The following is a 72089-nucleotide window of genomic DNA, read 5'->3' as shown; positions in this document are numbered from 1 at the left end:
CACACAAAAACTTGCAAACCTGATACAACTGTGTTGAGAACTTAAAAAGAAAGCATTTTATGAGATTCTTAACTAAGGTACCGGGGCTATGACTCTGCACGCCCAGAGGTTCCGGGGCTATGGCACTGCTACCCAGTCTCGAATCATCCATACAGGCAGCCATTTTCAAAGACACGTCATTAGCTTCCTGAGGAATTCCATGAGAAGCTTTTAAAATTTCATTTTTAACAAACAGTACCAGCTTGGACAGATCAGAAATGCTGATCAGACCCCCGTATTTTTTGACATTCCAAGCAATATCAGTTCACAAATTGGGAGAAAAACGTGTGAAAAATCACGACTGGAGATGAGAAGCAGCGCATAACTGTTGTGCTCGGTGTGATGGCAGACGGCCGCAAACTGCCTCCATATGTGTAATTGATATGTGTATGTTTGTAAATGCAGATTTATTTTTTTTCCTTGAATTGGAGGTGGGATATCTGGGCTATGTCTTAAATTCAAAAGAATACGGTAGTAGGGAAATGTACAAACTGTGTATAAAGATAGCCCATTGCTGTGAGCTGAGAGGGATGGTGGAGTCTAAATGGAGGGCTCATCTGTCCCTGGGGGACAAAGAAACCACAGAATGGAGGGTGCTGTACAAACTGACAGGCGCAGGGCACACAGACGTGGTTCGGCTGTTCAGAGTGTTGGGGATCAGCAGGTTAAAGGGTGATTTCACCTATTTTAATGACCTGCAGAGAGAAAGTACAGTGTTTTTAGGATTTTAATACTGACGCGCTGCCAGTCCAGTCTGTTAATGATAATAATGATGATGATGAGATTGTATAGCATTCACAACTCACCCTTTGAAGAACTTTGAGAGGACAGTATTTATCCAAGATTGATGTTTTGAAATCTGAGAAAAACAAATAGACAAGCATGAATTACAGTTTTGTTCAGTCGAATGCACTCAACCAGCTTGTTCTGTACATGTTTAAAGCTGATTAATCAGTTGAGTAAATTTGACTCTGAAATGCAGTGATATTCGCTGTCCATGCTTCACATACTGGTCATGGGAAACTGGTATCTGAATGCTCTTTGCACAAGTCCATTTATATGAATACAAGTTTGATATTCATGACACTTTCCTTGAGTTTCATTGAAGAAGCCAAAATCAGTTTAGAACAGTTTCATGGACTTTAAAATGTATTGAATCAGCAAAAGGAGAATACAACTGAATGTCAAGCTTTATTTAATTCATCAACTTAGACTTTTGAAAAATAAAACTTTTAATCAGTTGTTTGAAATGGTCCCATTGGGAGGTGATGATTAAGTTAGAGAATAACACACAAGCGATTTGAAAGCCTGCTAACAAACAGCAGTGTTTGAATACTCACGATAGACAGCGATGGAGATGATGGCAGCCAGTAAGAGACAGCACAGGATGAGGAGGACCAGTGCAGGCTGTCTGTATGAAGAGGCTTTGCCAGCTGCACTCACAGGCGGGGTGGGGTCTGAGGAGAGAGAACACAGCTCAGGATACAGTACACAGTATACTAAAGAAACTTTGATCTGACCATTTTACTAGCGGAGCATCAGATAGTAGGCTCTTATTAACAATGCTTTAAAATCAAGTTCAACTTAAAGCAGCGTAAACAAGGCTTTATCAAATCCATTCCCTTACCTCTTACTGGCTTTAAATTATTACTGCCGAGCCTTTAAAGGAGAGCTAACCAAGGACTGAAAATCCATTCTCTTAAAGAAAGTGAAAATAAAGAAGTCTGTAAAACTAGCTGATCTACAGAAGAATGAGAAGAAAGTTACATGAGTGGGAAGAAAATATTTAAATATTTAAAGCCTACAATTTTTAATGAATAAAACTGAAGAGCCAGAATAGTTGTGTGATTCGTATGCTGTGTATGACAGCTCTGCACAGTCCAGTGCACTTCCTGCAGAGCTCTCTCTCGCTCTCTCTCTCTCTCTCTCTCTCTCTGTGCAGCACTGTGGACTCAGGCTGTTGCATCCTTTACTGTGCAGCATGTGGTTTTCTTCACACTGTAACGACTTGTGCATTGTTTACAGTAAACTGTCACACTTCTCTCTGAGTGCACGACACAGAAGACTGATGAAACTTCTGCAAATGGTATTAGCCTGAGGAGACAAGCAAACCACTGTTCAAATAGATTCTATGTAGGCCATAGAATTCCACCTACAGATAATTTTACACTTTGCAAACAATACCCTAGAAACATTTCACCTGAACTCTCTTTATATCCCACAATCCTCTGCACGCCGCGTGATGGAGGTGCCCATAGAGACTCAGCAAATTTTGTAACCATAGTGATGGTTGTATATAGTTTTTTGATGATGACGACGGTGGGTTGGGGGGTTGGGGGGTGGGGGTGGGGGTGGGGGTGCTGTGGGGGGGGTGACCCGCATGTAGACTCGACTGGAGTGAAGCTGTGAGGGACAGAGCTAGGCTGAAAGAGAGTGCCTATCTGTGAAGCGGTGAAAGAGCCCAGAAGAACAGAACGAGAGCGAATGAGAGTGTTGGAAGAAAGAGAAGAGGAAAGTGAGAGGAAGAGCAGAGTTATTTTTATTTATTGATTTGACGTGAATCCCAGCTCAGGGATTTGCAGTTTTATTTTATTTAGTGCAGTAATTAAAAGAGCAAATGACGCCCCACATTGTTGTACCTTTCCTTTGTAAAAAATATTGACCCTCAAAAATAAAATAATTAGAATTTAGACACAATCTTAATACGTCTATGATTAATTCAGATGGTGGATTAGCGTCAGCTGATCTGGAATTTAAATAAAATGTGACCGCATCAATGCCACCTGTATGCGGGATATTGGTGTACAGACCAGTAACATCAAGAGAGGCAAGAATTTTCAAAGTCAACTTTTAAGTCATTAATATAGTTGAAAACATCACCTGTGTCAGACAAATAGAATGGAAGTTAACAAACAAAGGGTTGGAGAAAGGAGTTTATGTATTGACAAAGGAGTTCGATCATTGTGTGTGTGTATATATATATATATATAAAAAGAGTGAAAAGGGAGTGCAGCAAAATTTTGTTTGCCTAGGGGCAAAAATCCTTGCGCCGGCCCTACGTCTGGGAACCCTATTCCAAAGTCTCTTCAGCTTTACTTTAAATGTTTGATGCATTTTTTTAACATGGCAAAAATCTGCAAACTCTGGTTGAGTATCTTGGTATTAATACTTCAATGGAAAGGTTCCCTGCACTCTGAAACCATTAAAAAAAGCTTTTTAATTCACAAAAATCAGCTCATTATTTAACTGGAAGTCCATCTTCGATTCACTGTGCACGCTGACTTAACTTTGAGTTTCAATAAAAAATAATACAAAAAAAAAGATTACATTAAAATAACATAACAATTCAAATAAAAAAGTGAACGTGTGCTGCATTGTTTTGTTAAATTAGCAAATCGCTGACTTGGTTGTACAATAAGTGCCTCTAGAAACACCATCTCTCACTGCAAACCGCCTGTCGAAAGTGGAAGCCACCGATTGAGCAGTTTTTATTGCAAAAAAACACACTGGAATCATTTAAAAGGGTCATGTTTTATTTACAACATATCAAAATATGATCATTAAATGTCTGAGTGCCCCGATGACAAAACAAAAGGTACGGTGCAGTGGCGCGGGCGCCGTTTTATTTAAATAATCCAAAAATAAATATTTAAACAAAAATAAACACTGTGCTCACAGAGCAAAATAAAAAGGTTAAACAGAAACAAATCTCGAACACAAAATAAATAACAAAACCCAGGTCAGGCTGAGCAAATGCTTTCACTGTTCCTGGAGTTTTAAGTTTCGTTTTGTTTCTCTCCTCTCGTTCTCTCCTCTCGCTCCAAACACCCACACCGAGCTAGAGAGCTGCAGGCTTTTTATAACAGGTGACCATCTCCCGATTAGCAACAAATTAAATCACCTAATTAATTCAGGAGATGGCCACCTTCTGCACAAGTTTTTTTTTTTTTTTTAAATACCATGTGGATGGGGCTTCCCATCCACATTACTAAACAGTATAAAATAAACAAACGGCTACGCCATCACTAAACACAACAATAAAACATACGGCGCTCACCGACATAAATATAATACAACTAAATCATAATAAACAAAAACAATAATCTGCACATGGGCGGAGGGGACTCCGTTCTAAACTAAAATAAACAAAACAATATACAGGGCTGCTGGCCCTGTTACATATCCCCCCCCCCCCCCCCCCCCCTTGTGCAACGCACACATGGCCCCAACGGCCACCTCCCCCCTCAGTCTCAAAGTCCCGGAAGAGGGGGAAGCAAGTTGCTTCTGGGGGGTGGCCATGGTGGAATCTCTGGCACCCCCCAATTCTTCGTGGCTGGCAGCTCCCTCTTCCAGGGCTCCCGCCACACTCTATCCAGCCGCGAAAGTGCGGCTGGGGGAGCTGGTCTCCTGACCTCCCCCCCCTTCTTCATGGCCGGCAGTTCCCCTCCGTGGGGCTCCGACCACATGATCTCCGGCCGCGAAATTGCGGCTGGGGGAGCTGGTCTCCTGACCTCTCCCCCTTACTCCATGGCCATCAGTTCCCCTCCGTGGGGCTCCGGCCATAGTGTAGTGACCCCAGGCAAAACAGGACCCTCGGGAGGTGACAGCAGCAGCAGCGGACCCTCGGGAGGCGATGTCAGCAGCAGCAGACCCTTGGGAGGCGACACAGGACAGGCAGCAACCCTAGGAGAAGCAAGGGAGACACAGGCAACCCCAGGCGATGCCAAGCAGCAGGCCGGCCCAGGCGATGGCGACGGCAGGAGGGGAGCCCCTGGCCATGAAGGCGACAGCAGGAGCTCCACTTCTCCCAATGGTGGTGGTGGTGGAGGTAGAGGTAGCTCCTGTTCCTCTCCTCTTGAAGGTAAAGGCGGCAGGGGCGCCTCCTCTTCTAGCGGCCAAGGCGGCAGGGGCTCCTCCCCTTCTGGCAGCGAAGGCGGTGCATCCCCTTCTGGCAGCGATGGCGGCTCCTCCCCTTCTGGCAGCGAAGGCGGCTCCTCCCCTTCTGGCAGCGATGGCGGCTCCTCCCCTTCTGGCAGCGAAGGCGGCAGGGTCTCCTCCCCTTCTGGCAGCAAAGGTGGCAGGGGCTCCTCCCCTTCTGGCAGAGAAGGCGGCCCTTCCCCTTCTGGCAGCGAAGGCGACTCCTCCCCTTCTGGCAGCAAAGGCGGCAGGGGCTCCTCCCCTTCTGGCAGCAAAGGCGGCAGGGGCTCCTCCCCTTCTGGCTGCAAAGGCAGCAGTAGCTCCTCCCCTTCTGGCTGCAAAGGCGGCAGGGGCTCCTCCCCTTCAGGCTGCGAAGGCGGAAGGGGCTCCTCCCCTTCAGGCTGCAAAGGCGGCAGGTGCTCCTCCCCTTCAGGCTGCGAAGGCCGAACCAGCAGGCATGCTCCCTCTGCAGGTGGTGGTGGTAGCGACAAGTCGTCCTCCCATGGTGGCGGAGGTGGAACCAGCAGGAACTCTGCCTCTGCAGGTGGTGGTGGTAGCGACAAGTCGTCCTCCCATGGTGGCGGAGGTGGAACCAGCAGGAACTCTGCCTCTGCTGGTGGAGGTGGGAGGGACTCACAGTCCTCCCAGGGCGGTGGAGGTGGAACCAGCAGGAACTCTCCCTCTGCTGGTGGAGGTGGGAGCGACTCACAGTCCTCCCACGAAGGTGGAGGTGTAACCAGCACGAACTCTCCCTCTGCTGGCAGGTACCTGGGCTGTGGACCTTCTGCCTTCCCCCTCTTGGGCTGTGGACGCACCGACTCCCCCCTCTTGGGCTGTGGACGCACCGACTCCCCCCTCTTGGGCTGTGGACGCACCGACTCCCCCCTCTTGGGCTGTGGACGCACCGACTCCCCCCTCTTGGGCTGTGGACGTTCAGGCTCCTCCCACTCAGGCGCAGGACGTTCGGGCTCCTCCCACTCAGGCGCAGGACGTTCGGGCTCCTCCCACTCAGGCGCAGGACGTTCGGGCTCCTTCCACTCAGGCGCAGGACGTTCGGGCTCCTCCCACTCCAGGTCCGTGTTCCCTCTCTGCCTCCTTCTCCTCACCTTCAGCTCTCTCCCCTCTCACTCCTGGTAGACCCAGCGACCATCTGGGTCATCCACTCCTCTCCCTGGTATTGGGTGGGGCAGATGGCCATGGTGTGCCCAAACTCCCCACAACCAGGGCACCACTCATCCACCACAACGACCCCTGGTGGCCGCTGTTGCAGCTGCTTTTGCTGCCTTCTGCAGCGCTTCCTCCTCTCTCCTCTCATCTTTCTTCCTCCTCTTCACTCCACAAACAATAATCGAAAAAAAATAAAAAACAAAAAACTGCAGTACCCACTACTGCCTGCGTCTAGGAGGCACTGCGATCCCACTTAGGACACCACGTGTGACAGGGATGACGAGTGGTGACGTCAGACCAGAAGAAGGCACAACAAAACAAAAGGTACGGTGCAGTGGCGCGGGCGCCGTTTTATTTAAATAATCCAAAAATAAATATTTAAACAAAAATAAACACTGTGCTCACAGAGCAAAATAAAAAGGTTAAACAGAAACAAATCTCGAACACAAAATAAATAACAAAACCCAGGTCAGGCTGAGCAAATGCCTTCACTGTTCCTGGAGTTTCAAGTTTCGTTTTGTTTCTCTCCTCTCGTTCTCTCCTCTCGCTCCAAACACCCACACCGAGCTAGAGAGCTGCAGGCTTTTTATAACAGGTGACCATCTCCCAATTAGCAACAAATTAAATCACCTAATTAATTCGGGAGATGGCCACCTTTTGCACAAGTTTTTTTTTTTAAATACCATGTGGATGGGGCTTCCCATCCACATTACTAAACAGTATAAAATAAACAAACGGCTACGCCGTCACTAAACACAACAATAAAACATACGGCGCTCGCCGACATAAATATAATACAACTAAATCATAATAAACAAAAACAATAATCTGCACAGGGGCGGAGGGGACTCCGTTCTAAACTAAAATAAACAAAACAATGTACAGGGCTGCTGGCCCTGTTACAATCCCAAATACGCATTTGTCTCAATTAAACGAGAGGAGAAGTTAAAATATCCGGAATAATCAGCTGAACCAATTAAACAAGAGAAGTTAAAATATCCCGAATAATCAGCTGAACCAATTAAATGAGAGAAGTTAAAATATCCCGAATAATCAGCTGAACAAATTAAACGAGAGAAGTTAAAATATCCTGAATAAGCGGCTGAACCAATTAAATGAGAGAAGTTAACATATCCTGAATAAAGAGCTGAGCAGAGACAGAGTTGCAGCAAACAGCAGGGAGTGAGGCTCCTGGACTCTGTGTGTGCGTGCGTGTGTGTGTGTGTGTGTGTGCGTGCGTGCGTGCGCATGCGTGTGTATGTGTGTGTGTGTGTGTGTGTGTGCGTGCGTGCGTGCGTGCGTGTGTGTGTGTTGTATATGCTTATTGGTTTTTTTCTGCCTGTGTTCCTGTCGGTTTCCTTTCAGTAATTTAATTTGAATAAATATATCACAACGTATACGAGTTTATGCCTTCTTGTCTCCAAGCAGATCACTAGGACTGTATTTAGGTAGTATGGTGGCCTGGTTGATTCACTCTGTCGTTGGTTCCAGTGCTGTGTGGTTCATTTAATACAAAGAGCTTTGGTTCATTTAAACGCTGTTTCATCACCATTTTTTCACCTCTGTTACAATATCATTTACCAGACATCTTTTTAGATTGTCATAAGATTATAGCAGAATGAAGGGAGGCAAGCATGAAACTAACACAGGAAGCGCCTACGAGAGCTAGAGTGGCTATTTAAAACTCAGTGGCTATATAGTCTTCCTGTATACTGAACAACTCAACTGAAAATCAACAACACATCTTTGAGGTTATTTCTGTAAAGAGGAAGCTACAAAAAACAAGCAACATTACAAATTCAGCACTTTTTTTCCCCAAGAATAATGTTTATTTATTTATTTATTTTTTCAGGGTCTGGGATTCAATTTGTTCAGCTTTACCCCTCTGATTTTTTATATTTTGAATAATCCCTGTAAGGGGAGCATGTATTATGAGTTTCAGTTCAACTACTTTCTTTGTTTGAAGAGAGCTATTTAATGGAAAATCCTTTTTAAATGTCCTGTGTATTGTAGTGTGAAGTCTTTCCAAATTACCCGTATTACTTGGTGATATATTTGAATGGCATATAAGACATAGGCACTTATCCTTCACTGTAGGGAACACAAATTCACTTTCCCATTCCGCATGCAAATAATGTGTCTTTTGTTTCTTTTTAGATGGAGCAGCTGCATCGCTCAGATTTAATGAATAGAAATCTATGAATAAAGATCAGTTAAAATGAAAGCTACTTCCATAACACTTTCCAACAGAAATCAAACAAAACTCTTCAAGCGTGGAATCTTACTGCAGAAACTAAAAACTAAACACTGATGTCCCTCTCGCACATGACCAATAAAGACAAGAGGACGCAATGATAGAACTGCAGAGTTATTTAGTGTAATTGAAAATTAATCCAGGGTCATTTTGCACTTTTCCCATGGTTTACCCTGGTTTGTCATGTATATGGAAAACTACAAACTGGTGGTATGTAATTCAATATGTTAACGTAACTTTATTCAGCAGGCTTCATTCAACCTCATGAAGTCTGTTAATTCTACAGGGGGGTGCAAAACGTTTGGCCAGAGCTGTAACCTGGTTTTAACAGAGAAGAAAAAAAAACATAAAAATGTAGATGATATAAAGTATCCCTTTAAAAAAAGCAAAAAATTTCCCCCAGATTAAGTTGCTAAAAAAAGTAATGGAACAAAAGCACAAGTGAAGCAATATGCTTTCCATTAGCTTCTGATATTTGAACACAAAATTAACTTTCAGTGAAAGTTTTAGCAGAGGTAAATTGAATCGGACATGTTTAAATGTGACCCCCTTGGTACTTACCCCCTGTTGTGCTCCTGCTCTCCTGCCCTGGGGTTGGTTTACTGTGGAGTAGACATCCTCCGAGGGATTCTGCAGCACAGTGTAAATGCCGTCCATCTCCATTGCTAGTACTGTAGAGAAGTGAGCTAGAGAGGAAGTTCTGACTGTTATATTAACAGTGCAGACTCTGCAGGGCTGGGCAGGGGCTAGAGGAAGTGGAGTTTCACAATTCTGTCTGTATGACGCAGTGTTACTGCTCTAGATACTCTGCTACTGCTCTAATCAACATCTGTGCTGACGATTGAATCCAGAGAAGCTTGGATGGAAACATCTATAACAAGCTACTTCCGAGGAATTGCTACGCGCATTGTACTGGCTTCAGCCACCCAAAAAGCAGTGTGCAATCTCGTAGCCGACTCACATGGGTAGAGCATGCTAGTGTAAAAGGGGCTATAATGATCTAAACACTAGATCCATGTCTCTGGCAATATGTATCCCTAGCTGGTAACACTTTATATTAAGGTCCTGCATATTAATGTTTTATAAATATATAATACATGCTTAATAACTATGTTATAGAGTGTTAAAAAAGCATTATAGATGGTTTATAACCCTGCAATAGCCATGGGCAAAATTATGTTTAAACATCCCTGTGACAGACCCAGAGGCAAAATGGTAAGTGCTGCTGCCGGCTCCTGTGGCAGTTGTGGAGGGGGCTGGTGCTGCTGCCGGCTCCTGTGGCAGTGGTGGAGGGGGCTGGTGCTGCTGCCGGCTCCTGTGGCAGCAGTGGAGGGGGCTGGTGCTGCTGCCGGTTCCTCTGGCAGCGGTGGTGGGGCTGGTGCTGCTGCTGGTTCCTGCGGCAGTGGTGGTGGGGCTGGTGCTGCTGCCAGCTACTGTGGCAGTGGTGGTGGAAAGGTTGCCGGTTCCTGCCTTTCTCCCCCCCAAAAAAATTCTGGGGGGTGAGCCTGCAACTCCTTCCCCTTTGGCCCTGGAGGCAGCAGTATTGGCTCCTCCCCCTCTGGCTCTCGGGATGGCAGCGATGACTTCTCCCCCTCTGGCTCACGGGACAGCAGCTATAGCTCCTCCCCCTCTGGCTCACGGGACGGTAGCGATGGCCCCCCCCTCTGGCTCACAGGACAGCAGTGATGGCCCCACCCCCTCTGGCTCTCAGGACAGCAGCGATGGCTCCTCCCATACTGGCATGCCAAACAGCAGCATCAACTCCTCCCAACTGGCCACATGGAACGGCAGCTCCACCCCACCTTGTTCCAGCTCGGCCACGGCGGTTCTTCCGCTCCCTGCCCTGGCTGCGTGGCACTTCGCCCAGCCTTGTGCGGGCAACCCGTTCCATCTCCTCGCAAGGGAATGGGCAACTGGGTATTGTGTGCCCGAAGTCGGCACAAGCATGGCACCACAGCGCTGCTTTCAGCTAGTGTTGCTTTGCCGAGGTAGGTCTTGCACAGGGGCACTCAATCCAGCAGTGCACATACCCCTCACAGCGGGCGCACCAGTCTGGGGGAACTTCTGGACATCCTCACCAGCGAGCTCTTTCTGGCCACACCACGTGCAGACGTACCTACTCACCTTTGGATCTGTCGGGTTTGCTCTCTCCCGCTTCTGACACCAAATGTCACAGACCTGGAGGCAAAATGGTAAGTTTTTAGCTGTATTTTATTTATTTATAACAAAACAAACAATAACACGGCTCACAACACTCTCAAACACACTCTCCCCAAACAGTGCACCTTCCTTTCTTATATATATTAGTGACATGACAATCAATAAACACCCCTACAATCCACACGTGAACAATTAACAAACACACACATACACACGCACACTGTCACACACCTCCCCCCTTGTGCAACGCACAACATTGCCTTAAATGGCCACCTCCTCCCCTAAATATCCAAAGTTTTGGCGGGTTGGAGGGAATGTCCATTGTCCCTTCTTGGGACGTCCCCAGCCCCACAACTGCTGGCTTTCCCGGCAACAGTGGTGGTGGTGGGTTTGGTGCTGGGGAAGCCAGCAGTTGTGGGGCTGAGCATAATAGGTGGCTAAAAATGATCCCCTTTATAAAACTGTAATTCTGTCCATGGTTATTTCATGATTATAAACCATCCATAATGCTCTATTAACACTCTATAACACATCTATTAAGCATCTATTATATATTTATAAAACATTAATAAGCAGCACCTTAATATACAGTGTTACCCACTAGCTTTGATTCCTTTGCTCACAAGATTCATATTTACTGATCTTGACATAACTCCTTCTCAGTGGCTGCAGTGACCCTTTCTATGAAATCAGAGAGGATACGATTAGATCACGGTGGTCACAGCTTTTTTGTGCTATTTGTTTCAACTCAGTGTGAAATAAGAAGCAAGGATGACGTGTCTTTTGAATTGTCGGCAGTGCAAAGTTAAAGCGGTTAGCATACATAAAATGAAGTTGAATACTTACACAGAACTACAACAAAGCAAAGTGGCAAAATGAAGTCCTAAGCAACATGACTCGTTTAAGCCATCAAAAAAATCTTCGTTATGGCAAACTCGATATCACCATTCTGCTATCGTGTGATCACGAGATCATTTGTCTCAGGATCTCGATATTACCATTCCGCTGTTGTGTGATCACAAGATCAATTGTCTCAGGATCTCGATATTACCATTCCGCTATCGTGTGATCACAAGGTCATTTGTCTCAGGATCTCGATATTACCATTCCGCTATCGTGTGATCACAAGGTCATTTGTCTCAGGATCTCAATATTACCATTCTGCTATCGTGTGATCACGAGATCATTTGTCTCAGGATCTCGATATTACCATTCCGCTATCGTGTGATCACAAGATCATTTGTCTCAGGATCTCGATATTACCAATCCGCTATCGTGTGATCACAAGATAATTTGTCTCAGGATCTCAATATTACCATTCCGCTATCGTGTGATCACGAGATCATTTGTCCCAGGATTTCGAGAAAATACAAGTCACTATTTCTGTTTTCCAGAGATCATTTAATTTATCTTGTGATCTCAACAAAACGACTGTCCTGTCGAAATCCTTAGATAAATATTTTTTTTCGATGGCCCCAATGAGCTGACTGTAACAAGCAATAAGCAGAGCAATATCCCAAACAATTTCACGAAACGGGGAAGCAGCTTTAAAGCAGAATCAAACTTTCAAATGAATCGAAGCCTTTTGTGCAGAAAATATATCCCTGCATCCCCCCGATAATGCAAACCCTAAAGGGAGGACGGGTTACAGTTTTGCAGAAGCCTGAAGCCCCAGTTTGCAGCTCTTGCAGTATTGCCCTTTGCAGTGTTATCGGTACCTGTTCAACAGTGAAGATGCACAACGACCCTTCTAATCTTAACAGTGTGCTCAAGTATGACAGACATCAAAAGTGAACTTCTAATGTACATCTTGTAATACTAAAACCACAGCTGTGTTTAAATAGACATTAATGAAATAACATTAGGATGTAAGCAAATTCCTGTTTAAGTTGTTTGAAGAGATACTGTAAAAAATAAATAAAACATGTTAAAAAAATGAATAAAATAAATCCCCCCCCCACCCCACCCCCCATGGTGCCCAGCATGCGGGCGTCCCCCCAACACACTGGCATGGCAGCGGACCTCATACACCCACTGGACCATGATGATGTTGCCTTGTCTCTTCCACTGCTTGTAAGGGGGGATGCAGAGTTAGGGTTGAAAAACCTAACATCACATTTCCCCCATTTTACTATCAACTAAGTAATGCTTTAACAAAGTTTTTTTTGCAAAGAATACTCAATATGACTAATTTATTAGTAATACTGTATATATATATATATATATTGTAATAGTTAGGTGTTCCTGATCTTAATTTGGAGGCTTTAGGACCCTGGGGGTTTAGGGAACATGTATTCCATCTTGGTGAGGGTATCATGGCAGCCATGTTTTTATGTATCTGAATAGAATAATAATAATAATAATCTGCAAATGGCAGCCATGTTAATTAAAATGGTGTAATTGATTAATTGTAATTGTATGATTTGTTAATTGTTTTGGCAGTTGGCATGACCATTGTAAATTAGAGCCAGCTGCCCACACTTGTTACTGTGGGGCATATAAGCCTCCCAGTTTTTTAATTCAGGGCTGCTGCTGAGTTGGAGGAAGCAGAAAGCCGTGCGCTCGGCTTCCAACCAGTCACGTAAAGTAAGTACTGTGTGTACTGTGTTTCTCTGTAACAACTGTGTGTTGTAGTTTTGTATCGGTAAGCAGCTTAGCTGCCCGATGGTCAGTCAGGGACTGTACTCTGTTTAGTTAGTACTCCTTTGAGGAGTTAGGCTTTTGTTTTGTTTGGGGTTTTATGAATAAATATACAGGCCCTGTCCTGTTTAAATAACATCTGTGGTCCAGTAAATGTTTCTTTTACATACAAGAAGGTCCCGAATTGTAGCAAGGCACCCCCACTTTGTCGCATAAGGTGTCAGAAAGTGTGGGCGCCCCTACGACCCAGAAAATGGACATTGCAGAGCTGATAAGGACTCTCAACAAGTCCACGGCGGAGATGCAGGAGATGACCCGCAGGCAGTGGGAGAGCAACCGGAGATTGAGACAGGAGTTGGTGCTACCGGATCCAGAGCCTACAGAGCTGGACCTGCTTCTCCAGAAATGGGAGCTGGAGCTGCCGTCCCAAGAGCCAGGGGGGGTGGAGCTGCCGTCCCAAGAGCCAGAGGGGGTGGAGCTGCTGTCCCAAGAGCCAGAGGGGGTGGAGCTGCCGTCCCAAGAGCCAGAGGGGGTGGAGCTGCCGTCCCGAGAGCCAGAGGAGGTGGAGCTGCCGTCCCAAGAGCCAGAGGGGGTGGAGCTGCCGTCCCAAGAGCCAGAGGGGGTGGAGCTGCCGTCCCGAGAGCCAGAGGGGGTGGAGCTGCCAGACCGAGAGCCAGAGGGGGTGGAGCTGCCGTCCCGAGAGCCAGAGGGTGTGGAGCTGCTGTCTCGGGAGCCAGAGGAGGTGAGGGAGTTACCAACACCACAGCCCCGACCACCACCCCTGGAAACCAGTCCGGTGCTGCCGGGTACGGTCCCTTACCTTTTGCTCCTGGACACCCTGCCGGTCTGCCTAGACCTCCCGGCGCTAGACCTGGAACCCAGGAGCCTACACCATCGGCCACAGCTCTACACCTGGTTCCCCACTCCGCATTCCCCAATCACCCAGACGTCGTTGGGCTGCTGCCAGACGTCGCTAGTGCTCCCCCTGTTCGCTGCTTCGCTCCCCCTGGGTGGGTACGCCGATCCCCAGGTGAAGACCTCTGCCCGCTGCTGCAGTCTCCGGTGTCCCGGCCGTCGCTGCAGTCGGCCCTGTCATCCCGATGGGGTCCCGTGTCGCCGGGTCGCGGTCCCTTCCTGGCAGCGCCGGTGGGACCGACCCACCCTCAAGCCCGCCAGTGGAAGAGGGCGGCAATGGACATTGCTGGACTTGAGGGTGGGTGGTCTTTTAAGGGTGGAGGGAGGTGGCCGTCAAGTGGCCGGTGTCTTGAAAAGACAAGGGGGGGGGGATGTGTAACACAGCAGGGAGGGGGGTTAAAATCCTCCCTGTGTAGCATATGTGCGCAGGCACCTTTTTGTTAGTTTGATTTAATTGTTTTATTGTTTGTTAATTTTTTTATTAGTAATGATCTCCTGCACCTGGCTATTATTGTAAATTACAGCCAGGTGCAGGGTATTTAAGAGGAGCAGTCAGTCTGCTCAGGGTTGTAGAGGAGAAGGAGGCAGAAAGAGGTACTCTGCTTCCTGGCAGCCGTGAGGAAAAAACAAAGGGTGCTGTATTAAGACTGTGTGGTTTTTGTTGATTGTTTGGTGGGGAAACAGCCTAGCTGTCCCACTTGTAGTCAGGGTGTTCCTGTGTGTTAGTTAGTGCTCGTAAAGAGCTAGGTGTTTATTTTGTGTTTTGTTTGTTTTATTAAAAGTGCACGTCAGCGCTTTTGAAACCTCCATTTCTGTGTTGGGTCAGTTTTTAAAGGGGCAACGAACCCGAGTGAGTTGCAGCTCGTTCACATATGGTGGAGAATGCGGGCAGAACTTTAAAAGAAAAAAAAACAGTAACATGGTCAACTGGCTCTATTGTGAGTACTGTGGGGATCCAGCGCACCACTCGAAAGACTGCCGTGATCTCCCACCACAGGGATGGTGTGGCCTCTGTGAAAGGAATGGCCACAGATGGGAGGAGTGCCCAGAGACAGAGGAGCCTGAGTTGCTGGAGCCGGTCCAGTGCCCAACGCCTCTGCCCAGCTCCCCAGAGGTGAAACCTACGTTCTAGAGAGGTCACCAGGGAGCTGGAATGTGAAATGTTTGGTTTCTTAAAAGAAAGTTAAGGTAAAGTGTTTTGTTTGTGTTATATGTCAGGTAAACAGCTTAGCTGTCCTGCAAGTTAGCCAGGGACCTGCATATGTGTAGCAAGGCTCTACGTTTAAGCTAGGTTTTTGTTTTGTGTCTGTTTTTGTTTTGTAATAAAACTGCACGAAAGTGCTTTATTGTGAAGTTCTGTGTCTGGGCCAGTGTTTTAAAGGGCAAACGAGCCGATAAGAGAGAAGCTCTGTTACATATGGTGGCAGCAGTAAAAACGCCCTACTGACCCAGTAAAATAAATAAATAAATGAAATACATAAATAAAAGATGAAGGAGCTGCCATCCGATGTGCCAGAGAGAGAGGAGCCGCAGCCCTTCATGCCAGAGAAGGAGGAGCAGCCGCTACCTCTACATCTACAGAGGGAGGAGCCGCCGCTACCTCCACATCTATTATTATTATTATTATTATTATTTATTTCTTAGCAGACGCCCTTATCCAGGGCGACTTACAATTGTTACAAGATATCACATTATACATTATTTCACATTATACAGATATCACATTATTTTTACATACAATTACCCATTTATACAGTTGGGTTTTTACTGGCGCAATCTAGGTAAAGTACCTTGCTCAAGGGTACAACAGCTACCTCCACAGCTACAGAGGGAGGAGCCGCCGCTACCTCCACATCTACAGAGGGAGGAGCCGCCGCTACCTCCACAGCTACAGAGGGAGGAGCCGCCGCTACCTCCACAGCTACAGAGGGAGGAGCCGCCGCTACCTCCACAGCTACAGAGGGAGGAGCCGCCGCTACCTCCACATCTACAGAGGGAGGAGCCGCCGCTACCTCCACATCTACAGAGGGAGGAGCCGCCGCTACCTTCACAACCACAGAGGGAGGAGCCGCCGCTACCTCCACATCTACAGAGGGAGGAGCCGCCGCTACCTTCACAACCACAGAGGGAGGAGCCGCCGCTACCTCCACATCTACAGAGGGAGGAGCCGCCGCTACCTCCACATCTACAGAGGGAGGAGCCGCCGCTACCTTCACAACCACAGAGGGAGGAGCCGCCGCTACCTCCACATCTACAGAGGGAGGAGCCGCCGCTACCTCCACATCTACAGAGGGAGGAGCCGCCGCTACCTTCACAACCACAGAAGGAGGAGCCGCCGCTACCTCCACAGCCGCTATCGCCAGAGTCAGAGTGGAAGGAGCCACTGCTGACTCAAATACCACTGGAGGAGCGTCCGGTGTTGCTGCCGGCACTGCCACTGCAGGAGGACACTGTATGGCTGCCAGCATCAGGAACAGCAAGCCTGGGGCTTGCACCACTGCTAGGGCTGTCCTCAGGAGAGGAGCCCCAAGAAGGGACAAAGGGGACATTGGGGTTAAGTGTTAGGCCAAGGGTTAACATGGCACCTTATAACCCAGAAGAAAAGATGGAGCTAATGTTAGGGTCAGCTGGTATAAGAGGTCTTGTGTTTGATCGGGGCCGGCTGAGCCACCCACCCAGAATGAACACTTTTCAGGGGAGGAGGTGGCCTTGGAATGGCCAAGTGTGCTGTGCACATGGGGGGAGGATGTGTAATAGTTAGGTGTCCCTGATCTTAATTTGGAGGCTTTAGGACCCTGGGGGTTTAGGGAACATGTACTCCATCTTGGTGATTGTATCTGCAAATGGCAGCCATGTTAATTAAAATGGTGTAATTGATTAATTGTAATTGTATGATTTGTTAATTGTTTTGGCAGTTGGCATGACCATTGTAAATTAGAGCCAACTGCCCACACTTGTTACTGTGGGGCATATAAGCCTCACAGTTTGTTAATTCAGGGCTGCTGCTGAGTTGGAGGAAGCAGAAAGTTGTGCGCTCTGCTTCCAACCAGTCACGTAAAGTAAGTACTGTGTGTACTGTGTTTCTCTGTAACAACTGTGTGTTGTAGTTTTGTATCGGTAAGCAGCTTAGCTGCCCGATGGTCAGTCAGGGACTGTACTCTGTTTAGTTAGTACTCCTTTGAGGAGTTAGGCTTTTGTTTGTTTTGTTTGGGTTTTTTATGAATAAATATACAGGCCCTGTCCTGTTTAAATAACATCTGTGGTCCAGTAAATGTTTCTTTTACATACAAGAAGGTCCCGAATTGTAGCAAGGCACCCCCACTTTGTCACTATATATATATATAAATTTAGAAATATATAGCTCTATATTCATACAGTGCACAAAGTTGTTTCTGCCAGCTGGTGCACAGATAGCCATTCAATTATATTACACAACAACACTATGATTACGTTCTTAACCCAACATGGTGTCCGCGATAGCTTGACTGACAGCGGCCTCTCCTCCATTCTTGAACATTAAGTCTGTGTTTCATCGTGTTCAGTGTATTGGACAATCAATTGAAATGGTCCAGATGGTGTATATTGTTTAAGAGATTTTATTTCAAAAAAGGTTTAAAACAAATATTGACAATTCTGCAACAGCCGTGTAGAATAAGAATAAAAATCGAAACTTTATACTTTGTAATATTTCCAGGTTACATTAACTAAAGTTGTGGCTGCACGTTTGCAGAGCCTTTAAAGCACAAAGTAAAAATAAACTGAGCCCTGGATGAAGTACAATGACTGTATTTGTTTCGTGTAAAAAGGACGTCTCTTTAAATGTCTTATTTTTTTGTTCCCTATCCAGCTCCCTCATGCAAGAGATTACAAATGAAGAGAAGGAGATCCTTTTCAACTTTACATTTTTAATTTATTTGACCTTACGCAGGGAGAATACATTTTCTGGTATTCAATGTTTAAAATAAAAAAAAAAAACTATTTACAAAACATACAAAACTATGTGAATGTTCACACACACACACACACACACACACACACACACACTGGCATCACAGAATACTTTAATACAGGAAATAGCAAATTATCAAGGAATAGATAATAAACAAGTACTGGAAAATAATAAACCTTAAAGTTGTCTTAGAATAAAAAAAGAAATAAAATCTATCACGATTAACAAACAATAAGTTAAAACACTTTCATTCATACTGAATCAGGCGTGGCTGGCATATAGAAGGCATTGGGGCATTGCCCCACCAGTTTGAATTCAATAACTGATTAATAATAACACAAAACAGACTATTTCTTGCTGAGCAGAATATATAACAGAGTTCCAGCTACAATGAATGATCCCACAATATTAAAATGCTGTTTTTCTAGCAGCACTGGAATAAAACAGATAGTTCAAACTGTTTCCTCTCAGTGTGTTGCTCCATTGTAGCACAGACCCCCTGAAACACAGGTTAGAGATGATGAACTCTACAGCAGGAATACTATCTGGAGCCTCTGTTACTACAGCCATGCCACTACCAGCCACAAGAGGGAGCCAGTCACCACTAGATCAGGGGTTCCCAAATTTTTTTTTTACCTGAGGCCCACCTGTTCAGCTGCATTTGGCACTGCTGCCACTCTTAGCACTCCTTGGGAAAATTTCAAATTAAAAACATTTTATGTTTTTAAACCTGTAACATTATAAATAAACCTAATCTAAATTCATCACCATCAGTCAGCAGTTGTAACTACAATCCTCATCAAAGTGGTGCACAATGGTCATCTTACAGAGCCCTTTACAATCAACACAGGAGTCAAGCAGGGCCGCCTATTATCCCACCTACTGTTTTTACTTGCAATAGACTGGTTAATGTGACAAACCACAGGAGACCAAAGACTGGGGGTACAATGGTCTCTCTGGTCACAACTGGACGACTTGGATTATGCAGATGATATTGCACTATCACACACACACCAACAAATACAGAGCAAAGTCACTGAGTTGGCAAGCACAGCAGCCAAAATGGGGCTCCCCATTAACAAAGACAAAACTAAGGTGATGCATATCAATAATTCAAAAGAAGACTGTATGATTCTGGAGGGGGGGAAGCTAGAAAAGGTAAGCTCCTTTACCTACCTGGGAAGTGTCATAGGGAAGGATGGAGGAGCAGACATTCAATGAGAATAGGAAGAGCAAGAACAGCATTTCTCATGCTTAAGCCTATCTGGGACTCCAAAAACATTTCAGCTAAACAAAGCTCTGCATTTTTAATACTAATGTAAAATCAGTGCGGTTGTACGGAGCAGAAACATGGAGGACAACAAAGGCATCAAAAAACAAATGGCAAGCTTTCATAAATAAATGCTTCAGAACCATTTTAGGAATTTATTGGCCAAACACCATCAGGAATGAAGACCCCTGGGAAAGAACACATCAAGAAATCATAGAAAGACAAATCAAGAGAAGAAAGTGGTGCTGGATTGGACATACATGCAGAAAACCAACAACACACATAACCAGACAGACAGTCACTGACTTGGAACCCACAAGGGAAAAAGACAACCCAGAAGACCAAGAAACAGCCGGAGGAGGTCCACAGAGGCAGAACTGAAAGAGATTGGATACTCCTGGAAGAAACTGGAGAAACTGCCCAAAACAGAGCCATATGGAGGATCAAAGTGGATGACCTATGGGTTTAACCTTAACCTAACCTATTCTAAACTGTCCTTTATTCATTTGAATAACTATTGTGAAATCACATAGAATATGCACAGTGAAAATAAAAAAAAAACACGTTAATGTTAATAAATAAAATAAATTGCAAAAACTAAACAGACGTTTTTATCAAACCTTTAAATTAGGTACCTTTGTATAATTGTACATTTTAGAAATGCAGTTATTTTCCTTCAAACAAAAAAGTTCATGTCTCTTATTATTCCCATTCATAAATACCTGAACAGGAATCACGTTTGAGTAAAACCAGTACAACGTGCACAAGAACACTGTAACTAAAACGTCCAAACGTCGTTACCTCTCATGCTGAACTGTCATGCTCAAAAAAGTCTAATGCGCGCAATACAGAACTTGCAAAATCACATTCAATTGGCTTGCAACATACACGCTCAAAAAAAAAAAAAAAAAAAAATCGGAGCGCAGCTGTGCCACTTAACCAAAAGAAAACTTATGAAAATAAATCCATCTGCAGCGAAATTCTGAATCAGTCAAAAAATCCTTTTTAAAATTATTATTTTCCAAAAAAACATATTCTAGCGTTATTTTATGACTACTGTGAACGAGCCAGTAATCAATAAAATAGCAGTATATCCAGACATTTTAATAAATCAATTACCGGTATGTAACACGATTTATCAGTTTGATTCATAAATCGATTTAGTTAATATTGAAACATACATCAAAGTACTCAATATTTTAAATGTTAATAGCTAATAAGTCACAAAAACGTATTCATCATAGGCATCAATTTAATTTTTAAATTAATGTTATCAAAAGTACAAAAGTTAGTATGAAAACGTTTCTACAAAAGAAACAACCCATTCCAGCACCTCAAAGCTGAGCCCGCGGTACAAATGCATTCAGACTCTTGTAGCTGCCTTTTTTGTTCTTTATACTTTGCAAAACGTATTCTTTGGTAGCGGATTCGACATATTGTAATTGTATTAATACTGAACACACTGTTTACATCAGCCAGCAGGGCGATCACATGACCTTAACACTGCCCTACTGTCAGAGCTCTCGCTCTACATCCCGCCTACATGCAGGCACTCTGATTTGTGAATTTCTGCTTTGATTGATTTATAAAAGCTCTGGTTTGATATTGTAGTGTGTCTTTTTTTATTATATTTCATAAACATACTTAGCCACAGTTTAATAAACTGAAATGTAAGTAACTTGAGGGATTCATTTTTTAGCTTGTGAAACAGGCCCACATTGATTCATATATTGATTATCACTGCCATGGTTTCATAAATCCTTCTATGGTGTTCCCCTGTGCACGATGCATCAGACCAGGCTTTGAGGGGATCTGTCCAGAATACAAGACCTGCACAATCCTCCCCGGACAAATCCCCACCTCCCTGCCATTCATCAGGCTAATCACCGATCCAGTATCTGAAAGAGATGAGGAGCAATGCCAGTCAGTATCACAGCACAAAACTGGACATGCGCACTGTTTCACTGCAACACTTAAAAGAGAGTTAAAAAAGCCACTGAACCCCAGCCTCCTAAAATTAGTTATTTTACTTACAAATTCTAGTAAACCCCTCATGAAGGTAGTCCAGTAATTGGTCATATCTAAACTGACATGATTTTTTTTTTAAGTGTCTATGTGAACAAAAACAAAGCACCATGGTCCGTTAAAAGTGCATTACAATAATCAATTCCAGATGAAACAAAGGCATGCATTAGTTTCTCGGCATCAGATACGGAAATAATTGGTCTAAGTTTGGCTCTATTTCTCAAATGGTAAAAAGATACTTTAGTAACTTCCCTAATATGAGTCTCAAATGATAGATCAGGATCAAAGATGACCCCCAAACTTTGATGAGTGACTGCAAGGGTCGAGCTCATGTAATCACACATTTCCTTTTAGTTGGTTCTGTGATCCCACTAGCATGACCTCTGTTTTATCTGAATTCAACATTAGAAAATTCTGTGACATCCAAAGCTTGATGTCTGTAAGGCAAGTAGCTAATAACACCCAGGCAGAAGAAATTCCTGGCTTTAGGGACAAATATAGCTGGGTATCATCAGCATAGCAATGGAAGTTCACTCTGTGTCTGCGGAGATGCTTTATCCTTGTGATAAAATCATGCTAATGCTAATGCTGAGAATCTAGCCCTGTGTTGTAGGTGCAGCCCCCTTCTTCAGATCTCCAGGCGTTTCTGTTTAACATGCACTGCTTCTTTCTCTCATTGTGAAGGTTTGTTGTCCAGAGAAGTGGGTGCAGTCCAATGGAAAGTGCTACTACTTCTCAACTGATACAATGAACTGGCACTCCAGCCGGGCTAGCTGTGTGTCAATGGGAGCAGACCTGGTGATTATAGAGAGCGAGGCAGAGCAGGTACAGTTTGACCATCATCTTTACAGAGCTCTGTTTCTAAAGCTCATGAAACACCAGGCAGCTTTCAGGAAACTGCTTTTCTGGCAGCTATTGAAGCCAGTAGTTGACTGACATTATCAAACAATTTCAAACCAAGCTGGTCAAATCAAATTAATTGAAAATGTCTCCATTCCTCCAAGTAGCTGCTGGAAAAGTGGCTGGAAGTTGCCTCGTGTTTCCTGGGTTAAGACTTCTACCCCCTAGGCTTCTAGGGTTCTGCTGGCCATTCAGCCTCCATAGCCTCTAGACTAGAGATTCTCAAACTGCACAGCAGTATAGTAAATACTGAATGTATATTGTTCTGTATCTCAGTATCACAAGGTAGAGTCCTGCACGGGTCCGATTTTTACGACCTGCTTCCGACCCGGACCCGCTACTACAGGACCCGACCTGAACCCGCAACCCGCTGCAACACCGTCCTCTTACAGCCCGACCCACTTTAATAAGACTTGCAACCCGTCACAAACCCGCAAGTGTTTGTCCTTTACCTACTGCCTGTGTCAACTGACTCTCTCACGTTGACACATTCACACACAGATATCTCTACCATTCTCCACAGATTGAGTTTACACAATAGGCTATACAGCGTGGTAGCTTTCTCTAGTGTTCTGGATTTATTTTAACATTGTAACTTATTAACTATCTCTACTTTACTATAAAATACCTGTCTATTCCTTTCGTGCCACCAGTTGAAAGGGAGCTACACCTGTGCTTTCGCAGAGATGGTGTACCAGTTTTGTGGCTGTCATTCACAAAAACATAATGAGAGGTTTTACAAGCAATGGATCCAGTCACATGTTTATTATTTTCATTCGCTGTAATTCCAAAATAATTCCACACTTCTGATTTACCTCTCGAACTACATGATATCAACCCTGCACAACATCTTTTGTTTCACCTCGTTCACAAACATTTTTAATATCACCAAGCAGACGTGATAAAAAGATCTTGCGGATGTATCAAACAAGCGAGAACAACACTGCTTAGTCAGATGACTCCTCCCTAATCGCATCCTGCTTTAGTGCAGGAAATACTGGTACATTTACCTTCTAATACGTTATTTGGCAAAGGTGGTATAAAACTGTGCCTTTAAATGGGGGCTGATTCTGGCATTACATTAGGAATTAACTCCTCAATGTCTGGTGAGAAAAATACTGCTGTAAATAATGAATACACTGCTAATGCAAGGACTTTGAATCCATTCAGCGGTTATTTTGTACCACAGCAGCAAAGTCATGTGTGTACAAATCCATTTATAGCAAACAATCATTTTGTAAATTATCAAACTGATGCAAACCAAGTGTCAACCCTGCACACTGCTAACACTCTGGTGAAAATGGCCTACAATCACCGCCAATCAACACCATTGCAGGACGGTGAATCACTTTTTGTACAATACACACCAATAATGCCAGGTCACCAGCACCATGCTGATTTTGTAGCTAGCAATAGCCACGGTCTCATGAATTCACAGTCAATTGGGAGAGAGCAGGGTGCAGGCCGGTGTTATTTTGAGGGGCCTTTTCGTGATAATCGGAGGAAGCAAACAGGCAATAGGCTACACAGGCAGGTGCGTTATGAGACATCGCCCAGCAGGAGCGATAGTGAATGCTCGACCCACAAGGAAAGAATTCCTACTCTGCAGCCTGGACATTTTGACGGCTCGGGTTCGTGGAGAGATTTTCTCCGCCGCTTTGAAAATTGTGCAAAGGCCAACCACTGGTCCGAAAGAACCATGGTTGGGGCAGTGGGTTGCACTGTGCACAAAACCCCCCGATCTGATAGTGTCTGGTCTGACTGGTGCTGTTACTGAAGGAGTCTGGCTCTGGGTGGACGACACTCCTCTCAATGACAAGGCAAAGTAAGAGCTTCAATCTGATTCTGAAATCACTGCTGAGGATTAAAAGGATACAGCAGCAAACAACCTAGTGATTTTCTACTGACATTGAGTGATACTGACTGGCATTGCTCCTCATCTCTTTCACTAAGTGCTGATTAAGTGTTGCAGTGAAACAGTGAGCATGTCCAGTTTAGTGCTGTGATACTGACTGGCATTGCTCCTCATCTCTTTCAGGTACTGGTACGGTGATCAGCCTGATGACTGGAAGGAAGGTGGGGACTCGTCCGGGGAGGATTGTGCAGGTCTTGTATACTGGATAGATCCCCTCAAAGCCTGGTCTGATGCATCGTGCACAGGGGAACACCATAGAAGGATTTATGAAACCATGGCAGTGATAATCAATATATAAATCAATGTGGGCCTGTTTCACAAGCTAAAAAATGAATCCCACAAGTTACTTACATTTTAGTTTATTAAACTGTGGTACCTACCTAAGTATGTTTATGAAATATAATAAAAAATACACATCACAATATCAAACCAGAGCTTTTATAAAGAGCTTGTGATTCAAATGCCATTGTGATTATTGTTTTTATATTCCCATTTATAAAAACAGATCTAGAGAACAATGATAATAACTCAGTATCAGGCCCACCGAGAGGGCAGGGTGGACGGGGAAATTTCCCTGAAGCCCAACGCCACGGAAGGGGCCCAGCTGGTGGTAAACACAATTAGAGAATGATCGGTTATATTGCTTAAAATACAAATATATTTACCAATACAGGCTATTAGTTAAGAGCAGAGATGAGTGGTTTATTTTTGGCACGAGATAAACAAAATAGTGTATAGCAACACCATTAAAATGTAGTTTATGCTAAATCATTTGTTATTTGATGTTAAGTAAGCTTTCAATTAATGACTATTACATGTGGAGTTTGTACAAAAAAAAATTTATTCACTTACCTAAAAAATACTTTTTTTGAATACTGTAAATAACTTAAACTACTTTGAGAAAAAATAACTATCCTGCTGCTGATTTTAATTGAGATATTGAAACTTCTACGCGTCGTTGACAGTTTCCTTCAAACTCATTATCAAAATACTGTATCGGTTGAAATGATCTTCCTCGGACACTGATAAAATTGCAAGTATCATTGCTTGGTTTTGAAGCTTGGTTTAGACTACAGTATACTACAAAGTCGGATGAATGTAGTACCATGGAGGGGGCGGCAATGGGACATACCAATCCTTCCCCGGGGCCCATGACGGCTCTAGGCAGCCCTGCTCAGTATTGGAGGAAAAGAACAATTACAAACATCCCTTAGAAAAGCTTCCCATAGTAAAAGCACAGCAAAGTGTAATGAAGCACAGTGAAAGCATGGGAAAGCACAGGAAAGCATTGTAAAGCACAGGGAGGTATGCTAAAGCCTAATAAACATGGCAAGCCAGGGCAAGCTATGATAAATGCATAATATAACCAAGGGAAAAGTGCAATAATACCATGGTAAACTTATAAGGGATCATACAATAGTAAGGGAAGTGAAAAACACAGTTTCATAACAGTGAATTTCATTGTGTCATGTATCTGTTCTGCTTTTGAAGTGCTCCCGTCCCCTCTCCATGTCACAATGAACGTGGTTTTTAATTTTGAAATCCCTGCCATTGTAGTTTCTTCACAATAAACAGTTGCAAAAGACACAGTACTGTGGTTTACTTCTGTTTTTTTTAGCTGTACACACACTGCTTAATTTGTATAGAGAGAGGTGTTGGGGTGCAAGCAGTGACAATAATTAAGGATACGATTTTGTCACGGTAAAAACATGTAAAAATCATGGCACTGTCATGGTTCAAAATCGACAATTTCACATAATGGTCATGGCTACAGAGATTTGACCATACACAAATATATGTATTATTATAATACATTGTAATATTCATAATATTTGTGCTAAATAAACATCTATTTAATGTATTAATGATGTTTTTACAGTATCTTTTCAAACAACAGGAATTTGTTTACCTTCTAATGTTATTTCATTAATGTCTATTTAAACACAGCTGTGGTTTTAGTATTACAAGATGTACATTAGAAGTTCACTTTTGATGTGACGTCTGTCATACCTGAGCACATTGTTAAGATTAGAAGGGTCGTTATGCATCTTCACTGTTGAACAGGTACTGATAACACTGCAAAGGGCAATACTGCAAGAGCTGCAAACTGGGGCTTCAGGCTTCTGCAAAACTATAACCCGTCCTCCCTTTAGGGTTTGCATTATCAGGGGGATGCAGGGCTATATTTTCTGCACAAAAGGCTTCGATTGATTTGAAAGTTTGATTCTGCTTTACAGCTGCTTCCCCGTTTCGTGAAATTGTTTGGGATATTGCTCTGCTTGTTGCTTAGTACAGTCGGCTCATTGGGGCCATCGAAAAAAAAACGTCCTTATTTATCTCAGGATTTTGACAGTACAAGTCGTTTTGTTGAGATCACAAGATAAATTAAATGATCTCTGGAAAACAGAAATAGTGACTTGTGTTTTCTGAAAATCTTGGGACAAATGATCTTGTAATCAGACGATAGTGAAATAATAATATCGAGATCCTAAGATAAATGATCTTGTGATCACACGATAGTGGAATGGTAATATCGAGATCCTAAGATAAATGATCTTGTGATCACACGATAGTGGAATGGTAATATCGAGATCCTGAGACAAATGATCTCGTGATCACACGATAGCGGAATGGTAATATCGAGATCCTGAGACAAATGATCTCGTCATCACGCGAATGGATTGGATATATCGAGATCGGCATCACAAAGATTTTTTTTTTGATGGCCTAAAAGAGTCGTGTTGCTTTGGACTTCATTTTGCCACTTTGTTTTGTTGTAGTTCTGTGTAAATATTCACTTTTATTTTACGTTTGCTAAATTAAATATATATATATATATATATATATATATATATATATATATATATATACAGTACTGTGCAAAAGTTTTAGGCAGGTGTGAAAAAATGCTGTAAAGTAAGAATGCTTTCAAAAATAGACATGTTAATAGATTATATTTATCAATTAACTAAATGCAAAGTGAGTGAACAGAAGAAAAATCTAAATCAAATCCATATTTGGTGTGACCACCCTTTGCCTTCAAAACAGCATCAATTCTTCTAGGTACACTTTCACAAAGTCAGGGAATTTGTAGGCATATATTCAGGTGTATGATTAAACAATTATACCAAACAGGTGCTAATGATCATCAATACAATATGTAGGTTGAAACACAATCATTAACTGAAACAGAAACAGCTGTGTAGGAGGAATAAAACTGGGTGAGGAACAGCCAAACTCAGCTAACAAGGTGAGGTTGCTGAAGACAGTTTACTGTCAAAAGTCATACACCATGGCAAGACTGAGCACAGCAACAAGACACAAGGTAGTTATACTGCATCAGCAAGGTCTCTCACAGGCAGAAATTTCAAGGCAGACAGGGGTTTCCAGATGTGCTGTCCAAGCTCTTTTGAAGAAGCACAAAGAAGCGGGCAACTTTGAGGACCGTAGACGCAGTGGTCGGCCAAGGAAACTTACTGCAGCAGATGAAAGACACATCATGCTTACTTCCCTTCGCAATCGGAAGATGTCCAGCAGTGCCATCAGCTCAGAATTGGCAGAAAACAGTGGGACCCTGGTACACCCATCTACTGTCCGGAGAAGTCTGGTCGGAAGTGGCCTTCATGGAAGACTTGCAGCCAAAAAGCCATACCTCCGACGTGGAAACAAGGCCAAGCGACTCAACTATGCACGAAAACACAGGAACTGGGGTGCAGAAAAATGGCAGCAGGTGCTCTGGACTGATTAGCCAATATTTGGCTGTAGCAGAAGGCAGTTTGTTCGCCGAAGGGCTGGAAAGCGGTACACGAATGAGTGTCTGCAGGCAACAGTGGAGGTTCCTTGCAAGTTTGGGGCCGCATTTCTGCAAATGGAGTTGGGGATTTGGTCAGAATTAATGGTCTCCTCAATGCTGAGAAGTACAGGCAGATACTTATCCATCATGCAATACCATCAGGGAGGCATCTGATTGGCCCCAAATTTATTCTGCAGCATGACAACGACCCCAAACATACAGCGAAAGTCATTAAGAACTATCTTCAGCGTAAAGAAGAACAAGGAGTCCTGGAAGTGATGGTATGGCCCAGACAGAGCCCTGATCTCAACATCATCGAGTCTGTCTACATGAAGAGAGAGAAGCAACTGAGGCTGCCTAAATCCACAGAAGAACTGTGGTTAGTTCTCCAAGATGTTTGGGCCAACCTACCTGCCGAGTTCCTTCAAAAACTGTGTGCAAGTGTACCTAGAAGAATTGATGATGTTTTGAAGGCAAAGGGTGGTCACACCAAATATTGATTTGATGTAGATTTTTCTTCTGTTCACTCACTTTGCATTTAGTTAATTGATAAATATAAACTATTAACATGTCTATTTTTGAAAGCATTCTTACTTTACAGCATTTTTTCACACCTGCCTAAAACTTTTGCACAGTACTGTATATATATATATATATATATATATATATATATATATATATATATATATATATATGCTTGAATGAAAGCTGTGACCATCGTGATCTAATCGTATCCTTAATAATAACAACAAAGTTCATTTGAAAGAGAAGTACTGTGCCACTGTGACAGTTTACAATGATTTTTTTCCGCCATCTATAAGTCTTGGCTGCATTTCAACAGTTTTGCTCCGAGCGTATTCACTACATGCTTAATTGTTTTATAAGATCATGTTGCTGAGTATCTCAGCCTTCATATATCTAACTTTGGGTATATATATATATATATATATATATATATATATATATATATATATATATATATATATATATAGTGCCTTGCAAAAGTATTCAGACCCCTGACCAATTCTCTCATATTACTGAATTACAAATGGTACATTGAAATTTCGTTCTGTTTGATATTTTATTTTAAAACACTGAAACTCAAATTCAATTATTGTAAGGTGACATTGGTTTTATGTTGGGAAATATTTTTAAGAAAAATAAAAAACTGAAATATCTTGCTTGCATAAGTATTCAACCCCTGCACTGTGGAAGCTCCCAGTTCACACCGATGAAAGAAATTGCCCTAACGAGGACACAATTACCTTACCATTGGCCTCCACCTGTGAACCATTAAAGTTGCTGTCACATTTTCTGGATAAAAACCCCACTGTTGAAGGATCATTGGTCAGGTTGTGAATCTGAAGCAAAATGAAGACCAAAGAGCATTCTACAGAAGTTAGAGATAAAGTAATACAAATGCATAGATTAGGGAAAGGGTACAAAATAATATCCAAGTGTTTGGATATCCCAGTGAGCACAGTTGGATCAATAATCAGGAAGTGGAAGCTGCATCACACCACCCAGGCACTGCCAAGAAAAGGCCGTCCCTCAAACAAGAAGGAGACTTGTGAGAGAAGCCACAGAGAGGCCAACAATCACTGTGAAGGAGCTGCAGAGTTCAGTGGCTGGGAGTGGAGTAATGGTGCACCAGTCAACCATATCAAGAGCTCTGCATAACACTGGCCTGTATGGGAGGGTGGCAAGAAAGAAGCCGTTACTCAAAAAGTACCATCTGAAAGCATGTCTGGAGTTTGCCAGAAAGCATGAGAGTGACCCAGCTGCGATGTGGGAAAAGGTTTTGTGGTCAGATGAGACCAAGATAGAGCTTGGCCAAAACTCAAAGCGCTATGTGTGGCGCAAACCTAACACTACCCATGCCTCAAGACACACCATCCCTACAGTGAAGTATGGTGGTGGCAGCATCATGCTGTGGGGATGCTTCTCATCAGCAGGGACTGGGCATCTTGTTAAAATTGAAGGAAGAATGGATGGAGCAAAATACAGGGAAATACTGCAAGAGAACCTGCTTCAGTCCGCTAAAAAACTGAAGCTTGGGAGGAAATTCACCTTTCAGCAGGACAATGATCCCAAGCACAAGGCCAAAGCAACATTGGAGTGGCTCAAGAACAAAAAGGTGAATGTCCTACAGTGGCCCAGTCAAAGTCCTGATCTCAATCCCATTGAGAATCTGTGGCAATATTTGAAAATTGTGGTCCACAAGCGTCGTCCAACCAACCTGAACAACCTGGAGCAAATCTGCCAAGAAGAATGGGCCAAAATCACTCCGACACTGTGTGCAAAGCTGGTACATACTTACCCCAAAAGACTTAAAGCTGTTATTGCAGCGAATGGTGGCTCTACCAAATATTAATGTGTGGGGGTTGAATACTTATGCAAGCAAGATATTTCAGTTTTTTATTTTTCTTAAAAATATTTCCCAACATAAAACCAATGTCACCTTACAATAATTGATTTTGAGTTTCAGTGTTTTAAAATAAAATATCAAACAGAACGAAATTTCAATGTACCATTTGTAATTCAGTAATATGAGAGAATTGGTCAGGGGTCTGAATACTTTTGCAAGGCACTGTATATATACAGCATATATATATGCTTGAATGAAAGCTGGATTGCGGTGCCGATTAAGATAAAGGTTAATTAAGAAAGGAGTTGCTGGCTGCTGTGGCCGCATTGAAAAATGCTGTAACAATGTGCATGAAACATTAGTATTTTGGTTTAGTTACTGCTGGAGCGCTCTGCATTTCTGTAAGGGTTACATTTCACAAAACAGTTCCTGTAAAAGAGTTAAAACTGAATACACTAGTCATGCTTCTGCCTCAGAATAAATGTTCCCTCTCTGATTTCATAGAAAGGGTCACTGCAGCCACTGATTAGGAGGAAGTGTGATGTCAAGTTCAGTAAATATGAAACATGCAGCCCCTCTTCATTGTCCATACTAGGCACTGCTGCCATGTTCAAACCCACTTCACAGCCCTGTATCAAACGCAGAGCTGTTTTATGAGTGCTGTGCTCATACAGTTTGGACTTGATAACACAGTGCAGTGGGTAGGACTGCAAACTGGAAACACCTGCAATGTGCAGGACCCACTAATCTAGTCATTCTGCACAATTACCTTCACTTTAGGATATATGCAGTGCACAGGGGTTTGATCATTTCTGCAGAGATGCAATAGGCTCCTGTAACAGGGTGAGGAGCCCTGTACATTTATTTGTTATTTATTTTGAGAACTGGGTCTCCCCCTCCGCCCCTGTGCAGTGCATTATTTTTATTTGTGTATTATGATTTATTTTGTGTATTTATGATTTATAAATATAGCAGCAGAGCCGTCTGTTATTGTTTTGTTTTTATTTAAAACGTGTTCTGGCAGAGGCGAGGTTGGTAGCTCGTCCTCTGCCAGGAGTAATTAATAAACTTGTGCAGATTGTGCCCGAGGGGTAATAGAATAATTCTAGCCAGTTAAACCCCTCTTCCACGATATATAAAACTGCAGCTCTCTGCACTCCGAGGGTGGGTGTTCAGATGAGGAACGGGAGCGAGAGAGGAGAATTTTGCAATGAAAAGAATAGGAACAGTGACAGCAATCTGCCCAGCCTGACCTATTCGGTTTTGTGTTTGTGTTTTTGTTTAAATATTTATTTTGCTCTTGTTTGAAAATAAACGGAGCTGCAGCGCTTTTTGCCTGCAGTACTGCCTTTGTCTTTTCTGTTCCCGCATCAGCTCTAAAAGACTACTGATTGAAAAATATGAATGTAGGGTATTTAATGTGTGTGCAAAGGAACCAAAGCTAGGGATACATATTGCCAGGGATCTACTGATTGAGAAGTCTGCTATCACTATAGCCCCTTTTACACTAGCATGCTCTACCCATGTGAGTCGGCTACGAGATTGCACACTGCTTTTTGGGTGGCTGAAGCCAGTACAATGCATGTAGCAATTCCTCTGAAGTAGCTTGTTACAGATGCTTCCATCCAAGCTTCTCTGGATTCAATCGTCAGCACAGATGTTGATTAGAGCAGTAGCAGAGTATCTAGAGCAGTAACACTGCGTCATACAGACAGAATTGTGAAACCCCACTTCCTCTAGCACCTGCCCAGCCCTGCAGAGTCTGCACTGTTAATATAACAGTCAGAACTTCCTCTCTACCTCACTTCCCTACAGCACTAGCAATGGAGATGGATGGCATTTACACTGTGCTGCAGAATCCCTCGGAGGATGTCTATTCCACAGTAAACCAACCCCAGGGCAGGAGAGCAGGTGCTCAACAGAGGGGTAAGTACCTAGGGGTCACATTTAAACATGTCCGATTCAATTTACTTCTGATAAAACTTTCACTTAAAGTTATTTTTGTGTGCAAATATCAGAAGCGAATGAAAAGCATATTGCTTCACGTGTGCTTTTGTTCCATTACTTTTTTTAGCAACTTAATCTGGGGGAATTTTTTTGCTTTTCTTAAAGGGATACTTTATATCATCTACATTTTTATGTTTTTTTTTCTTCTCTGTTAAAACCAGGTTACAGCTCTGGCCAAACGTTTTGCACTCCCCTGTAGAATTAACAGACTTCATGAGGTTGAATGAAACCTGCTGAATAAAGTTACGTTAACATATTGAATTACATACCACCATTTTGTAGTACGCCATGGTGAATGTAACTATGGGAAAAGTGACCCTGCAAATTTACCATGGTAAGCTTTTAGAAGGGTGTGGCAGGGCAAAAGCCCTGCATGTGTAAATAATGTATTGTATTGTTGTGTATATGTATATGTATAGTTTAAAAAATATATATATTGAATTTAAGTGTGCACTAGATATGGCAGGTTTTTGCAGTTGTACATAAAGTTGGAACGTTTTGAATTTGAGTTTGGCAGGGATGGGGTTAAATCCAACTCTGCCAAATCCATGTTCGGAATGTGGCTGGGGTTTAATTGACTAATTGATGATCAATTAAGCCCAGCCATGTGGTATAAAAAAGGAGCTGGAAAGCCAGTTCTTTTGTTCTAATTCCAGCAAGCAAGCAGCCTCATTACTGTGGGGAGAGCCAGGGTGAGTGAATTGTGTAGGGATTCATTTAGGGGATTTCAATCCCACAACAGTTTATTTTAGTGTGTCACAGAGTAGGTTCCGGAGCGGGACCTCCCTTTTAGTGGGAGCATTGCTAAGCCAGTGTTTGCCAAACTTTTGTTTTTAGCTGTTTTCTCACTATTTTGTTTTGCATTTTTAGAGCTCTTATCTTGATTCCACTCTGTGTATGTCCTTGTGCACTAGGGCTGTCATTGCTGGTACCCTAGTGGTGGCCACCTGTCACTGCAACTTTTGTTTACTTTAATAAAACCTGGATGCTTGAGTAGCATTGTCAACTGCATCCCTCTGTCTCTCTCTCATCATTCAGCAGACACCTAAAGTAGCAGGTACTAAGACCCCCTGTTACAAAGGGAATATCTTATTATGAAAGTTGGTCTCAAGTTTACTGATTGTTTTGTATTCACCGCAGTTTAAAGAATCATGTTTATATTTTTATTTTTAGATGCATGAAATACTTTGTGCATCTGGCTTTGTTTTCAATTGCACTAAATAACTCTGCAGTTCTATCACTGCGTCCTCTTGTCTTTATTGGTCATGTGCGAGAGGGACACCAGTGTTTAGTCTCTAGTTTCTGCAGTAAGATTCCAGGCTTGAAGAGTTGTTTGATTTGACTGATTTTTGTTCATTGATGTTGTTAAAATTGAGCGATGCAGCTGGGCCATTTAAAAAGAAACAAGACACATTATTTGCATTAGGACAGGGAAAGTTAATTTGTGTTAACTCCAGTGAAGGATCAGTGCCTATGTCTTATATGCCATGCAAATATATCAACAAGTAAAATGGGTCATTTGGAAAGACATCACACTACAATGCGCAGGAAATTTAAAGAGGATTTTCCATTAAATAGCTCTCTTCAAACAAAGAAAGTAGTTGAACTGAAACTGATAATACATGCTCCCCTTACAGGGTTATTCAAAATATACAAATCAAAGAGTAAAGCTGATAAAATTGAATCGTAGACCCTGAAAAGAAAGGTGAAGAAACAGCGTTTAAATTAACTAAAGATCTTTTTATTAAATGAAACACACAGGACAGGAACTGACGACAGACTGACTCAACCATTCTCAGGACATTTCATTATATATTGGGGAAGTCTGGATTATTGGGACACTCTTACATTTAATGGTCATATTTTGATATGTGACCCTTTTAAATGACTCCAGCGTGTTTTTTTTGCAGTGAGAGATCATGTTTCTAGAGGCACTTATTGTACAACCAAGTCAGCGATTTGCTAATTTAATAAAACAATGCAGCACACGTTCGCTTTTTTATTTGAATTATGTTATTTTAATACAGTATAATTTTTTTTTTTAAATTATTTTTATATTGAAAGTCAAAGTTAGGTCAATGTGTGCACAGTAAAACCCAGATGGACTTCCGGTTAAGTAATGAGCTGATTTTTGTGCATTAAAAGGCTTTTAATGGTTTCAAAACTTGGATATCTTTATCTCAGCCAATCAGAGTGCAGGGAACCTTTCCATTGAAGTATTAATACCAAGATGCTCAACAACATTTCGCTAATTTTTGCCATGTTAAAAAAATGCATCGCACTTTTAAAGTAAATTCCACTTTTGCCCACGGTCTCTAAGACACTGGCAACACTGTCAGATTATGAAGTAATTATGATGAAATGTGCTGTTTTCTGAGCAGTCCCTTATTGTGGGGCGTGTGCAGTAACAGCACAGACAGCACAGATATTCTACTTTTGGCACAGCATTCAGAAGAGTAAAGCTGAAGAGACTTTGGAATTGGGTAACCAGACATCCCTGGAAAACACTGATGGACCCAGTTTCCCGCCTTATTTTTTTTGTCCCGGTCAGAAACAGTAAAATTGTTAAATTGCTCTGGTTTTTCAACTTTGTATACCCTTTTTTTTATAAGTACAAAACTGTAGCAGTGTGCTTAGCAAGTGACAGCACAGTAGAAACTAGCACCATCCACACTCTCTCTCACACACACACAGACAGACAGAGACAGCCCTTACACACCCCGGAGCACTACACACACACACACACACAGACAGAGACAGCCCTTACACACCCCGGAGCACTACACACACACACACACACACACACACACACACACACAGACAGACAGAGACAGCCTTTACACACCCCGGGGCACTACACACACACACACACACACACACAGACAGACAGACAGACAGACAGACAGACAGACAGAGACAGCCCTTATACACCCCGGAGCACTACACACCCACACAGACAGACAGAGACAGCCCTTACACACCTCGGAGCACTACACACACACACACACACACACACACACAGACAGACAGAGACAGCCCTTACACACCTCGGAGCACTACACACACACACACACACACACACAGACAGCCCTTACACACCCCGGAGCACTACACACACACACACACACACACACACAGACAGACAGAGACAGCCCTTACCCACCCCGGAGCACTACATACACGCACACACACACAGACAGAGACAGCCCTTACACACCCCGGAGCACTACACACACACACAGACAGACAGAGACAGCCCTTACACACCCCGGAGCACTACACACACACACACACAGACAGAGACAGCCCTTACACACCCCGGAGCACTACATACACACACACGCAGACACAGAGACAGAGACAGCCCTTACACACCCCGGAGCACTACACACACACACACACAGACAGACAGAGACAGCCCTTACACACCCCGGAGCACTACACACACACACACACACACACACACACATACACACACACACACAGACAGAGACAGCCCTTACACACCCCGGAGCACTACACACACACACACACACACACACACAGAGACAGCCCTTACACACCCTGGAGCATTACACACACACACACACACACACACACACAGAGACAGCCCTTACACACCCCGGAGCACTATACACACACACACACACACACACACACACACAGACAGAGACAGCCCTTACACACCCCGGAGCACTACTCCAACTCTCAAGGTGACAGTCACTCAACAAAACAAAGGCAAAACAGGAAGGGTTCAACAATTACAGAACCACACAACAATAACGCACTTTCATAATCAACAACAAAATACACAACAATAATGCACATTCATAATAATCAACAATGAAATACACAACAATAATGCACATTTTCCCCCACAATAATTCCCACTCCCAGCTGCTAATTTGCACACCCCCCTTTCTATGAGGGGCTGCCTTCTACAGTATTATACAAAAATAAAATAAAGAAACTTATGGATTACTTGTTTAATAAATCAGATTATATTTTAGTTTTTTTTTATTTAAAAATATTATTTGTAATGCATGCAATTAAATAGTTTTTCCTCAGCACTTATTTCGGTGATTGTGCATATTTTGTAAAACCTACGAAGCTGCAATAAAGCACCCAGTGTATCTGTAGTATATGAGATATCAGACTATTACAATAAAGCACCCAGTGCATGGATGTAAAAACATGGATGTAGTTCAGGCTCCCTGTATGATCTGGAGATTCAGAAGTTATCTTTCAATCAAATCCACTTGATTTGAAAAAACATTGAATTATGTAACATTTTCAGTAACATTGGTAACTTTGGGAATACATAACATTAAAACTATTAATACACATAACAATAACAGCTACTGGAACGAAGCAGGTCATTGAAATAGGCGCCCCAGCCCTCTGTTGTGTGGTTATTTTATTATACAAATGAATAAAGAACATAACCAGAGATAACAATATAATATCTTTGAATATCTGTGCTGGCTGTGCTGTTACTCTGTATTTCTGTGCATGCGCCACAATACGGGACTGTGCTCAGAATCAGCATTTTTCATAATAATTAGTCATAATTTGACAATGTTGTGGTTTTCTTAAAGACAGCTTGGGAAAAAGTGAAATTTACTAAAAGTTTGATGCATTTAACATGGCGAAAAGCAGCAAAAATAATCAAAATTTGACACGGCTCCATTGACTTTCAAATAGAAGAATTTCTCCCGAGCTTTCTTTGTATCCCACAACCCTCTGGATGATGTAGTGTGCAAGGTATATTTGTATTTGAACTAGTTTAAGTTGTGATCATATAATACCTTATTTGAATTCAAATCATGTAGAAGCCATCAGACTGGACAACGTTTCTAGTGAATATTAAAAATTAAAAAGGTGCAACAACTACACTAAAATAATACAGAAAGGAAGAATGAACTAAACAGTACAGAAAAGAGTTTAACAACGACATCCCACTCCCGCTGGTTGATTAGCGATCCAACGAAACCTATGGGAGATTCCCTTAAGGTTACAACTGCATTCCTGACAGTTATTTAAGATGAAGGTTAGTCTTAATAGGGGTATCGTTAGTAACATACTGTAGCGTTCTCGGTTCCCGCAGGCAGGCGCATCACACAGGGCGAGGAAATCCACACACAGGCGGAGGGCGGGCGCGAACCCGGGACCTCTCGCACTGAAGCATAGCGCCGATACCGCTGTACAAAAGGCTCCTTTGCAAGGAGCGTATATTGGGCTTATGTCTCTGTGTGTGATTACGTCACCTACCAGCCCTACTGCTGCCTTCCCCCGTGCACGCTACAATACATACTTACTTTCGTTAATATTTGATAATCAAAACATTTTGTATAAATCACATAAAACAATTACTACAATGTTCATTAACTCAAAGCATGAATTAAAAACAATAATACTTTTTTACATTCTACCTAAAACATAACGTTAATTTTACTTTAAGGTCTGCTTATTCTCGAGTTCATAAGAGGATTGAAACACTACTTATTGAATACTTAACAGATGTTCGCTGCCTCCAGCAGCTGATCCGTGTCTTCAACAATACAGGCGCTTGAAGGCTCTCCTGCTGGCAAGGACAGGTCCCGGTTCCGGGGTCTGCCTTCCTCGCATTTCATCTCCACTTCAGGTTACGAAACAAATGTCTTTGCAAAGAACAATAGTCATTAGCTATTTAGGTATTCCACTTAAACACCAATATATGCACTCTTCGTCCGGTTATGTCTGGGATATTCCACCGCAAACTCCGGCACAGCTAGCTAATACAAGACTGAATATATTTCAATCTCTGTCGACTTCAAAATGTTCATCCAACTCTTTCTCCAGTGATGAATCGGGGCTAAGTTAGAGTTTTGATTACAAGTACTTTTAGGATTTTAGACGTCTTACGCAGCAGACTCCCACACCAAAGGAAACACTAGAGTAGTTATCTCATATTAGAGTTTCCGAAAACAGTATCGCTGTACAAGTGTCTTCAGATCAAAGTTCAGAGACTTGTTTTTCTGTCAAAAGCCTTGGATTTTTGTAACTTTATCTTTACCCCTGTGATTGGATAGTTTGTTTATTTTGGGCGGTGCCTGAGTCCACGTGGTGTGTTTCCCATTGGCTGTTCTCGTTCCAAGACAGCCCATTGTTCTCAATTGGTCTGCTGTTTCTCCCCAGTCAGCTGTATTTATAAGGGGTAGTTCTCTGTCCGAGGTGTCAAAGCACCCAAGACCATCTAGTTTGTACCCTCTGCAAGACACTGCTTTCACCAAAGGATTCATTCAGTGATCGTGAAGATAAGCCATTTGTCCAGTATTTAGTTTATGACTCTTTTTAAAACATTCCTTGTCAGTGGGGAAGTTTGGAACCAGAAACCAAGTAGACACAGAGGATGGCTTAGGACCCCCCTCTCTATATTTCAATTCTTTTAATTTCATACAAAGAATGACATTATGACCCCCTCTGACGCTACAACAGAAGTTCACATAGAGAATCAGCAGAGTTGAGTCAAAGTTATTCTGAATACCAAGATACTCAACTCTACTGAGTCTCTATGGGCACCTCCATCACGCTGCGTGCAGAGGGTTGTGGGATATAAAGAGAGTTAAGCAGAAATGCTTCTAGGGTATTGGTTGCAAAGTGTAAAATGATCTGTAGGTGGAAAGGTCGGGCGACATTCAATTTGTTGGGGGAGTAATGTAGGGACTGGAATGGGGGAATGTTCATTTTTACAATTTTTCGACACCCCTTTATTTTGGTAATTGCCAGACAACCCTTCTCTTGTGTGTGTGAGAAAGTGTGCACTTTATTGACGGTTCCTTACCACGCATGTGCTGCATGGCCTACACAGAAACTTTTTCTCTCTCCTCAGACCCCACCCTGCCTGTGAGTGCTGCTGGCAAAGCCTCTTCATACAGACAGCCTGCACTGGTCCTCCTCATCCTGTGCTGTCTCTTACTGGCTGCCATCATCTCCCTCGCTGTCTATCGTGAGTATTCACACATTGCTGTTTGTTAGCAGGGTTTCAAATCACTTGTGAGGTATTCTCTAACTTAATCATCACCTCACAATGGGACCATTTCACAAACGACTGATTAAAAGTTTTATTTTTTAAAAGTTGATCAATTAAATACAATTTGGTTGATACAATATATTTTAAAGTCCATGAAACTGTTCTAAACTGATTTTGGCTTCTTCAATGAAACTCAAGGAAAGTGTCATGAATATCAAAGTACATTTATTCACATAAATGGACTTGTGCAAAGAGCATTCAGATACCAGTTTCCCATGACCAGTATGTGAAGCATGGACAGCGAATATCACTGCATTTCAGTCAGATTTACTGACCTGATTAATCAGCTTTAAACATGTACAGAACAAGCTGGTTGAGTGCATTCGACTGAACAAAACTGTAATTCACTCTTGTCTATTTGCTTTTTTTCAGATTTCAAAACTAACGAAGACCCTGAGAAATACAATACATTACTGAATCAGCTGCAGGACTTGAGCAGCAAGAATCATTCTGAATTGAAAAAGAGCAATACTGAGCTTTTTGTCAAATCATCAATCTTGGATAAATACTGTCCTCTCAAAGAAGGCTCTTCAAAGGGTGAGTTGTGAATTCTATACAATCCCATCATTATTATTATCATTAACAGACTGGACTATAAGAGAGAGAGAGAGAGAGAGAGAGAGAGAGAGAGAGAGAAAATTTAACAAAACACTGTATTTTCATAAATTAAGTAAAAGCACAATAAAAAGAACTCCTACTGGTTCCAGGGATCACCCAGCACATCAGTATTAAAATCCTAAAAACACTGTACTTTCTCTAAAAAAGGATTTAAAAGAAAGCCTAAAAAAACATTAAAAAGCAGACTATGGGGGGGAGTTTGTACAGTACCCCCCAATCTGTGCTTTCTTCATCCCCCAGGGACAGATGAGCCCTCCATTTAAACTTCACCATCCCTCTCGCTGGCGACATTCTCTAGAACGGGTTAAGGCTCTGCTGCAGTTCATGGACGTCTCTGTTACTGCTGATGAAAGCAGTGATGTTGTCAGCATAGGTCGACACCCTCACTCCTGGCAGTTTAACTGTCAGGAATGCCTGAGACCAGCTAGGAGTCCGAGACCATTCCTTCTTCTTTCATGCCCATCTCCTTCTCATACTGATTTCATCTGTTCCACTCCCACTGGTTCTGCTGCTGTTTGTTGAGCGTCAGACAGAGACCTGCGCTCCTCTCCTTCTGAACAGGGAGGCACTACAGCCCCAGGTTGAGATCCAGAGCCCCTGCCACTCCTCCCCGGGTTCGAGTCAGAAGCCCCTGCAGCACAGGATTCCAGTCCCGCAGTGCTGTGGTCAGACCCGGACCTCAATCTCCTACAGACCCGGACCTCAGTCTCCTATCAGACCCGGAACTCAGTCTCCTACAGACCCGGACCCGATCCCCTCACCACCCGCTCTTTCACAGCTAGCGGGCTGAGAGTTCCACAGAGCTCCGCTCCGACACACTTAAGTATTTTGAATCGTTTTTTTCTCCACCACAGTGGCTCTTTCTCCCACTCTCCCCGATCATACATGACCTCCTCCCCGCCAGTTTCTCCCCATTCTTCCTCAACCTTATCTTCTTGGGCAGCTTTTACGCTGGTGCCCCTGTGCTCCACATTTCGAACAGAGCATTGTGTTAGTGCTAGCAAACACAACACATTTCCTTCCTTCCACAGTAAAAGTCCAGGCTGCATCTATATCTGTAGGATTATTTAATAAAATGAGCACATGCTTTCTAAATGACAGACATGTTTTAGATCTTTACATCCTGACGGTTTGGATCTAATTGGGAACGTTCATTTTCCGTACCTCAAAAGCTCCCTTTCCAGCAACTCATTTTTAAGGAAAGGGGACACATTAGACAGAATCACCTTCGTTACCAGTGTAGCTAGCGGTGACACCATCCCCAGACTTCCCTTGTCCACAAACCCCTCCTGAACCAGCACATCTACAGCTTGTGTTTCGCTGAAATAAATAACTAAACCTTTATTCATACGTGATGCTGATTTTATTTGACCTTCTCCTACCACCTCACTGATAGCGAGCAGGCATTCCTCCACCAAGACTGTGCTGTCAGGATCACAACTACAGAAAATTTAACAAATAAATAAACAAGCAAATAAATAAATAAAATTACAGTATATAGGCTATTTATTATAAAACCAAACCAGTAATACAAAAAAATAAACCACAAACTCACTCAAGAGTTTCCACTCCTCCTACCCCACTGCTTCCTCAGACTCCTCACAGACCCCTCCCACAATCCAAGAGACTTTTTTTTAGTTTTTAAAAGCTCTTTATTAAATCAATTACATAAATATAAAACAATGACATTGCCATCAAAACAAAAGGAGCAGAATTAATCAATATCAAAACAACACATTTAAAAAAAATGAATACTTAACTCATCATCTTCACTAATCTCACAAAGAGCATTGTTAATACACCTTAAAAATTCACAATTTACAATACACAACAGACTGTGAACACCTCACCATCCTCTCTTTGACTTGTGTAATTATAAAATAGCTAGTTTGGCTAAATTTAGCCAAGCAATTTAGCATTGTATTTTACTATTAAAATAAAAACTTATTTTGTAAAACATAATTCAATAGACACAAATAAGTGTTTTATCAGGTCAAACAAGGCAATCAACCTTGTTCTGATCTACGATTTCATGGTTGGCTCGCAAACTTGTTTGTGACAATGATACGGTGCAGGTCCCTCCACTGCAGGTCCCCAGAGCGTGTTGGAATGGGTGATTTCCTCCAATCAGGGGAGACAGACTCAGAGACAAGTGTGTTCTCCACCAGAGCTGGCTGAATGAACACACCTTCACACACACACACACACCATATAGCTGTTTTTTGTCTAAAGTCTGGAAATATACATTGTTGAAATTCTTAAAGTCAGCAGCTTCCCTGTCTCTTCACTCCCCTCACAGACTGAGGGAGTCACTGTTGGGAGGAGGAAACACTGGCTGCTAAAATAACCCATTCTATAAAATGAACAGAATGGAATCCAACCTGTACAGCTAAAGCCTCTCCAGATTTCCACTTAAAACAATTAATCTAAGTGGGTGAGCTTTCTCACCCCTGCTTGTGTGAAGAAGAATAAAGGCTGCTGGAGGTAAAAAATATAAAACTGACAGGGAAAAAGTGGATTAAAAAATAAGGGCTCCTGTAAAATCCAAAGATCAGAGTGACTCTTCTGCTTGTATTGTTTTAAAATCTCTCCAGGCATTAAACAGGTTCTTATAGGAGGGAGGCAGGTTTAAAAGATGTAGCCACTGCTGTTTAATAAAAGCAAGTGCCACAGATCCCCAGCCCCTTTATCCAAGGCGACTTACAGAGACTCGGGTGTGTGAACTATGCATCATCTGCAGAGTCACTTACAACTACGTCTCACCCGAAAGACGGAGCACAAGGAGGTTAAATGACTTGCTCAGGGTCACACAATGAGTCAGTGGCTGAGGTGGGATTTGAACCAGGGACCTTTTGCTTACAAGCCCGTTTCTTTAACCACTGGACCACACAGCCTTCTAAGGACATACATAAGACAGAAAAAGCAAAGTCTCCAGCTTTTGCTGTCTGCACAGTAAGGCAGCTTCTGAGCTACCTGCTACCCCTAACCAGGGCTCTATGTTTAGATGTTTAACTACTGGCCCTTTGGGACACTGAGCTGGTGTTTTTACTAGCCCGCATACGATTTGATCTGGCCCAATATATATTTAATTCTGTATGTTTGTGTATGGTAACTGAAGAGACCCTAAAGTCTCTCAACAGTGGCTAAGCAACGCCTTTCAATATACAATATTGCATTATTTCTGCAATTTTACATGTACACATTGGTATGCGTCTGTGGCAGGGAAGAGCCCTGCGTGTAAATAATATTGTTTTGTGGTGATTTGGTGGTGGTTGGCAAGGATGAGATTAATTTCCTATCTCTGCCAAAATACATGTGAGAATGTGGCTGGAGCCAATTGTATCATTAATGATAATTAGACTCCAGCCACATGATAGCGTTTGTTTGTGCTGTGTTTATTTTGGAAAAAGGTAGTGAAAGCTAATGCCCTTTTCTTTTTTTTTTGGATTTTGTTTAAACCTTTTGTTTTGGCCCTTGTGCCGGTTATTTTCATAATTGTTTATTGTGTACAAGATACCATCTAGGCCCGCAACGCTACCCTGTCACAGCGTCAGAAAATGAAAATACTGTATTTAAGATTTGAAAATGTACAGCAGCAGTTAACCAGCAGGAGAGCTTGAGATCCATCAGATGGGCCAGCCTGGTCACTCCTGCCTTCACAAAGCTGGCACAGGGGCTCCTCCAGCAAGGACTGGCCCTGTCAAACCCCAGCGCCCCAACTCTGGTGCGGAGGAAGGAAGCCAGCTTCCTCCAATGAGCCTCATCCCCAATGTACAGGAGCCTTTGCACTGCCTGAAGTCTGAAGGCTGCCAATGCTGACCAGCCCCTGCCCCACTTCATCAGTAGGTAAATACAGAAATGTCGGCCTCAGCCAATGTCTCCCGCTCCAAAATAAATCCAGCAGCACCCTCTGATCTCCTTTACCATGCCCAGGGGAGGATCCAGGCACACTAGCCTGTGCCACAGCATGGAGGCCACCAGGTTGTTGATAACTAGGAGCCCCCCCCTGAAAGACAGCTGAGCCAGCAGTCCCTGCCATCTCTGCAGCCGCCCCCTCACCCTGTCCACCAGGCCCTACCAGTTCTTCTGCATGTACTCTTCGGTTCCAAGGGACACCCCCAGCACTTTAATACCTCAAAGTCTCATGTAGAATAGGGGGGTGCCCTCCAGCCAATTGCCTGTCAAGAAGATGCCACATTTTGCCCAGGTGATACCTGCAGAAGACACTCTCCGAAATTTGCTCAGACTCTGCTGTAGTGCCTGGATGGCTTTGTCACTGCACACAAACACATCTACATCATCTGCACAGGGAGACACCTTCACTGTGACAAGGGAGGTGAGGAGGGCACAGCCCAGCCAGCCAGCCAGAGACACCTTCACTGTGACAGGGGAGGTGAGGAGGGCACTGCCCAGCCAGCCAGACTGACCCTCAGCAGGTGCAGCAGAGGTTATGGCCAGTGATTAGAGCATGCCAGGCAGGAAGCAGCCCTGTCTAATACCCCTGTGCACTGGGAAAGGCTGACGTAGTCCATCGTTAATGTTTTAAATACTAAAAATATTTAGATATAAAAGCAGAATATAAGAAATAAAAACAGGGCCCAAATGTATGGTTGACCTGTCAAATGCTTTTTCTTGGTCCAAGGAAACAAGTCCTACATTAGAATCATATAGAATCGATATCTGCAACAGATAAAACATTGAGTATTAAAAACAAGTTATCAAATTTGGACGTCAGATATGCAGTCTGTTTGGTTATTGTGTATTACATTTCCAATACTTGTTTCAAGTCAGTTTGCCAAACACCTTGAAATTACTTTAAAACATAAAAGCGATACAGGTCTCCAGTTTTTGAGCAGGCACAGATCTCCTTTCTTGGGCAGCAATGTGATTACTGCCCTGCGGCAGCTGAGGGGCTGTTCCTAGAGCAGTTGGCTGGGCAGATCCTAGAGCAGTTGGTCAGTGTTTTGGTTGTTCACAGGGCTCATCCTGGTACAGCTGACTATTGAACTGCCCCGCCTCCCTTCAGATCTCCTCCTGGCTGTAGAGCTCTCTGTCGCAGGATGTACGGACGCAGTGCATCTTCCAGCTGTCTGTTCTCCTCTTTCTAGGCCCCAAAAGAAACTGGCGGGAGCGTCCATGTCCCTTAACTCCGTGAAACGAGAGCGCACAAGCACCCGCTTCACCCTATCCTTCAGCAGACCAAGTGCATTCTTTTGTTCTCTTAGCATCTGTAGGTTCTGCTTTCTGTTATTAGTGTCCGCATTGCTTTCATGTTGGAGGATTTTGGTCTCCAACTCTCTCATGGCCACGTTCAGTGACCCGGTTGCACGAACAGCGTACTGCTGGCAAAATAATTTTATTTGCGTTTTACCAATATCCCACCACTGCCTCAGATTCTTAAAATGTTTTTCTCCTTTTTCCAAATATTCCAAAATGATGCAATCTGTGTGTTAAATTTTGCATCTTGTAGTAATTTTATATTGAAGTGCCAGTATGAGCTGCTGTGTGGCTCTGAAGGGGGTGATGCTGGCCTTGAACCATTTGTTAAAATGGGTCTGATGTATAGAATCGGTCCAGCCTCGCTCTATAAAAGCGCTCTGAGCGAAACTGGGACCAGGTGTATTGTCGTGTGGTGGGACTCAAACTGCAGCCAACTTTCTCTCAGATTGGGGATGAGGTTCTTAATTATTCCTATCGACATTAAAAGCAATAGTTCAGTTAAAATCCCCACCCAACACCACCAAGTCATCATTATCAATGTTAAAAACAGCTTGCTTCAATTTATTAAATTAAAACTTGTTCCCTCACCTGATTAGGCACATAAATATTAATAATCACAAACACAGTATGGCCCAGCCTAGCACATATTTTTAAAAGCCTCCCTTTTTCAATTTCATCAATGTCTAATAAAACTACTCCTAGGCTGGGCTTAAAAAGTACTGCTACTCCTGCGCTAGTACTGGAGCCGTGGCGCAACACACCCGGGCCCCTCCACTCCACCAGCCAAGCCGCCTCATTCTCCCTGTCAGAGTGCGTTTCTTGTAAAAACACCACTTCTGCTCTAAAAACTCTAAAAGCTGCGCTCTTAAAAGACTCATATTAAAAGTAGCCATTTTAAAAATGATGTTTTAAAACATTAGCAACTTTTCTTTTAATCACTTGTACAATATTTTTTTTTTAAAAATCGGTACCTTTTTTGCTGATCGAATTCTTCCAAAGACACCTTTCTTGTTATAAGATGGGCGGAGTGGAGAAATAAACGCAAGTCTGGAAAAAGTTTTCAATTTCAACCCCCTTTCTCCCTTTTGTATCTTCCAACGAGGGACAGCCGCCCTCGTTTGAGTCTGCAGGCTCCCCTTCAGTACAAACTCGGAGCTCTGTCCCGACTGCCTTCTGCTAGACAGTTCTGCAGCTTCTTTATTCTTTTTTTTGACAACTTTAAATTGTTTGTCTTCACTTTCTTCAGCGATGCTGCCTTGTGTTTTTGACATTTGGCTGTGGCTGGGTCTCTTTGCTGTTGACCCAGTCTCCTGTGGTGGCTCAGCTTTCTCTCCGCCAGTCTCTTCTGGCTCTGGCTGCACTGTGGGAGCCGGCTCTTTCTCCTGCTCACCCCCAATATCCCCCACCTCCATCCCACCAGCAGCACCCTGCTCCTGCCCGGCCTCAGGTCTAGCCTGCTTTCTCAAGCAGGCTCTTCTTTGATACTCCTGTTGGCCACAGTTAAAACACTGGATAATACTGTTGCTAGCAAACACAAAACAATGGGTTCCTTCAACATTTAAACTCCAGGCAACATCAATAATCTGCCCTGGGTTGTTTAGCAGCAAGAATGACCAAAAAGACCAGTCGTTTTTAATGGTATCATTTTTACAACCCAGGGAAATGTTTCTAATGGGAGACACTAACTTTTCGTCACGGGCCAATTTCCACTCCAATGTTTCATTTCTTAAAAAAGGCATACCATTGGACAGCATTATAACAAGATGTAAAAAGTAAACTGCAACAATTAAATACATATTTGTAATATAAGTAATCAATCAATCAATCAATCAATATGAAAAAAGTAGTGCAAAGTTCCGCTCCTACCACCCATGACGATTAGCACTACAGCCTCTCAGCAAGCTCCTCCCAACGATCCGACAATCCGAGAGAGAGAGAGAGAGAGAGAGAGAGAGAGAGAGAGAGGGGGGAGGGGGGGCTGGTGAGGTTTGACTGGTTTGAAGAGCACATCCTCGACCCCTAGTTCTGCATTCATGGAACATGGAGAATATGCAAAGAAGCAAGCAAGGGCTCTGAGTGATGAGATTAAACAGGAGGACAAATAAATCAACCCTACCCATTTACTGATCTGTCCCAGTACTAGTTGGAGGGGAGGGGAGATGCAGTATCCTTCTGATAAAATCATGCTAATGCTAATGCTGAGAATCTAGCCCTGTGTTGTAGGTGCAGCCCCCTTCTTCAGATCTCCAGGCGTTTCTGTTTAACATGCACTGCTTCTTTCTCTCATTGTGCAGAGCGGGGTTGTTGTCCAGTGAAGTGGATGCAGTTCAATGGAAAGTGCTACTACTTCTCAACTGATACAATGGACTGGAACTCCAGCCGTGATAACTGCACATCAAAGGGGGGGCACCTGGTGATTATAGAGAGCAAGGCAGAGCAGGTACAGTTTGACCATCATCTTTACAGAGCTGTTTCTAAACCTCATGAAACACCAGGCTGCTTTGAGGAAAAAGCTTTTCTGACAGCTGTTGAAGCCTCTAGTTGACTGTGACATTTTCAAACAATTTCAAACCAAGCTGCTCATGATTTCCATTACACGAGAGTAGATGTTAAAACTTCATGCTGATTTGAACTCGGCTCTCGCCAAGGTAAGCACCAACTAAGACGTAGCTTTACAGTAAACTAATGTGATCCATCTGTGTCTTCATCCATTTGCGCTTCCTTCCATATGATGATGTAGATATCCTTCTGTCTGGTGTTGATGGCTGAAGTGTAATGCTGGCTCCAGGGATAAGCTTATTGCCTCCCTAGCGCATCAGCACACAGAACGGCTGCGATGCTGGCTCCAGGGATCAACCACAGTGCGGTCTCCCCAGTGCATCAGCATGACAATCGTCTGGATTTAGCTAAGTGGGGTACATCTCCGGGGTCTTCAAGTGGGCACCTTCCATCCTCGGTGTTTTGTCGACTAGCCCACGACACCTCAAGAGGGCTCGACCGTGATGCTGGCATCCCAGCATCACCCCCCTCCGTCCCCCACTCAACTCAGCCCAGCTTACTTACCCGTACATCAGCGTTTCTTTCTTTTTATTGTGCTTGAGATCCCCAGCCAGATTCTTTCCGTCTCAACCACAGCCAGTTGCTGCTCCTCTCTGCCAGTCAGAGGCATCCTTGGGCGGTGCGAAGCAGGCATCCTTGGGCGGTGTGAAGCAGGCATCCTTGGGCGGTGTGAAGCAGGCATCCTTGGGCGGTGTGAAGCAGGCATCCTTGGGAGGTGCGAAGAAGGCATCCTTGGGTGGTGTGAAGCAGGGCAGGAGCAGTCCTTCCCATGACGGTGGATGTGGAACCAGCAGGTATTCACCCTCTGCTGTTGGATCTGGGAGCGGTAAGCAGTCCTCCCACGGCGCTTGAGACGGAACCATCAGGCATTCACCCTCTGCTGGTGGAGGTGGGAGGGGCAAGCAGTCCTCCCATGGCAGTTAATGCAGAACCAGCAGGCATTCACCCTCTGCTGGTGGAAGTGGAGAGGGAACCAGCAGGTATTCACCCTCTGCTGGTGGAGGTGGAGATGGAGGTGGCAGAGACAGAGGCAGCTCCTGCTGCTCTGCTCCTGCTGGTGGAAGCGGTGGAGGTGGGGACAGCGTGTAGTCTCCTCCTGTTGCAGGGAACCGGTACTTCTCCTTCTCTTCCTCTTCCTGGAGAATGGGACAGTTGACCACAAAGTGGCCCCATTCCAGTTCATGGCCTCAAGTGCGCTGAGGTATGCTTCCCAGCTGCCCTTCGGTCGTCCCTCCTCCTCCTCTCCAGGACAGGGGCAGTTGACGACGGAGTGACCCCCCTTCCCGCAGGAAGGGCACCAACTTGAGGCCTCGACCAGGCGAAGGTAGCTATCCCAGCATCCACTCTTGAGCTTCCCTCTCTTGGGCTCTTGAAGCTCAGGCTCTACCTTCATGGGAGTGGGATGCACGGGCTCCCCCCTTCTGGGTGCTGGATGCACACGCTCCCCCCCCTCCGGGCGCTGGATGCACACGCTCCCCCCCTCCGGGCGCTGGATGCACACGCTCCCCCCCTCCGGGCGCTGGATGCACGCGCTCCCGCCCTCTGGGCGATGGATGCACGGGCTCCCCCCCTCTGGGCGATGGATGCACGGGCTCCCCCCCTCTGGGCGATGGATGAACGGGCTCCCCCCTTCTGGGCGCTGGGTGCTCGTGCTTCCCCCTTCTGGGCGCTGGGTGCTCGCGCTTCCCCCTTCTGGGCGCTGGGTGCTCGTGCTCCCCCCTTCCGGGCGCTTTAGCCTGTTTCTTTGCCTTCTTGGCACCCCCCCTCCTTCCCTTCTTCGGGACCAGCAGTTCCACCTCCTGCCATGGAGGGGGTTGGTCGGGTGGTTTGTGCCCGACCTTGCCGACGGCAAAGCACCACTCCTCCCCTTTGAGGCAGGTGAGGCAGGTTTCCTGATCCACCTGCGGCGATGGTATGGCCAAAGGCCTGCACAAAGAGGGGGTCTTCATATGGGCACACTTCAGGGAGGTGCCCATACTCCAGGCAGGCGAGGCACCACGTCGCCCCTCCTTCCTTCAACTCCCTCTGATGCTCATGCCACCTCTCCATGTAGGCATCCACTTTATCCTTTTTTTTTTTCTCCAAACACAAAATCACTTATTCGGAAAAAAAACGAACAAAAAAAACAACCTTTTCTTTCCTGGTCCGGCTCCTGGAGGCGTTGTTTGTCCCACGCAGGACACCATATGTGGCAGGATGGCTCGCAGTGGTGAGGTGTGGTGACGTCATGGACCAGGAAGTAACTGAATCAAAACAGTGGATGGGCGGGTGAAGCTGAATGCTACGGCACTCAGCGTGTTTAATAAATAAATAAACAAAACACAAGATTTAACCCTTTGCGGTCCATTGTCGGACTGGGTCCGACATTGCAATTATTCCTCACAGGTCCTTTGTCGGACTGGGTCCGACATCATTATAGCAACGCAATAAACGGGTGTTTAGTCGTTTTTTCTCCGGAAAAAGCCGAGAAAACCATTCAATTGCCGAGTGGGAGCGACAGGAGCCGAGACAAATCGGGAAAAAAAAAAAGGCGTATCTCATGAATAGTCATACATGGTATCAGGTATCAGATAACGGGGCGTTCATAGTAAACAAGCTGGCTGAGTGCGTCAGCGCACAGAGACTATCATGGACATTTGCAGAGCTTTTTTCAGATGTTATAGTAATAAAATAATGACTTGGATCGCATTATTGAGGAGTTTGGTGATAAAACGAGTGATCCGGAGATGATCGATCAGTATGTACGACTATTATTATTATTATTATTATTTATTTCTTACATAGCTGAACGCTATAGCAAACGAAAGGGTGGGGCGGGGCTGGAGATGCCTAGTGAGTGCTTTGTTGATATGCAGGGCCATTTAAACCCGTTTGACTGTGAAAAAAAATACTTTTAAACAGCGCGTATAAAATTAACTGCGCGTGTGAAAATTAATTAGACCTGGCGTGCCTGACGCACGATTAATAAATGGACTGCAAAGGGTTAAACAATCAACAAAACACAAACCAAAGGGCACGAGGGCCAAACAAATAAAGGGGCAGCAGTGTGGAGTAGTGGTTAAGGCTCTGGACTCTTGACCGGAGGGTCGAGGGTTCAATCCCTGATGGGGTACACTGCTGCTGTAGTCTTCAGCAAGGTACTTTACCTAGATTGCTCCAGTAAAAACCCAACTGTATAAATGGGTAATTGTATGTAAAAAAGAATGTGATATATATATAATGTGAAATAATGTGATATCTTGTAACAATTGTAAGTCGCCCTGGATAAGGGCGTCTGCTAAGAAATAAATAATAATAATAATAATAATAAACAGACAAACAAGTAAGTGTCGTGCTGGCTAATCCAGCACGTTTTAGCAATTGTTTTTATATTCTGTCTCCTCTCTATCTCCCGTACCTCCTCTCTGTACACCCAACCCCGCAGCACGGACAGCTGCAGGTTCTTATACTCTGGCCGAGGGGTTAACTGGCTGTTAATTATCTTATTACCCTTCGGCCACAGTCTGCACGCGTTTGGTAAGGATGCATGACTGTCAGCTAGTTAAATAATCAGTAGCTGATCAGTCATGCATCCTCACAGGGTTTTTAAATTATAAATATAAAAAACAATAACAAAAGACGCTGCGCTTTTATCCGCGCCGCAAACAAAAATACAAATAATAATAAATAGGGGTGGGACACTCTGCCACAACCCCCCAGAGATCTCTGGCGAACCCCTGGGGGTACGTGTACCACAGTTTGGGAACCACTGGATTAAAGCTTCCAATAACCGATTATTGGAAGTTTGCCCAATTTGCCCAATAACCGATTAGTGCAGGCTACTGTTGTCATCATGGTTGTAATGTCATCCATATATGCTCGAATTGGTGGTAATCTCATTCCAGAAGCCAAGTGCTCTCCTCCCACTACCCATTTTGATGCCCTAATGATTACTTCCATTGCCATGGTAAAAGCCAGTGGAAAAAAGTTGGATCCTGCCATTATTCCAACTTCTAGGCATTGCCATGTAGTGCTGAATTCTGAAGTTGAAAAACTAAATTGCAAATCTCCAAAGTAGGCTTTCAATAAATCTGTTATTGTCATTGGTACACTGAAAAAATCAAATGCTGCCCAAAGACGTTCATGTGGCACTGAACCATATGCATTAGCCAAAACCAGGAATGTCACATGAAGCACCTTCCTCTCCTTTTTAGCTGATTGAATTTGTTGCCAGATCACATTGATGTGTTCTAAGCATCCTGGGAAACCTGGAATGCCCGCTTTTTGTACTGAAGTGTCAATGAAGCAGTTCTTTAATAGGTAAGCTGACAATCTCTGAGCAATAATGCTGAAGAAAATCTTGCCTTCTATGTTTAATAGGGAAATAGGGCGAAACTGACTGATGCTTGTAGAATCTTTTTCTTTAGGTATAAAGACTCCACCTGCTCGGCACCATGCTCTTGGTACAACCTGTTTTTCCCATGCCACTTTCATCAATTTCCACAGGATTCGTAGAACTCCTGAAGCTCTCTTTTACACTCTGTACGGAACTCCATTAGGCCCTGGAGATGATGAAGCCCTTGCTTTTTTCACAGCTCGCTCTACTTCTTTCCACTTAGGTGCACAGTCCTCCATTTGGTATTCTGGTGGATTGATAGGTGGGATGTCTGAAGGAATTGACATAGGCTCCTGCCTTTTTTAATCTGTATGTGTTTCCTCCAAATATCTCTCCAGCTCAAACTTAGATGCTTTTAGTGTGCCGTTCTTCTCACTGGTGAATAACTTCTTTACAAATTTGAATGGGTCTTTATAAAAGTTAGTTCTCGCATGCTCCTTTTTGGAGCGTTTCCATAGGCTATCTTTTATGACCCTTTGTAAGAGATTGAGTCCCTCCTTCTGACTTTGTTCTGCTCTTCTCCATTGCTTCCTCAGCTGTCTCCTTTCTCTAACTAAGCGTTCAATCTCCTGCTGCCATCTAGACTTTCCAGGAATAGTTTGTAATTTTTTCCTTCCTTTTTTCAACTCCAAACCTCTCGCTTCCATATGCGTAGATGATGTCCCCAAATTTATCCAGCTTCTTTTCAACTGCTCAAATCAAATTGCTTGAAAATGTCTCTACTCCTCCAAGTAGCTGCTGGAAAAGTGGCTGGAAGGTGCCTTGTGTTTCCTGGGTTTAAGATTTCCATCCCTTGTGCTTTTAGGGTTCTGCTGGCCATTCAGCCTCCAAAGCCTCTAGACTAGAAATTCTCAAACTGCACAGCAGTATAGTAAATACTGAATGTATATTGTTCTGTATCTCAGTATCACAAGGCCTGTTTGTCACCTCAACAGTGAAAGTGAGTTTTCTGGGGAGCCCCTGGGTCACCTCCACGGACCTCCCGGGGTCCCTGTACCCAAGTTTGAGAAGCACTGGCGCCCTGCCCCTTCAATCCCGGGGTGTGCATTTAGAGTCTGTGATTGTCACTGGTCTATCACCAAACATTTCAACTGAATCAGATCACACCTGACCTGCATGAAACCATTTGACAGCAATTTTACTGCAGAACATGTTGATGTGTATAAAATAAATCCCTGTTCATACAGTTGTTTGTGTTTTGAGTGTAATAAATAACCCCGGGTGTTGCCCCTCCGGTACACAATAGTGCCCTCCCACCCAAACCCTGCCCTCCTTCAATCCTGCAGAGAACACTGAGTTCACACACTGACATCATAAACACAAGACAATGTGAGCTTTATGAAACCCCCACTGCCACAGACAGGCTCTCGTATAATCAGCTGAAAGCTACTCACCCTCTTTGCTGTCATTTAAAGGATAGTTTGCATTTTCTCAAAAAGCAGGAGTGCTCTTATATTTCCACTAGGGGGCAGTTGACTGGTAGATCGCCACTAGAACTGACAAGAGTATTTTCTGTTTAGAAATTCTTAACGTATGCAACTAAAGCCCATCCAGGGAATCGCTACTGGATTGGCCTGACTGATGCTGTTACTGAAGGAACCTGGCTCTGGGTGGACGGCACTCCTCTCAATGACAAGACACAGTAAGAGCTTCAATCTCATTCTGAAATCACTGCTGAGGATTAAAAGGATACAGCAGCAAACAACCTAATCATTTTCTACTGACATTGTGTGATACTGACTGGCATTGCTGCTCATCTCTTTCACTAAGTGCTGATTAAGTGTTGCAGTGAAACAGTGAGCATGTCCAGTTTAGTGCTGTGATACTGACTGGCATTGCTGCTCATCTCTTTCAGGTACTGGGTCAGTGGAGAGCCTAATGACAACAATGGTAAGGAGGATTGTGCAATTCTTCCATTCTATGCAGATCCCCTCCATCCCCTCAATTCCTGGAATGATATAGAGTGCCAAAATAACTATAGTAGGATTTGTGAAACCATAGCAGTGATAATCTATCAGTGATAACCTATTAATTCTCTCACATTTACACAAAGAATGTTAACCACTTCAACTCCAGATGTAAAAATGAAACCCCTTCCCAGGTACCAGATTTTGAAAATAATAATAATAATAATGTTTTCAAACCTGCAATTGCTATAAAATGTTAACATATGATAAATAAAAGACAAATAAATTACTTAAACTGTGTTTTTCATTAACCCTTTATGCTGCTGTGTACTACATACCCATATTCAATATAGAGATAAGAACGTGTTTTTTAACAATGAAAACAAAAACGCTGTTAACAACGATAATAACAATAATAATCAGTAAACAGTAATTATCAAATAAAAGTCAAACATCAAAACATGTGCCAGTATCGACGTGCTCTGTGCCATTTATTGAAATGTTCAATACAACAGAACCCGGGATTGCCTTCAACCACTGTACATTTTTCTTGTGTCTTTTCTTTTGTTTTCATTTTCGTAGCAGACCCTGCACCTTTTTTACGGTGTCTGCTTCGCTTGTGTTGGAGGGATAGTCACAAATGCGTGTACACAGCTACTTTGCACAGGCATTGTGATGGATCTGGCTGCCGCATTGCTAGTGCTGTGTTTTGATAGTATTTAGTCACAGCACTGCCATTTCAAACCAAACAGCTTCCCGTTTGCAGCTGGCTTACCTGTAAAGTAGCTGCATGCTCTTCTGTTTGTACAGTTTGTACTGTTCTTGGCTCCACATCCTCTTCATCATAATCGCTGAGTGATAAGTTAGCATCACTGTCGCTGGTATCGAAATCTTCCAAACTAACTTCACTCCCATTGCTCATTATAGAAAGACCATGTACGTTGCCACGTTTAGCTTTCGCTAAAAACTATATAAACAATAACTAAACAAGTAAAACTAATAATAAATCAAAAAATAATTTAAAACACTATACATATATATACTTGTAAAAGCTGAATGGCTTCCTGCAATATATCTCAGCCTTCTAAATGTCCACAGCTACAGACTGGAATTGCTAGATGACACGCAATTGGATAAAAATGTCACCTGACCCTCCCCCAACTTTCATTGCACATTCCACAGTACTAGCACTGCTTTAGAGAATGAAACCTGAAACGCTCGACTGAGAAACCGATCATTGAATAGAATGGGAAACTTGACGTACGCAGGTACGGCATGGTACTGTATACATGGCATGGTACTATACCGAGCATCAAAAAAACGTATCACTTATATTTCGATAAAATTCACTTGATGTGATCGAAAAGTTACAAACTCTGTTTTAGAGCAGGTGCAGTGACTTTTTATTGTGCTGATTAACAACTGACATCACGAATATGCTGCAAAATGATCTGTCGATCTTGGGCAGGTGTTGTGACTCTTGGTCTCCCAGTTCGTGGCCTGTCATTGACAGAGTGTGTCTGGTTATACCGTCTCGCCAGGTTTGAAATTGCTGGCTGTGAGCACCCAAGATGGCGAGCCACAGTACGCTGCCCTAGTCCAGCCTCCAACATGCTGATTGCATGAAGGCACTGCTCTCTTGACAGACGTGGCATTATTGATTTTTTCTCTGTGAATTTCTTTATTGCTTTTATTCAATGCAATTAAACAGCTGAAATCACTCCATATCCAGTGTCCAATCAACTGTCTCACTAATTAGGTGATTAAGTGCACCTGCTTCAGTCACAGTCACTCAAGCGTGTCATGGTCAAGGATGATTGATCGAGTGATTAAAAAAAACAACATTTACTCGATGTCCATCATTAATATACCTTATTTTGTTCCGAAAATAAATGTGTTATAATAGTGATAGTTTCTTTTGATGCTCTGTATATAAGGCTCTAAACGGCCTTGCTCCACCTTACCTTAAAGATCTTTTAACACCAATCGGTCACTCTGATCGGAGGATGCCAGGTTACTTTCTAGACCCGTTATTCAGAAGAATAATAAAACCCCTCAGGTGGGAGATCCTTCAGCTATATTTGGAATGACCTGCCCAGTACTGTAAGGGAAGCTCCTTCGGTTGATGTTTTTAAAGCTTGATTAAAAACACATTTTTAGAGCCTGGCACCTCCAGTTATCTAAAATGATATTCTCTTGTCTCTATATGGCATATTTTCCTACTTGACTATTTTACTGTTTAATTTTGTTAAATCCTTATTTTATGGGTATTGTTCTGGTTATCATTATTGTTATCACTTTATTAAGTGCTTTGTGGCGACTCCTCACTTCTACATACAGCATCACACCCCTGCTCACAATGTAAAGCAGGGCTCAGGGATGGTACAGTTTTAGCTCCCTCTGGTGGTCAGTCCAGGTCCAGCGAGGTCGTACTAATATGTTGATGCAGGTACCCTTGCAGCTCGCCCTTCTAAGACCCCACAACCAAGATACTCTACACAGTGACGGAGATAGAGGAAGATGAGTCCCGGTGCAGGACCTTGTGGGCCCCCCTCCCCAACGTTAATTTAACCCTTACTTATAAACAAACATACCAAATCAAGTGTTCAATATTTAACTATATTTAATTGTCAGAATGGAAGCATGTATGAAACAGTGTGTAATAAGAACGTTTTCTACTCGCCTACTTTCATTTTGCGTACAGCCTTACATCCAACACTACACTATTTTTTAATCATAAACTAACAGGATTAATCACCAGTCCTACCAGGATTCCCCAATTCTGTGATCACGAATTATTACAGAAGTCGCAATTTGCAGAAATTGTCTCACATAGGAAACCGTTTCATTATTATTTTTAAATCATAACTACAGACATGTTGATTTGCTGTAGTTTATTTTGGTGCCCGCAGCAGCACAGGACAGCTTCCGTCTAAACTACAGGATGAATCGCGCACGCAGAATATAACTGCAAATGTCTGTGCTGAATAGTACCCCAAAACCTTCCATGAAGATGTATAACATCTACAAATGTAAATGCTAAAGATATTATCATTGTTAATAAATAAATTAATAAATGGATGAATAAACTTTCGAACCACTCCGTGTCCCTCTGAGCTCGTGGGCCCGCGTGCAGTTGCACCTGCTATTGCTCCGCCACAATATAAAAGGCGGTAAGCAGTAAAAAGGGATCAAACTATTTTAAAAAGTACCAATAGTTAAAAACCCGGTGCCATTGAAGAGGCAGAAAATATGTGTGGTGTTATTTAAAGGGTTACAACTGGTTATGTGTCCATCAGAATGGCTGTGTGATGTTGTGAGCACTGGGTGAGCATTATGTGTTATCTTCTTGTGTTCTGAGCACAGCACATTCAGCACATTTTGGTGAGAACTGCTTGCGATGTATTTCTCAAAAGATAGTTAGGGCGCTGTTATGTCTAGTTTAAGGTAAAGCTGTTTAGTTAAAAACAACCCCTTATAAGGGAGTCTTCATCTTTGAGAAAGTTCTAGAAAGTTCTATAATCATGACGAGTTAATTTGCTGATTTGTTGCTATGCTAATCAAGTATAAATATCGTGCTGCCTTGTCAATCATTAAGAGAAAGTGTGTTCCTGTAACCGCGGCTGCTCTTCCCTTGCGCGCATTGTATTAAAACTTCTTGAAACTGCTATTTGAGTGGAGTCATCAGTCATTTCACATTAAATGGGATTTTACCTACTACAGAACCTGGCGACGAGGATGGGATGTGCTGCAGTGATTATTCTTTCTTGTCTGGTATTGGCCTGCCAAGGAGGGTGAGTATTTTAATGAAAACCACCTTCCATATTTAGTGGTTAAGCCGCTAGCAGACTTGACTGATAAAACTGCATAAGGTGTAATAAAAGAACATGGAATAGGCTAAAACAGGAGGCTGTGTGGTCCAGTGGTTAAAGAAAAGGGCTTGTAACCAGGAGGTCCCCGGTTCAAATCCCACCTCAGCCACTGACTCATTGTGTGACCCTGAGCAAGTCACCTCCTTGTGCTCTGTCTTTCGGGTGAGACATAGTTGTAAGTGACTCTGCAGCTGATGCATAGTTCACACACCCTAGTCTCTGTAAGTCGCCTTGGATAAAGGCGTCTGCTAAATGAACAAATAATAATGACTGATGGGCACTCGTGAGCAGGAGTCTTGAGGTGTTGTTGTTGTGGGAGTACGTACAATTTTCCGACGTTGTAGCTATCAATAATAGGGCTAAGCGACCGGGAGGGCTTTTGCAGGAGTACTGCAATTGTCATTGTTGCTGTTGTGCACTCGGGGTGAGCAGCTGCACCGACGAGGAAGGTCAGGCAGTAGCAAAGTGGCACTGTAGAGACCAGGTTGCAGGAAGACTGCAAATAAAATAAAAGTTTCATTCGGGGAGTACTCGAATGAGCGGTGTTACTGTAGAAACCGGGTGTGGCACCGAATTACAGTGAACAAACCTGACTGAAGTTATTGATTATGTCCTAGCAAAACATAGTCCATGGCAGAAGTCAATGTTGCATGAAGGCTGGGATCCCCTGTGGACCCCCGGACAGCATCGAGAATGGTGGAGCAAGCAGTACAAATATCGTCCTGATAAAGGGATTGTAATTATGTGTAGTGTGCTGCCCCAGGTGCAGGGAGCACTGACTATGGCATTAGAGAAGGTGCAAGTGTGTCAGTAAGAGACTGCCTTGCTTAAGGAACAATTGAAGTTTGTACAGTGCTCCATGACAAAGGCAAGCAAGGTAACAAGGAGAGTATGTGCAGTCGCAGGATTGGGTAAGGGTGGAGTATTGCAAAGTAATGGTGGTGATATAGATTGGGATGGACTGGAGCGGGAAGCCGCTCTTTATCGAGAGGATGACTTTGGGAGTCTGCAGAAGGCATAGCTCGATCCTATTATATATGCCTGCTTCTTCTTTCTGTTCACTAGACCACTCACTTGTCTTTGCCACAAGGAAGTTAAATGTTAACGTTTGGCATTACAAATCTATTTATAATGAGATGGAAGCTCTGATATCTCCTGTATAATAAGCTGTTCATAAACTTGCGGTGATATTATGGTAGTTATCACGAAAAAGAGCTATTTAGTACATCACACGCAAAAATTTGACTTAGGACCGAGGCTACAAATTCGCAGTATTGACGAACACGCAAGTAATATTACTACACAGAGCCCACTGTGTTTCTCAGAGAAGAGCGCATTCTGTGCAGAGTGGAGTCATGTGACAAACTCTGCAAGAACACAACCAGTTTGACAAGAAATACAAGCCCTGATAAACCACAGTGGAGAATACTTTGTTTCAAGACTTATTTTAAATAGCACTTTGATATTTGATCAACAAAACTTGTAGGAAGAATACTGGTATGGTGGGAGCATACTCGGGAGTTGTATCATTAACTAAATAATACAACCGAGAAAAGCTGAAATGTGCTTAAAACAAAAGCAAGCAAAGCATTAGTAAACTTTCATACCTATTCACTTTAATTTATGTATCTGTCATAATGTCAGACATGTACAGACTCAAAAAAGCATGTTGGGGGGGAGGGGTATTATTGTGTTGCCCCTGTTCCACCCCATTACTCAGACCCCTTGCTTGTATCCTTGCTTTCTCGCTAAATATATTGCTATCCCTGATTAGATAATTGCTACAGCATGTTCAATCTTAATCTGATATTCAAGAGGGACTCCAGCCACTGACTGTACTGGGAATGATCTCGTGGTGACTGGCTCCCTCTTGTGGCTGGTAGTGGCATGGCTGTAGTAACAGAGATACGAGAGGGCGGAGAGGACGGGGAAATTTCCCCAGGGCCCAATCCCCCGAAGGGGGGCCCTGATGAAGGGGGAATATATATAAAATATTTTAAAATAACCAGCCCTGCACAAGACCCTTTGCATTCCCACCACCACATTAAAAAGAAAAACTCCCGTACTGCACAGCGAGCCGATGTGCTTCTGTTGTGTAATGATTGTGTATCCAGGCGCTGTCAAACACTTCCTTTCACACAATGATTTGAACTTTCACATTTCATATTTTACTACACCAAAAAGCTGAAAAAAGGCATAGCAATTTTATGTATTTTTTAAAAAAACTTTAAAAGAACCCTAAAGTTGCACAATATATACCACAGTATGAATTATTCTATTAGTAATATCTATAATTTGCTCAAAACAAGGTGGTGCAGCAGTTTGTTAGAAAAATAGTATTGTGTAAAATAAATAAAGTACTTTCTTCAGCTGGTGGTAAACACAATTAGAGAATGATCGGTTATATTGCTTAAAATACAAATATATTTACCAATACAGGCTATTAGTTAAGAGCAGAGATGAGTGGTTTATTTTTGGCACAGGATAAATAAAATAGTGTATAGCAACACCATTAAAATGCAGTTTATGCTAAATCATTTGTTATTTGATGTTAAGTAAGGTTCCGATTAATGACTATTACATGTGGAGTTTGTACAAAAAAAAAAAAATATTCACTTACCTAAAAAAAAGTTTGAATACTGTAAATAACTTAAACATAACAACTTTGAGAAAGTCAACTATCCTGCTGCTGATTTTAATTGAGATATTGAAACTTCTAGGTGTTGTTGACAGTTTCCTTCAAACTCGTTATCAAAATAGTGTATCGGTTGAAATGATCTTCCTCAGACACTGCTAAGATTGCAAGTATCATTGCTTGGTTTAGAAGCTTGGTTTAGACTACAGTATACTTCAAAGTCAGATGAATGTAGTATGGGAGGGCTCTCTGCAGAGTTCATCATCTCTAACCTGTGTTTCAGGGGGTCTGTGCTACAATGGAGCAACACACTGAGAGGAAACAGTTTGAACTCTCTGTTTTGTCCCAGTGCTGCTAGAAAAACAGCATTTTAATATTGTGGGTTCCTTCATTGGAGCTGGAACCGCCTCATGTATTGTGTTTTGTGTTAATTGGTTTGAATGAAGGTGTTTTAAGATGGATATTGTTTGTTAATCGGCGCCTCCTTAAGACTCACCTCTTCAAACAGCACCTGTAGAACTCCTCTGTTTGTATCCTGGGACACTATCACCCTTCATGCAAATGTGCTTTATTTTGCTCTTATCTGCCCCCTATTTTACTGCATTTAATCCTGTACTTCAGAATACTGTAATCTGCCAAGTGTTTAACCTGTAGTACTTTGTATTTAATCATATCCTGATGTAACTATCACTATTTAATCATATCCTGAAGTAACTATCACTATTATCTGCTGTATTATTGAATTGTGGTTTGTCACACTTGTACTTTGCTTGAACAAAAGTTATTGTATTTCTTCCTCTTATTGTATTACTTGTATTGTAACACTTGAAATGTATTTGCTTACGATTGTAAGTCACCCTGGATAAGGGCGTCTGCTAAGAAATAAATAATAATAATAATAATAATAAATTAATCATGGTAGATTTTATTTTTTATTCTAAGAAAACTTTGAGGTTTATGATTTCCAATAGTTGTTTATTATTTGTTCCTTGATAATGTATGTATTCTTTTTTTTAACTAGGAATTCGTGGTGTAAAGGTTCTGCAGAACAGCAGCCACAACTTTAATTAAACATTACAAATCTAGAAGCATAAAGTTATATTTGTATTACTATTCGACTCAGCTATTGCAGAATTGTCAATACTTGTTTTAAACCTTGTTCTGAAGTAAAATCTCTTTAACAATATACACAATGTGGTCCATTTCAATTGCTTTTCAAATACACTGAACACGATGAAACACAGACTTAATATTCAAGAATGGAGGAGAGGCCGCTGTCAGTCAAGATATCGTGGACACCATGTTGGGTTAAGAACGTAATCATAGTGTTGTTGTGTAATATACAGTGCCTTGCGAAAGTATTCGGCCCCCTTGAACTTTGCGACCTTTTGCCACATTTCAGGCTTCAAACATAAAGATATGAAACTGTAATTTTTTGTGAAGAATCAACAACAAGTGGGACACAATCATGAAGTGGAACGAAATTTATTGGATATTTCAAACTTTTTTAACAAATAAAAAACTGAAAAATTGGGCGTGCAAAATTATTCAGCCCCTTTACTTTCAGTGCAGCAAACTCTATCCAGAAGTTCAGTGAGGATCTCTGAATGATCCAATGTTGACCTAAATGACTAATGATGATAAATAGAATCCACCTGTGTGTAATCAAGTCTCCGTATAAATGCACCTGCACTGTGATAGTCTCAGAGGTCCGTTTAAAGCGCAGAGAGCATCATGAAGAACAAGGAACACACCAGGCAGGTCCGAGATACTGTTGTGGAGAAGTTTAAAGCCGGATTTGGATACAAAAAGATTTCCCAAGCTTTAAACATCCCACTGTGCAAGCGATAATATTGAAATGGAAGGAGTATCAGACCACTGCAACTCTACCAAGACCTGGCCGTCCCTCTAAACTTTCAGCTCATACAAGGAGAAGACTGATCAGAGATGCAGCCAAGAGGCCCATGATCACTCTGGATGAACTGCAGAGATCTACAGCTGAGGTGGGAGACTCTGTCCATAGGACAACAATCAGTCGTATACTGCACAAATCTGGCCTTTATGGAAGAGTGGCAAGAAGAAAGCCATTTCTTAAAGATATCCATAAAAAGTGTCATTTACAGTTTGCCACAAGCCACCTGGGAGACACACCAAACATGTGGAAGAAGGTGCTCTGGTCAGATGAAACCAAAATCGAACTTTTTGGCAACAATGCAAAACGTTATGTTTGGCGTAAAAGCAACACAGCTCATCACCCTGAACACACCATCCCCACTGTCAAACATGGTGGTGGCAGCATCATGGTTTGGGCCTGCTTTTCTTCAGCAGGGACAGGGAAGATGGATGGAGCCAAATACAGGACCATTCTGGAAGAAAACCTGATGGAGTCTGCAAAAGACCTGAGACTGGGACGGAGATTTGTCTTCCAACAAGACAATGATCCAAAACATAAAGCAAAATCTACAATGGAATGGTTCACAAATAAACATATCCAGGTGTTAGAATGGCCAAGTCAAAGTCCAGACCTGAATCCAATCGAGAATCTGTGGAAAGAACTGAAAACTGCTGTTCACAAATGCTCTCCATCCAACCTCACTGAGCTCGAGCTGTTTTGCAAGGAGGAATGGGCAAAAATTTCAGTCTCTCTGTGCAAAACTGATAGAGACATACCCCAAGCGACTTACAGCTGTAATCGCAGCAAAAGGTGGCGCTACAAAGTATTAACTTAAGGGGGCTGAATAATTTTGCACGCCCAATTTTTCAGTTTTTTATTTGTTAAAAAAGTTTGAAATATCCAATAAATTTCATTCCACTTCATGATTGTGTCCCACTTGTTGTTGATTCTTCACAAAAAATTACAGTTTCATATCTTTATGTTTGAAGCCTGAAATGTGGCAAAAGGTCGCAAAGTTCAAGGGGGCCGAATACTTTCGCAAGGCACTGTAATTGAATGGCTATCTGTGCACCAGCTGGCAGAAACAACTTTGTGCATTCTATGAATATAGAGCTGCATAGTTATAAATCTATCTACAATATTACTAATGAAATATAGTCATATTGTAATCTTTGTCTCTCTCTCTCTCAGGGTTGTGGGTTGTGGGAGGGGTGTGTGAGTTTGGGAGTGTGACTTTTGCATTTGTTATTTTTTCTACATTATTTATTTATTTATTTATATCACAGACTGATAGATTCGTGGAACCCGATGGGTTCTCAGTCGGACGGGGTGGGGGGGTTTAACCCGGAGACACGGCTTCAGGTGTGTTCCTGATGGCTCTATCTCTGTGGAAGAGGTGCTGTTAGTGGTGGGGGAAATGGTTGGTTTTGATAATGTTAAATCTGCTTCGAGGATGAATAAGGCCCTTGCTGTTTTCTTGAGATTGGTAAATCGCATACTAGAGGAGGGTTTTTCATTTCGCAATTCCCTGATTACAGTGATGCCTTTGTTGACCCCCCCCCCCCCCCTCACTAAAGTCATTATTTCTAATATCCCCCCTTTCATATATAATGCACTGTTGGAAAGAGTTCTCACTATAGAACGAATATGTCCCCAATTAAGAGGATTTCGCTGGGCCCCTCTGTTCTGTAAAGCAGAGGAAATCAAACCTGCAATGTCTTTCAGGTGGCAAGTGTTTATGTTACTGTACAACCCCAATACTGTGCTAAATGTTGCAGGGAAATTTAGTGTTGATGGCAGAGATTATGCTGTGTTTGCCACTACAGACACCATGAAATATTTTAATTGTGGAGCACAGAGGCATCTTAAGCATACCTGTCCCAAATTGCAGCTGAAACCCCCTGTTGGTGCTGCCGCTAGTGATGGGGAAGCAGCCGGGGACGTTCGTGGGGCGAATCGGCGAGCCAGCGGCCTGTACCCCGACCCCGATGATCGAGACCAGCTGAAGTGCCGGAGCCCGAAGTGCAGACCGCTGACCCGGAGACTTCTTCAGAGAGCACAATGTGACTGAACAGGACGACATGTTCAAGGGAGTCATTCAAACATGAAAAAAGAGTCGATTTGTGTTTCAGTTTCCCAAGCCAGCAGCGGTGGGTCTCAGCCCATGTGCAGAGGGGCCGAACTCCATCTCCATGGACAGTGGCAGTGAAGCGGATCCACCCCGTACTGCTGCTCCGGGTGATTCAGAGCCAGGAGGGAGCGCCGCAGTCTAATCTTACTAATGTTATTCTCAGGAAAGCAACATTGGCCTAATTTGATCAGAAAAAATGCTGGGATGGTGTTGCACGGACTTCGATGCCGCAAATCCTTTCTGCCGTTAGTCCGAGTCGGTGTTTCACATTTATTTTTTGTGCATCAGGCTGCAGCTATTTTTCCTTCTACTGAGGAATCACCTTCTGCAGTTTTGGCACACTTTTCCCCCACACTTTATTTTTGGGCACTCTATTCATGACTCCACCAAGAAGAAGGACCTCCTGGTGAATCTGCTCCTGGCTCTTGGTAAACTCCCAATGTACAAAAACAGGAAGCGCAAGATCATCGGAGAGGGTCTGTTTGATTACGGAGCCATGTTCAGTGCCGTGGTCCGCTCCTGGATTTCTTTAGAGCACGACAACGCGGAATCCACTGGTGACATGACGGCTTTTGTTGGAACAGTCCTTTTAAAACCTTTTTTTGTTAAATTTAGTTAGATGCCAGTTTTGTTAGCACCCCCTTTTGTGCCCCCAAGTGGCGTTTCAATGTGTTTCAAAGAATCACCCACACCCTCTCCCAATTCCCCTCTCCAGTAAGTAAAGGTCAGTTTAGTTAGGCTATCTCTGTGCTCCTGCTCATTTCGAATCTTAAAGTCACTTTCATGGAGCTTCATTTTCATATCATGAGCCGATGCATAACAGAAGCTGCATGCTCAGAGTGCAGACTCCTTCTTTAAACCCACCAATCCACTGTGCAGCCAGTGTATCACTTGGTACAAGGACAAGGTGTCCTTGTATACAATGGACACCTTCATTTATTGCCATTGTTGTTCCGGTTTTAGATAGAGCGTTCGCTGTTTCATTGAAATCATTCAGAAGTGGTCCTGGGCATGTCACGTTTAGATCTGAGGTTTTGGCAACACCAAGAAGCTGTATTGTGAAAGATGTGATCTATATGTAGGTGGCATGTTAGCTAGGGTCCAGTAAAACAATGTTAATGTGAGTGTCTTGGCGTGTGATCCAATGGAATTGACAATTTCTATGTCATCACACTTCATGATTATTTGGAGAGCTTCAGGATTTGTTCTAAAAAGGGGATGACACTGACCAAACTCCCCATCACAGAATCACAGATGTCATTCATCATATCAGATGTGCTTGTGTGGGGGTGTTTGACAAAATACCAGATCTTTGGCGTCTGCAGTACATTTTGAAGACTTTGCGTAAATGGAATTATGTATCCTGTTATTTGCTTGCTTTTTAATTAGCCTTTTATATTTACTAAAGTTGCACAAAGACTAACTTGCTCAGATTGGAAGAGTTTGAATTCTGTCTCTGTTTTATGTGTTTTTAGCCTTTCAAACATGTTATTTGGCATATAATTTTGGAATAAATTCAAATCAGTTCCATGCCCCTTGTATCTTAGCTCTTCCTGTAGTTGTTTGGAAAATGACTGCAATGTAGATTCTAAGAACTGTGTTTCTCCGATCACATCAGCTCCAGCCCTTTCAGTCATATTGTACTAGCTAATGCATATTTGCCCCCAATAATATTGGCATCAACTTTAGTGCTTAACTGCAAATCATGGGAACTATTTGCTCCTTGTCCTTGGTTACCTACTGAATGGATGTGTTCTCTAAATGCCAAATATTCAATTGCATTGTCATGCACTCACACATGCTTCCTTCTTACATGAACTTTGCATGCTCCCCATCTTTAACTACAGAGACAGCACTGTTCAACATCACATGTGACTATAAAATTAGGATCATGTTGATGAATTCTAAGAATGTGAAGCTCACATTTCCTATAGATATTAGTAACAAAATAGCACATGCTACACTGAAACATGCTTAGAGTGTGATAAGGGGAACACATTTAGTGACCCTGCTTAGCTTTAGTATTGAGTATACAGAATTGGTAAGACCTCTCAGTTTTGGTTAAACAAAGATCATTCTTATTATGTGCTAGAGGGCAGAACAATAAGGCCTGAACAATAGAAATATACAATTATGAACTAAATAGTGTAGTTCATTCATTATAAACATTATAAACAGTAATGATGTTCTTGGAACCTGAGATAAGTTGGTTAATCACAATTGAAATAGCTTTGTATGTTTTCCTTTTGATTTTAAAATATTTTCCTTAAATGGAATTCTGAAAAAATAGAAACAGGAGACAAATGTTTAAACAGATTAAACATTTCTTTTAAATATGTTGTGTTTATTTTTGTTTTTGTATACAGCAACCTAGCAAATGTTAAAGTGTCCTTAATAAAATGAATCATGCATTAGATCATTAAACTGTAGCACAGTGGATGTTCTTCAAAGTAATCCACAATTGCTTCCTTTAAAACAAGCATTTTCTCCTGATTGTTAACCAGGATGTCATCCACCATGCCAAATAAGGGCATGTCAATGAAACTTGAAGTCGCTGTTTTAGTTGAGACAGCCTGAACCCCGCCCCAGCCTAGCAACCACGGAGACGTCTGCATTCTGACTGGCAACAGGCCACACCCACACGCCGTGGTCGAGGCTGACGGACACAGGACTCGATTCAAAAGGAAACCACAGAGGTGTTACTTCATTCGCCTCGCTTGCGTTTGTATTACTTAATTTAAATCATAGGTTTATATTTGCTCTGCTCTGTTCGCGTCCGGTTTACATTGGCCTTTAGTTTCAATACGTTTAATGTAAATTAAACTTGAATTGGTGTGGTACTGGGTCTCATTATTAAAACGTGTCTACTTTAAATAGAGAAGCATGTTCAGTGAAAGCTTCCTTTGCCTAATATGTCAACTGTCCCTGGTTCATTTCGAAATATTTATTTGAGGCAGGCATCATTTGTAAATGTAACCAGCACAGTTTCGATGCATTGTTCATTTGTTAAAATGCATGAGGCAGAATTATGCCATAATGTCCTATTGTAAGTGAATCTGCATATAATACACAGTTCACAGCCTACCTCTGTAAAGCGCTTTGTGATGGTGGTCCACTATAAAAGGTGCTATATAAAAATAAAGATATTATTATTATTATTATTATTATTATTATTATTATTATTATTATTATTATTATTATTATCAGTTTCTGATCTAAACTGAGACCTACACCTTTATATATATATAATATATATAGGTGGAGCCTGATTTAAGAGGCTAACTATAATGAAGAATATCATTACTATCAAGCCATTTTATATGTAAGATACATCTGACATATTATGAAACCTGAAGTAGTCTACTTTAACAAGAGACAAGTGACTTAACCTACCTCATGTATTGAATGTTCTTGTGGTACCAACAAACAAATCTTGTAAAATACTGATCAACTCTGCAATAAAACAAATGAATACATAAGACTGCCATGTCTCTTTTTATTTTTATATATAAGAACATTAATTTAATATTATCTTAAGAGGAGATATAGGCCTCACACAGACAAGAGCTGACTTTACCTCAGGAAAACACTAGCTCTTACCAGCTAGCGTGAGCAAATGGGGTGCTGAAGGGTATAAAATTGTAGTACTGCATTATAATATGGTATAAGAATATGCTATCAGGAAAATATATGCTTCAACTAACTTGTCTTTGCAAAAGCTATGCTAAGTTAAAAACAGGTTGTGAAACTGTGAGCAACAGCATGTAACCGCAAGCTACAGGATGTATGTTAATAGCACAAATGTGTTAGCAGGACTTCAAAAGGCGTACATGACTAACAGCTATACCTAGTACATTGGGTAATGTGGCAGCTCATGAGCAGACTTGGTTTAAGGGTGCATCTCTCTGTGCTATGGGTGTATTTCCCTGCAGGTGGGGGAGGAGGAGGGGGGTGGACACAACCAATAGAGACGCTTTCATTCACCATTTCACTCGCGGTGCTGTGTGTTCATTTCTGGTCTGACATCACCACTAAGCCAGCTTGTCACACCAGATACACTGCTTGTTTGAATTTTTATCTTTTAATAAAGTGATCTCTGGTGTTTGGAAACCAGACCTGCGTCTCCGACTGCTGATTGATTTTCATCCCTACATTAACAAACACATTTCTTGTTAAAAAGCAAAATTATCGCAGGTCACGTACATCACTTCCTCTCTCAACGACTGGGTAAGAAGAACTTGTAAAATCAAAATGCATGTTGACGAGATCAAGAATAATGAATGGAAGCATAAATCGCTGTTATGGAAACTACTAGCATAGAGAGAGAGACGGCTCTCCCACGCGCGAGCAGCAGCTAAATGGAAATAAAAAATCAATTTTATGTACAATTTGTAAACTAAATTTAAAATTGTGCATTGTCACACAGAATGTGCTATTTACGATTATCTGGCGTGTGGGTAAAAATCGGACACCATGGATTAAAAAAAAAAAACACTAGTCATTTACCCTCATTTGGGGGGATATTTTGCAAAAGCTTATTATATGCAACTGTTTTAATGTGCATGTTCCAAGCTGTTTTAATGTGCATGTTCCAAGCTGTTTTAATGTGCATCTTCCAAGCTTTTTTGATTCAACTGCACACTCTGAGACTATTCAAACTTCATTATATGAAGTTCTACCTAATTCCCTGAAGAGTGCAATTGAATTATATAATGTTACTTTAGAAAATATCTTGAATTTTCTAGACCCTCAAAACACACTCTGTTTCCCATCCCGCTCCTCTCCCTGGTATATGGCTGAATTGTGATCTATGAAAGTCGAGGGACATAAGTTAGCGCGTCTGTGGAAGAAATCTAACAAACAGTTTTTTTCTCAAGCCTTTAAACAGCATCAGTGTGCGTATAGGGATGCCCTAAATTTGGCTAGGGCCTCTTATTATTCACATCTGATTGATTCAAATCCACTCTATCTGTTTCTACACAACAGTGCAATGCTTTCGCTGAATTGTTTCAGGATAAAATTGCAAACATTAGAAGCCAATTACTACTCTCCATTGATGTTGCTGGCCCAATAATCACTTCTCCTTTTTATTTATTTCAAATTCACAACCTGCCTTCTTGACCCTTTTCCAACTGCTTTGCTTAAGTTCAGCTTTGTAACTCTCTGCCCTTATCTCTAATGTACCATTCCTGTCCAAAATCTTAGAGGTAGTTGTGGCTGAAAATCACCTGATGTCGAACGACCTTTATGAATTATTTCAGTCAGGTTTTAGAGCCAAACATAGCACAGCAACGGCTCTGGTGAAGGTGGTAAATGACCTTTTGAGAGCTGCTGATTCTGGTCTTATTAATATTCTTGTCCTTCTTGATCTGAGTGCAGCATTTGATACTATTGATCATGAGGTTTTGTTGGTCTGTCTTGAGAATGATGTTGGCATCTCCGGTATTGCACTCCAGTGGTTTTGATCCTATCTGTCTGATAGCAGGCAGTTTGTGGCAGTGGACGGTGCCAGATCTAATACAATGCTGGTGTTCCACAGGGATCTTGTGCTGGGACCTCTCCATTTTAGCTTTTATCTTTTACCTCTTGGCCAAATAATTTGCAGCCATTCAGTACATTTTCATTGTTATGCTGATGACACAAAATTGGGTTTGGGGCCTGCAACTAAAAACAAGCCTTGATATTTCTATTCTTCACGATCGCTTGTCTGCCAAATTTTGGAAGCTGTAATAGGGGGTCTTAGTACCTGCTAATTTAGTTGTGGGTGTCAGAGGAATGATGAGAGAGAGACAGAGGGATGCAGTTGACAACACTACTCAGGCGTCCAGGTTTTATTCAAATAAACAAAGTTGCAGTGACAGATGGCCGCCACTAGGGTACCAGCAATGACAGTCCTAGTGCACGAGGAAATACACAGACAGAGTGTAATCAAAGTAAGGACTCCAAAAATGCTAAACCAAATACAATGAGAAAAAACCTAAAAAACCAAAAAATTGTCAAGCCCTGGCTTAGCGCTGATCCCACTAAAAGGGAGGTCCCGCTCCAGAACCTACTCTGTGACACACTAAAATAAACTGTTGTGGGATCAAAATCCCCCAAATGAATCCCTACACAATTCACTCACCCTGGCTCAACACACAGTAGTGAAGCTGCTTGCTTGCTGGAATTAGAACAAAACAACTGGCTTTCCAGCTCCTTTTTTATACCACGTGGCTGGGCTTAATCGATCATCAATTAGTCAATTAAGCCCCAGCCACATTCCGCACATGGATTTGGCAATTAACCCCATCCCTGCCAAACTTAAATTCAAAATGTTCCAACTTTATGTACGACTTCAAAACCTGTCATATCTAGTGTACACTTACATTCAATATATGTATTTTTTAAAACTATACATATACACAACAATAGATTATGTACACGTGCAGGGCTTTTGCCCTATGCAAAATAATTTTCTACAACTTAACTGAGATAAAACTGAAGTGATGTTAATTGGTTCTCCTTCACAGCTTCACAAAGTTGATAGTGTCAGCTTAAAAATTGGCAGGGGGTTGAAGTAAGCTGTACCTCAGAAGCCTGAAATCTTGGTGTGATTTTTCACTAGGTATTATCTTTTGAAGCTCATGATCGCATGACTAAGATCTTCCCTTAATGCTGTGGATGCTGAGAAATTGGTTCATGCTTTTATTACATCTCACATTGACTATTGCAATGGACTGTTAGCGGGAGTATCTGGTAAGACTCTGCAGGGACTCCAGATGGTTTAAAGCAAAACCTCAATCTCTGTTCACATCACTCCAGTCCTGGCTTCTCTCCACTGGTTACCGGTGAGGTATAGAATTCATTTTAAAATGATCTTAGATCTGTGGAGCAAAAACTATTATGTTCTCCAAAACCTAGGCTGCGCTCAATGGGTGATCAGGGGTTTTCCTGCTATGTTATTATTATTATTATTATTATTATTATTATTTACTTCTTAGCAGACGCCCTTATCCAGGGCTACTTACAATCATAAGCAAATATATTTCAAGTGTTACAGTACAAGTAATAATACAATAAGTGCAAGATAAATACAATGACTTTGGCTCAAGCAAGTACAAGTGTGACAAAATACAATTCAATAATACAGCAGATAACAGTGACAGTGATAGTTACATCAGGATATGATTAAATACAAAATACTAAACACTTAGCAGATTACAGTACTCTGAAGCACAGGATTGTCACACGGCTAGCTGAGTGGTGACATCAGAACCAGAAGATAAATAACACAGACAGAACAGATGAGATGAAATGATGACGGCGCTTGCTTGCGCCGGTTAATTATAAATAAAAAAGTTTTAACAAAACACAGGACACAGCACTTGTGGCCAAAATAAATAGACAAACCAAACGGACTAACATTAACAAACGGTGGACAGACAGACACACAAACACGGTGAGTTTAAATAAACAAACAAGTATCATGCTGGTCCTACCAGCACGCA

General features: G+C 42.7%; 1 protein-coding gene and 1 long non-coding RNA gene across 3 annotated transcripts in view; one reads left to right on the top strand and one right to left on the bottom strand.

The window, feature by feature from the left end:
- Window positions 1-9041, bottom strand: part of LOC117963664 (uncharacterized) — an 11420-nt gene extending 2379 nt beyond the window's left edge. Inside the window, exons 1-4 of the long non-coding RNA XR_004660831.2 lie at window positions 8939-9041; window positions 1380-1496; window positions 846-898; window positions 1-734 (exon numbers count right to left, since the gene is read on the bottom strand). The exon at window positions 1-734 is cut by the window's left edge and continues 2379 nt beyond it. This is a non-coding gene — a long non-coding RNA (uncharacterized LOC117963664). The remainder of the gene's footprint in view (window positions 735-845; window positions 899-1379; window positions 1497-8938) is intronic.
- Window positions 9042-32132: 23091 nt separating this feature from the next.
- LOC117425219 (C-type lectin domain family 4 member E-like) lies at window positions 32133-54542 on the top strand. Of its 2 annotated transcripts, none has more exons than XM_058993534.1 (6): window positions 32133-32238; window positions 39191-39307; window positions 39764-39928; window positions 47524-47669; window positions 53684-53805; window positions 54019-54542. In XM_058993534.1, the coding sequence occupies exons 1-6, from the start codon at window positions 32136-32138 to the stop codon at window positions 54182-54184; spliced, it is 819 nt and encodes a 272-aa protein (XP_058849517.1). In that variant the 5' UTR covers window positions 32133-32135; the 3' UTR covers window positions 54185-54542. The 2 variants fall into 2 exon arrangements, with proteins under 2 accessions (XP_058849517.1, XP_058849518.1); XM_058993535.1 differs by lacking the exon at window positions 32133-32238 and adding an exon at window positions 32562-32653.
- The last annotated feature ends 17547 nt before the right edge of the window (window positions 54543-72089 follow it).

This window comes from Acipenser ruthenus, chromosome 20, assembly GCF_902713425.1.
Source record: "Acipenser ruthenus chromosome 20, fAciRut3.2 maternal haplotype, whole genome shotgun sequence".
Lineage (NCBI taxonomy): Eukaryota > Metazoa > Chordata > Actinopteri > Acipenseriformes > Acipenseridae > Acipenser > Acipenser ruthenus.
Note: the sequence above shows the minus strand (reverse complement) of the source record. Positions and strands in the feature narration are given on the sequence as shown.

Excerpts from the sequence above, each read along its gene's own strand:
- LOC117425219 (XM_058993534.1), top strand. The coding sequence starts at position 32,136 with ATGGAGATGGATGGCATTTACACTGTGCTGCAGAATCCCTCGGAGGAT. Across the intron at positions 32,239-39,190 it reads AGCAGGTGCTCAACAGAGGG|ACCCCACCCTGCCTGTGAGT; the intron begins GTAAGTACCTAG and ends CTCTCTCCTCAG. Across the intron at positions 53,806-54,018 it reads CCTCTCAATGACAAGACACA|GTACTGGGTCAGTGGAGAGC; the intron begins GTAAGAGCTTCA and ends CATCTCTTTCAG.